Source organism: Peromyscus maniculatus, chromosome 10 (genome assembly GCF_049852395.1).
Source record: "Peromyscus maniculatus bairdii isolate BWxNUB_F1_BW_parent chromosome 10, HU_Pman_BW_mat_3.1, whole genome shotgun sequence".
In the NCBI taxonomy this organism is placed as follows: Eukaryota; Metazoa; Chordata; class Mammalia; order Rodentia; family Cricetidae; genus Peromyscus; species Peromyscus maniculatus.
The window spans coordinates 24556117-24620878 of NC_134861.1; the positions used below are offsets into that span (position 1 = coordinate 24556117).

General features: G+C 45.0%; 1 pseudogene; it reads left to right on the forward strand.

The window, feature by feature from the left end:
• The first annotated feature begins 18365 nt into the window (after window positions 1-18365).
• Window positions 18366-37143, forward strand: LOC121832651 (vacuole membrane protein 1 pseudogene; annotated as a pseudogene).
• The last annotated feature ends 27619 nt before the right edge of the window (window positions 37144-64762 follow it).

The window sequence follows — 64762 nt, forward strand, 5'->3', positions numbered from 1 at the left end:
TAAAGAATGGCAGCTTACAGAATCATGAAACACTTGTGGGAGTCTCCTCCTCCTGTGTGAACTGTTCACACAGATGAAGGGTTTGACCAGGTCCTCTGGAAGAGTAGCCAATGCTCTTAACTGCCATGATCTGATTGATTCAACTATTTGTCATCAAGACATGTTTTCCCGGGGCCTGCAAGGTGACTTTTTGGGGAAAGGTGTTTGCTGTGCAACCTGGTGTCCTGAATTCGGCCTCCAGAACACATGTAAAGGTGCCAGGAGAAAACCAACCTCACAAAGTTGCCCTCTGACCTCCACACATGAGCTATGGCAGGCACACACACACACACACACACACACACACACACACACTACACACACTACACACACCACATACTATACACACACTATACAAACACACACCCATACACACTACACACACCACACACTCACCACACACACACACATACTACACATATCACACACTACACACACACCACACACTACACACCACACACAAACACTACAAACACCACACATGACACAAACGACACACACACACCACATATACCATACATACACACATACATACTACACACACCAATTTTTTAAAAAATAGGCATGATAGTGCACTATTAACCCTAGCACTCAGGAAGCAGATGCAGAAATATCTCTGTGAAGTCCAAGTCCATCCTAGTCTACACAGCAAGTTCCAGGCCAGAGAAGGCCATATAATAAGACTCTGTACCCTTCTAAATGTGTATCATTTCCTATGGTGGTATTTTGTGTGTGCTCTAACAAATATAGCTTGCCTGGAGATCAGAGGACAGAGCCAGCCACTAGTTAGCCATAGAGGCCAGGCAGTGGTGGCACACACCTTTAATCCCAGCACTAGGGAAGTGGAGACAGGAAGTGATATGGCTGGGTGGAAAGAGGACTATAAGACAGGGTGAGACAGGAACTCAGTCTCTTTCGATCTGAGGATTCCGTAAGAGGTAAGAAGTCTGTCTGGTGATTGACTGCTCTGCTTCTCTGATCTTTCAGCATTTACCCTGATATCTAACTCTGGGTTTTTATTATTAAGATCAATTAGGATTTCTTCATGTTACATCTGGCATCCATTTTTTGGGGCACAAATTCACAAAAAAGCTGCTCCCCTGTGGCTTTGTATCCACCGGCTACACACAGCCAGAGTCACTACCTGACCAGCTAGATTTTCCTTTTCTTCCTCAAGCCCCCTGAGGGAGTCTGGGGTTTTTCCTGTTGTAGCCTCTGTGAGACAGACTCCACAGGCTTTGGGGCTCCAAACGCCACAGGAGCTAGCCGCTCTCTCACATTCCCCCATGCAGATGGCTGGCTCTTCGGCTTCTTCTCTCTCCTGGTGGGTGTGGCTTTCCCTGGAGCCCTCCTCAGCCTGCCACACTAGGAAGCTGCCTCACTTCACCATCATCTGAATCATCATTGTCAGCAGACTTAGTGAGTCAATAGTTGAGAGAGAGAGAGAGAGAGAGAGAGAGAGAGAGAGAGAGAGAGAGAGAGAGAGTTTTTTCCCACATTAAAATATAGGAAACATTTTTACAATGGAGAGAGTTGGATCTCTTTTTGAAAATACATTAGGCAGTATAAAAATGGAGCAATTTAATGAGAGGATAATTAATGTAGATGGATTTACATAATGTCAATTATAAATATTATTTGCTTGATCGTTTTGTTTTATCATTTAAAAAGTTGGTTAATATGAGTGCCAAGATAAAAGTTTTAGAAAAACTTGTTAAAACAGATTATGGAGATATTCAGACCCAGACAGAGGAATTTAAAGGAGAGCCAATTTCAGCATTGCATTATAAGGTAACAGAGGAATAGCCTAAGTGTTTGAAACAGCCAACCATAATTTATCCAGTAAATTTACAGGAACTACCAAATGATAGATATCCCCCAGACTGTATAAGGGCTAAATGGACTCTTGTGCAGATGTTAGATTTGAGGAGATTCAAGGAAGCAATAGTCTCATATGGCATTCATTCACTTTTTGTGAAGCAGATGTTAAACTTGTGGTCAACAAGACCTGTGGAGCCTCCATGGGACTGGACTAGGCCCTCTGCATAAGCAAGACAGTTGTGTCGCTTGATCTGCCTAAGGGGGTCCCTGGCAGTAGGATCAGGATCCACCCCTGGTGCATAAGCTGGCTTTTTGGAGCCCACTACCTATGGTAAGACACTTTGCATAGCCTTGATGCAGGGGGAGGGGCTTGGACCTGCCTCTACTGCCCTCCCATGGGAGGCCTTACCTTCTTGTAGGAGGGAATGGGGATGGGTTGGGAGGAAGGCTGGAGGGGCGGGATCTGTGATTAGTATGTAAAATGAATAAAAAATTTCTTAATAAAAAAAACTCACAGTGAACTTGTAATAGAATTATCCCTCAAGACTGGAGAGATTTGGTTATAGCAGTCTTGGAGGCTTGTGCTCAATTACAATGGAGGACCTGGTAAAAAGATGAGGCTAAGACCATTGAACAATGAAGTAGAGCTAGAGGTATGGAAATTTCCCAAGACCAACTTCTTGGAGGGGGAGATTATGCTAATGTACAAAGGCAATCTTTATATGATGACCACACCCTAGCTTTATGCTGCAAGGCAGCCTTGAACGCTTGGGACAGAATTGAAGAAGTAGGAAAGAAAATTGAGTCATTTACTAACTAAAGTCATGCAGGGCCCCAAAGAAACATTCACTGATTTCTTATAGAGATTAACTTCAACAGTAAGTAGAATTATACCAAATTCAGAAGATAAACAAATAATAATTGAATCTCTGGATTTTGAAAAATGCTAATGAACAATGCAAAAGGGTGATTAGGCCATTAAAAGCAAGATCAACACCCTTCGAGGATTGGATCTGAGATACAATTAAAATTGAATCACAAAACCATGATGATGCTTGGATGGGAGAAGTGATTTCCAGAGGTTAGAAGAAAAAAATCAAAATATCAAATGTTTAAATTGCAGTAAGCAAGGTCACCTAAAAAGGGATTGTAAATAGGGTGTTCCTAGAAACAATGCTTTTTCTAAGAATAATCCGAACAGAACACCCCTCTCTTCTGGAGTATGCAGAAGGTGTGGCAAAGGCAGACATTGGACTAATGAATGCAGATCAACAAGGGACACTCAAGGTAACCCTTTGTCATTGGGAAATGCCTTGAGGGGCCTCTCACAGGCCCCCATGTCAAATTTGGTTCAGTCCTTTCTTGTCATCATGGAGGAAACTCCTTCCCAGAGCAATTAAAGAACCTAATGCCTATTGTAAACAAACAAACAAACAAAAAACCATACTGCTCTGGATGATAGAACAACTTAGAAGCTAAAACAAAATTTCAGAGGAAACTGGAACAAGAGAGATCTCTAGATTAGAAGAGATCATAGTTCATCAGCCAGTGTGACCGTTCAATCTAAACTAACTTATAAGACTAACAAATGTTTTTCATTTGATCAGATATAACTTGCCAAAAGGGAAACTCCCCAAAGTTAGGTTTGGGGAGGGTTTTGTTTTTGTCTTTTCAGGGAAATAAAAACATCTTTCAAGAATTTAAAGACCTTTGGATAATAAGCATCCAAAGAAGAAGGGAGAACTACCTAAAAAAAATTAGCAAGAAAAGGAATAATCTGACCTAATGTGATATCTAAAGTCTCCAAAAAGATGATGGGGGCTCCACAATGATGACTCCATCAGGATGATGATAACACCACTAAGCTGACAAACACCGCCTAAAGACTGGCCTTGGACTACAAACTGCTTAGGACAGTTTCAAGGTGGATAGCTAAGATGATCCAGCCTCACAGACTACTCTAGCCAGGACTTGAGACAAGCCCTGCTCGTTTCCATTTCGCAGAGGCTGGACAACAAATAATGCAGCTACCTCTCCCAGGACTTGACAATTAACCTAAATTTTTCTTTTTAGGATCCACTAAAAGATACCATTACCCCCAGACAACAGGAAGTAAATTTAAGAACACAATGACCACATTCCCAAGAGGGTAGTTTTCAGTCATTCAATGAGTTATGGATTTTTGTCATTGTTTAGGGTGTTTGGTTAAAAGTTGTTATTGGTAATGGTCAGGAAAAAAGCTGAACAAAGGAGATTAGATTCAAGGTTCCTGTTTTGAAAAAAAAAAAAGGGAAATATATATATATATATATATATATATATATATATATATATATATATATATTAGGATAAAAGGGTAGATTATTGATTCAACTCTGAAAAAAGGAGGGAACATAGCTATGATAAGATAAAAAGAAATCATTGAATCTACTTTTAAAAATCAACTACTAGTTTTAAATATTTTACATTAGACTTTTGTATATTGATACAAATTTGAGATTAATTTGTTAGAACATACTGTGCATACATTTCTACTCTTGTTCAAGGTATTGTGCCTATACAACTCATTTTGTGGGTGCCATGGGCCCTGGCCCCTGACTGGGAGTGGCTGCGGCCTTGCTTGCTGACCTCGATCAGATGTCCTCCCTATTCAGATTCCCTGCCGGTATCCACCCTTCTGAATGCTTAAGGGAAGTTCCTTGTTTGTGTATCCTGCATTTTGGGTGTTAACAACTTAGATGCAAGAATGTAGAACATTGGGTCTGGAATGTAGACCATTGGTAGCGAACTTCTGCCCTCCGGGGGTTCCTCCATTTGTGTTGTAAGCCTGTATGTATTTAAGGTTTCTTCCCTCTTTCAATAAACGGCATTCGACATCCAATTGTACGAATGACCCGCTGTCTCTTGTCTCTATTTTTTAATCCGCAGCCCTTCGCTCAGACATGGTAAACGGGTATCGGTAATGCTGGCGTTACCGCTACAGATGGAGGTTCCTACTGAGATCTGAGAAAGAAGGACCAGCTGACGGAAGGACCAGCTGACAGACACTCTTGGAAGGCAGGCCGGCATTTTAAAGAAAAAAGGAATAAGGTAAGAGTGAATTGAAATGTGCAATTAGCTCACAGTCAGTTAATTGGACTGTTGTTGAAGCAGGAAGGCATCAAAGTTAAGAAAGGGCAAGACAGCTAAAGATTTTAAATAAAAAGAAGAAAATCTTCCCAATAGAGAAGAGGGAAGGAAATGAAATTTCCCGTTAGAAACGGGAGAAAAAATTTTAATCAAGAAAAAAGAATTTTCCCGGTAAAAAGGGAAAAAATTTTCGAAACTAGGCCTAAAGATTTGGGCCCTGTAGAGAAAGGATGAAGGAAAGAGAGAAGCCTCTTCCCAGTGGTAATGGAGGACCTAAAGACTTTTTCCAGTTGTAGAGTTTTCAGGATATCTGAAACTCTGAGCTCTTTCTTCCCGCCAATGCTGAGCGGCAGCATCTGAATTACAAAGAATCGGCAGGTAGGCCTCATTGCTGCTGACTGAACAGCAAGCGAGCCCAGAGCTTAAAGTTTTGCTGTCTATTTGCATAATTTTGGTTCAAATGTTTTGTATTTTTCCCTCAGAGTGGGAATAATTCAATATTTAGGATCCCTTCATGGGAAATGTTTTTCTGTTTTTCCCTTATGGTGGGAATAACTCGTTATTAGGTAGTCCCTTCATGGGAGTAGGAAGTTTAAATGTGAGTTTGTGTGCGGGCCGCGCCCAGCGGCTGTGGTGGACAAAGGCGTGCACTAGATAGCCCGAAGCAGCGGGCAGACAGGTACACGCCGGTGGGAGGCAGGGCCGCGATGGAGTGCGGCCCAGGCAGGTGCTGGCAATAGAGCCCGAGCAGTGGGCAGAGTAAAGCTAAGCTATAGCCAGCGAGCTGAGGCCGGGAAGGGACTAACACTAAAAGTTTAAACGGGCCTAACTTCTGGTGAAAAATGGTTCCGGTCAGGACATTGAATGCTAAGTCAATGTTGTTTGAATAAAGGATGTTCTGTTCTTTTGATTGTCTTGATAAATGTTTGGATGAATGTTTGGATCCTCGTTGTAGATAAACTAGAGGAACAAAATTCATAATTTTAAACTATATATTAGGTATGGTCTTGTCTGTTGATCATTACTGAAAATTTGGCTCTGCAATTTAAGTTGCTTTCTAGAAATTCTTGGTTTAATTCTATAAAAATATAACACCTAAAATAAATTGGGTTATTAGCTTATTAAATAATGTTGCTAAGATAAACCCATAAATGATAATCTCTTCCTGATAAAGAGGTTACAAAATTATTTTTCCAATAAATAAAATGCAGGTAAATTGTGTGGTCCACATTGTTAATAATTGGTTATTTACATTAATGTGTTACTTGAAAATCTATAAAAAAATCTTCTTTTTAAGATTTTATAAAAATACTCTAGAAAAGTATTACCTAAAGTTTACCTTTTCAAATCCTATAGAGATTGTATTTAATGCTTTTATAATTGGCATATGTAAAAAGGACCATAGAAACAGAAGCTGGTGATAGAATTGCTCAATTATTATTGCTTTCATATTTTAAATTCAAAATGGCGCCGATATATAGAACTGGAGGCTTTGGAAGTACAGGGAAAAAGGTGTTTTGACAAACAGTTATCAATGATAAACAGCCTAAATTAAAAATAAAATTATATGGGATTGAGATTAAAAGATTATTGGATTCTGGTGCTGGGTATATCTATAATTTCACAAGAATCCTGAGATCCCAATTGGCCCCTTAAAAAATTCTACCTCTAACCTACAAGGTATCAGCACAGCTCAGACACCATTACAGAGCAGGATACTTTTAAATTGGAAGGATGAGGAAGGTCATACAGAAACTTTTCAACCATTTGTGCTACCTGACATTCCAGTGAACTTGTGGGGACGGGATATGTTAGATGGCATGGGAGCAGTGCTTACTACACAGCCTGTACAACAGATGCTAAAGAGTCAGGGCTACTGCCCGGCCCGAGGATTAGGGAAAATGTTTCAAGGAGACCCGCTCCCTGCGGCAGACAAAAACTGTGTCACTAGAGGTCCTGGGGATACTAAAGGATTAGGGTCTTTTCCATAGAGGTCACTGCAAAACAGCCTTCGATTATACAACCGATAAAAGTCACTTGGAAAAGTGATGACCCTGTATGGGTGGAGCAGTGGCCCCTTACTAAGGAGAAATTGGAGGCTGCGTATACATTGGTTAAGGAGCAGTTAGTTGCTGGACATATCATTCCTTCCACTTCACCTTGGAACTCACCTATATTTGTTATTAAAAAGAAATCAGGAAAATGGAGGCTATTACAGGATCTTAGAGCTGTAAATAAAACCATGCTTCTCATGGGAGCAACACAGCCTGGCTTGCCTGCCCCTGTGGCAATTCCTAAACTTTGGCACTTAATTGTGGTTGACTTGAGGGATTGTTTCTTCACCATTCCTTTGCATCCTCAAGGACAGGCTATAGTAGAACGCTGCCATCGTACCTTAAAAACTTATATTGCTAAAGTAAAAAGGGGGGAGCTAGGGGCTCATCTCTCCTCTCCACATTCTATTCTTTCCCTTGTTTTATATATTTTAAATGTTTTATCGGTGGATTCTGCTGGAGTATCTGCTGCAGATAAGCACTGGAGGGCTCCTGTTGCAAATCATCCTCTGGTGCGATGGAAAGATCTTTCTACTGGCACTTGGAGGGGACCCGATCCAGTGTTGGTGTGGGCCCGGGGATCTGTTTGTGTCTTTCCGCAGGACAATGAAATTCCTCTGTGGGTTCCTGAACGCTGTGTGCGCCCTGTGGCTGCTGCTGAATCCCAACATGGCAGAGACCTATTGGGCCTTCGTAAAAAACTCTCCCCTTCTGATGCCAATGGGGATTGAGAGCCCAATACGGCCAGCCTTGGCAAACATTATTGTAAGCCTAGGAACTGTAGCCATGTGGTTGGATTCTTCAGAAGGTAATGTATGGTAAATTTTTTCAAAAAACATTGAGAATGTATCACACCTTGGAGATTAAGGATAACTCTAAAGGTCAATGAACTTCATTTGTTAACAGTAGCATGCCAGCTAAGCCTTTTTCGAATTTTGCAACCCCCCTCAAGCTGGTGTAGTACCTACTTTTCAGGAATGGCTCTGTGCAACATTTATTGGCCTCCTGAAATTCATCTAGCCTTTTTGAAGATACCTCAAAATTTGTGAGCCTGAATGTAGCCATTATTGAGGCCATTAGTTCTGCTCCTTGTTTGCTGTTTTTGTTTTCTGTTTTCTTTATCAGTTGTTCTCTTGCAGACCTGCCAGCCTAAGTAGTGCTGGGATCAAGAAAAATGGGCCTTGGTGGTTCGTGTTCCTGGAGCCGTGTCCATGCCAGTGGACCGTGGCAGCTAGACACAGATGATGCTCACACGCTCCAGAAGAGACTCTGACATCGCTGTTGCCATTGTTGCTGTTATAGCAGTGGTGGCCACTGCTGCTATTGTTTCTGGGATTGCTATTTCATAATTGGTTACTACAGCTAGCACAATGGAGACCCTGGCAGCAAAAGTAGCTACCACAGTTAGTTAATCTTTCTTCTTATTGGGCATGATAAATTTAATTCCACTTTTATACATTATAATTGGCTTTGAAAGTTGAAAAATTATTGAAACTCAAGTTCCATTTGCTTATGGGATACCACCTTACAAGGACTCCAATTTGCAGTAAGGCTCGTTTAAATAGGGAATGGTTCAGTTGCCTTTAGCCTTCTGGCTATGGGTGGGTTAGGACTTCTGTTGGTCTTTTCTGTGTCGCACAGATTGCAAGCCCAGTGCCACTTTGAGATCTTTGGCAGCAGTCACTCTACAGCTCACATGGTTGAGTCTGTATGATAATGAGTATTCAGAGACGGGTAATGCTTGGGGGGCTGGCCATCAACCTAAGACAGAGCACTTGTGTGGCCTGGGCAGGTGTCTCTATGACGGGTAAGGTGGTCTGCTGGTCCCGCGCAACCTAAGTCAGAAGCTCATTTAATAAAAAGGGGGGACCTGTGGGCGCCATGGGCCCTGGCCCCTGACTGGGAGTGGCTGCGGCCTTGCTTGCTGACCTCGATCAGATGTCCTCCCTATTCAGATTCCCTGCCGGTATCCACCCTTCTGAATGCTTAAGGGAAGTTCCTTGTTTGTGTATCCTGCATTTTGGGCATTAACAACTTAGATGCAAGAATGTAGAACATTGGGTCTGGAATGTAGACCATTGGTAGCGAACTTCTGCCCTCCGGGGGTTCCTCCATTTGTGTTGTAAGCCTGTATGTATTTAAGGTTTCTTCCCTCTTTCAATAAACGGCATTCGACATCCAATCGTACGAATGACCCGCTGTCCCTTGTCTCTATTTTTTGATCCGCAGCCCTTCGCTCAGACATGGTAAACGGGTATCGGTAATGCTGGCGTTACCGCTACATCATTTGACAATGTAATGCAAATTTCTAGTCCTTGAAAGTTATAATTACAAACTAATTAGGATATAAAGAAATGCGAGTTAGTAGCTAGCCGTTATAATCAAACTTGCCATATTAGGTATGTTTTCAAGGTCAAACAGAGATATATTTTAGACAAGTCATCTTCAAACACTTCAGAGATCTATAGAATATGACATTTAAGATTTTTAATATCATAGGTTCTTTTTTTTATGATAATGAGACATGTCTGCTCCTGGTAGCACCAATCTATTTCAGAGAAGATGATGGTCATCAAAGAAAACTCCATATGAAGTTTATTTCCTTTGTGTAGCCACTAGGCAAGAAATTGCCTTTGCCTTGACTGCTGACAGTATGCTGTCCAAATGGAAAATTTGGACACAAAAGAAAGTGACTGCTGAACTTTACCAAGACAAGATGGGACAGCCCTTCAGAAAATCCTGCTTCACAGATTAGTCTATCAGATATGCTAGGCATGTAGGCCCAAGATGGATGTCCCTACATTGTAGAGGAACCTTGGGTGACTGTCCAGGCAGCCAGATGTTTCTGTAATTTCTCACATTTTTTTGGAAGTCACTTGCTTGTACTTCCTGCTTACTCAGGTATTATTATTTCCTTCTCAGGTCTCTGATGGAGTTGAACACTAGATAGTTATAGTTTTCTTTGTTAAAAAATTCAAAAAAGAAACTCACTAAAGAGGTTTAAAAGTATGTAAGTTTGAGAGACATTAAAAGGTAGTTTTCAGTTGGTAATACAAGTTGGGATAAAAAGTAAATTAGGTACAACACTTTGGACTCACTAAAATAAGATAAATAATAGAGTATTATTGCTCTGAAGTTGTCAAATGTTAGTGGACTAGACATTATTGATATAATTATTGCCTGTATATACTGTATATAGTTATTGTACTCATTGTATATAGTTTTTCTTATATTAGTTATAACCTTTTTTATTTTAGACAAAAAAGGGAAATGTGGTGATATTTTGTGTATGCTGTAGCAAATGAAGCTTGCCTGAAGATCTGAAGGCAAAGCCAGCCACTAGTTAACCATAGAGGACAGGCAATGGTGGCACACACCTTTGATCCTGGTCCTTAGGATCTCATGCCTTTAATCCCAGGGAGGTTGAGACAGGAAGTGATATGTCTGGGAGGAGAAAGGAATATAAGGTAGGAGGAGAAAGGAGTTCAATCTCTTTCAGGCTGAGGATTTGGTAGAGGTGAGAAGTCTCTAATGGCTGGCTGCTCTGCTTCTCTGATCTTTCAGCATTTACCCCGATATCTGGCTTTGGGTTTTCATTATTAAGACCAGTTAGGATTCATGCTACAATTTCCTTAATCATTTTTGGATGCTAGGACAGGGTCAGAGCTGTAGCACTGTGATGAATTTATTCCCTGGTGGGCTGGAGAAATAACTCAGCATTTAGGAGTACTAGCTGCTCCTACAGAGACCTGAGTTTGATTCCCAGTCCACACATACATCAATAACTCACAACCATCAATAACTCCAGTTCCGGGTTATCTGACACCCTCTTCTGGCCTCCACAGACACCAGGAACACACATGGTGCATAGGCAAAACACCCAAACACATAAAATAAACAACAAAAAACAAAAATCAACAAAATATGAAGACAAGGCCATACAATATGGAGGCCACATTCTTAAAACCAGCGTTGTATGTGTTTGCATGTATACAGTGTTTGTACATGAATGTGGGGACATGCATGCCATGGTGTGCATATGATGGTCAGAGAACAAGCTCGGGTAGCAGTCCTTGCCTTCCACCTTGGAGGCAGGGTCCCTTGTTCTTTTCTCCATGAGAACACCAGGTTGGCTGGCCCATGAGCTTCCAAGAGTTCTTCTGTCTCTGCTTCCCTTTTCCTTGGAGGAGCCCTGGGATCATAGACTTTGTATCAAACTCAGCTATACATGGGTTCCTGGGATTCGAACCCAGGCCTCCAGGCTTGCACAGTGAGCACTTTTACCCGACAAGCCCTCTCCAAGCTCCTCAGACCATCTGTCTCCTTAAGGACTCAGGCAGAAGGGCTGTGCCGAAAGCTTTGAAACTCAGATTGGAGAAATGGCATTTGCTATAAACTTCCGCAAGCTTTGTATGTATGTATTGCTGCACCAGAGTTACAGACAGGCCCACCATATCATGTTTAGAATTAACATTTTTTATGTTAAAATGAGTATGAGTTTTATGTACCTTCAATTAATAATTATGATTAGGCATGGATTGAACTCATTATTACCAAAATATTCAGTAATAAGATATTTCTCAGGAATTCGTTTCCATAGTTTCAATGAGACACTTGCCAATGTCTAGCAGGACTGGTAAAAATAAACAGAGTAAGAGTTCTGGCTGGGCGGTGGTGGCGCACGCCTTTAATCCCAGCACTCGGGAGGCAGAGGCAGGCAGATCTCTGTGAGTTCGAGGCCAGCCTGGCCTACAGAGCAAGATCTAGGACAGGCACCAAAACTACACGGAGAAACCCTGTCTCAAAAAACAAAAAACAAAACAAAACAAAAAAAGAGTGCTGGTTAGGGGTGGCCCTAGGAGCTGCTGAGGTCTCTCCTAGTTCACGACAAAGTCTCCATCAGACCGACTTTTACCCTGCGCATATCCCTTACCTGCCAAGGGCCTCTTGTAATATCTGTGACTCTGCCTAAAGCCTTCCTCAACTGTGCAGTCAGACAGAATTGAGGACAGGCTAGACGCGCTGGGGACTAACAACATGCAGGGGCAAGAGGGTGGGGGCAGGCACCCTCACTCCTCAGGTGGGGGATGGGGGCAGGCACCCTCAGTCCTCAGGTGGGGGATGGGGACAGGCACCCTCACTCCTCAGGTGGGGGATGGGAGCAGGCACCCTCAGTCCTCAGGTGGGGGATGGGGACAGGCACCCTCAGTCCTCAGGTGGGGGATGGGGACAGGCACCCTCAGTCCTCAGGTGGGGGATGGGGCAGGCACCCTCAGTCCTCAGGTGGGGGATGGGGGCAGGCACCCTCAGTCCTCAGGTGGGGGATGGGGGCAGGCACCCTCAGTCCTCAGGTGGGGGATGGGGACAGGCACCCTCAGTCCTCAGGTGGGGATGGGGACAGGCACCCTCAGTCCTCAGGTGGGGGATGGGGACAGGCACCCTCAGTCCTCAGGTGGGGGTGGGGTCAGGCACCCTCAGTCCTCAGGTGGGGGATGGGGACAGGCACCCTCAGTCCTCAGGTGGGGGTGGGGTCAGGCACCCTCAGTCCTCAGGTGGGGGATGGGGACAGGCACCCTCAGGCCTCAGGTGGGGGATGGGGACAGGCACCCTCAGTCCTCAGGTGGGGGATGGGGACAGGCACCCTCAGTCCTCAGGTGGGGATGGGGACAGGCACCCTCAGGCCTCAGGTGGGGATGGGGACAGGCACCCTCAGTCCTCAGGTGGGGATGGGGACAGGCACCCTCAGTCCTCAGGTGGGGATGGGGACAGGCACCCTCACTCCTCAGGTGGGGGATGGGGACAGGCACCCTCAGTCCTCAGGTGGGGGATGGGGACAGGCACCCTCAGTCCTCAGGTGGGGGTGGGGACAGGCACCCTCAGTCCTCAGGTGGGGGATGGGGACAGGCACCCTCAGTCCTCAGGTGGGGGATGGGGACAGGCACCTTCAGTCCTCAGGTGGGGGATGGGGGCAGGCACCCTCAGTCCTCAGGTGGGGGATGGGGACAGGCACCCTCAGTCCTCAGGTGGGGGATGGGGACAGGCACCTTCAGTCCTCAGGTCAGGGATGGGGACAGGCACCCTCAGGCCTCAGGTGGGGGATGGGGACAGGCACCCTCACTCCTCAGGTGGGGGTGGGGGCAGGCACCCTAGGTCCTCAGGTGGGGGATGGGGCAGGCACCCTCAGGCCTCAGGTGGGGGATGGGGACAGGCACCCTCAGTCCTCAGGTGGGGGTGGGGGCAGGCACCCTCAGTCCTCAGGTGGGGGATGGGGACAGGCACCCTAGGTCCTCAGGTGGGGGATGGGGACAGGCACCCTCACTCCTCAGGTGGGGGTGGGGGCAGGCACCCTAGGTCCTCAGGTGGGGGATGGGGCAGGCACCCTCAGTCCTCAGGTGGGGGATGGGGACAGGCACCCTAGGTCCTCAGGTGGGGGATGGGGCAGGCACCCTCAGGCCTCAGGTGGGGGATGGGGACAGGCACCCTCAGGCCTCAGGCGGGGATGGGGACAGGCACCCTCAGTCCTCAGGTGGGGGATGGGGACAGGCACCCTCAGTCCTCAGGTGGGGATGGGGACAGGCACCCTCAGTCCTCAGGTGGGGGATGGGACAGGCACCCTCAGTCCTCAGGTGGGGGTGGGGACAGGCACCCTCAGGCCTCAGGTGGGGGATGGGGACAGGCACCGAACACTGTGCCAGAGACTTCTCGAGGTGTTGCTCCCCACTTGACAGCAGCGAGATGTTCATGGACACTTCATGTTGACTTCTGTGGGTCACATCTGGATAAAATCTGCTCTTTGGTGTCGGTTTATGCCTGCAATAAAGTTTCATTCCCAGCCTCTAGGCCCTGTTACCTCAATATTTGGTGCCCAGAGAAATGGGAGAGGTTTGGAGATGAGCAGACCTTTGAGAACTGATCGCCCCCCAACACCGAGGGTGTTGGACCTTGACCACTGGCACATGCATCTCCTGTGTCCCCCCCCCACTGACACATGCATCTCCTGTGTCCCCCCCCACTGACACATGCATCTCCTGTGTCCCCCCCCACTGACACATGCATCTCCTGTGTCCCCCCCCACTGACACAAGCATCTCCTATGTCCCCCCCCACTGACACATGCATCTCCTGTGTCCCCCCCACTGACACATGCATCTCCTGTGTCCCCCCCACTGACACAAGCATCTCCTGTGTCCCCCCCCACTGACACATGCATCTCCTGTGTCCCCCCCCACTGACACATGCATCTCCTGTGTCCCCCCACTGACAGATGCATCTCCTGTGTCCCCCCACTGACACATGCATCTCCTGTGTCCCCCCACTGACACATGCATCTCCTGTGTCCCCCACTGACACATGCATGTCCTGTGTCCCCCCACTGACACATGCATCTCCTGTGTCCCCCCACTGACACATGCATCTCCTGTCCCCCCACTGACACATGCATGTCCTGTCCCCCCACTGACACATGCATCTCCTGTGTCCCCCCACTGACACATGGGAAGGGCTTCCAAAGCACAGGGTTGAGCTATTCACCTTCTTTGGTCCTGCTCAAATCTTTATTTCAAAAATATCAACTTTGTTTCTGGTTTAGTTTCTTTTATGTTTTCGACTTCCATTTCTCTCCTTTTATAGCTATCCATGGAAGGACTGACAGGCAATTTAATCCATACTGGGACTGAAATTCTACAGTTGGTGATAAAATGTAAATCCATATATATTGACTTAAGAATTATGACTGAGACAAAGAGGGAGAGATAGCTCAATGGTTAAGAGCACCTGTTGCTCTTGCAGAGGACACACGTTTGGTTCCCAGCACCCACATGATGGCTCACAATTATCTGTAACTCCAGTTCTAGGGGATCTGATGCTTTCTTCTGATCTCTGAGAGCACTAGGCAAGCACATGATATACAGACCTATGTGCAGGAAAAATACTCACATACATACAATAACATAAAGTCTTTAAAAATTAAAATAACGACTAAGAGAACTTTATGGTTAGGGAGTTTAGACTTGCTGTGAGTCACAGAAATATGAAGTAGGAATTCAGCTGACAATGGCAAAAGCTAATACCTGGAAGAGTCAATAATTCTTCCAGCGGATAAAGCCAAAACTCAAGTGTTATGCCCAGATCATAACCCCCAGAGAGACCACCAAGGATGAGCATACCAGATTGCAAAAGCAAGGTTTATCTGTTACAAGTCATGACAGGGAACTCATCTCAAGCCCTCACTGGCAGTGAGGCAGGGAAGAGTTACTCTTTCTTGGGGAAGTTAGTTTTTATAGGCAAAACCCATAAAATTTCTTAGAGGGGAGGGGGTTAGTACGGGTCCATCCTTGATTGGTCCAGTTTTTCCTGGGCCTGGACTTTGTCTTATTTTACCTTATCTGTTTGTCCTGTCAGGAGTTTTACAACTCATCTCCAGGGTCTGGTCATGTTATCTCTGGAGAGGGGCATCTTGTAGTTAATCGGTTACCACTAGACATCCTGACTTTGTTCTTTTGAAAACACCTGTCTTTACCCTCTCCAGGAAGGGGGAACTGACTCATTTTTAAGATATCTCTTTCCTTAGCTCTTTTGGGTTTCTGGGGAAACTGTGTCTGGGTCTTTTATCTCCAGTGCTAAGATTAAAGGCGTGTGCCACCATATTTCCATCCCATTTGGTTTTGAGACAAGATCTCTATAGCCCAAACTGGCCTGTGTTATGTCCAGATTGAGTCCCCAAAGCCGCCACTGGAGACTTTAGGTACAGAATGCAAAAGCAAGGTGTATTCTAAGTTTACAAGCCTCCAGGGAGGCTCGGCAGGAAGGCTGTTTCAAATCTCTCAGGGGAAGCAGGGAAGCTGGAAGGAGCACTCCCCTTTCTTTGTAAGGCTAGTTCTTAAAGGCACAGACCATATAATTCATTTCAACCTGCTTCCCTTTTTTAGTCTTTTGGTCAAATATCCTCACTCTGTGTTTTTCAAAGTCCCTGTAGCAGATACAGCCACATGGGGAAAAGGGGTCTAAGTTCTTATCTACACTTAGGAATCCTGGTTTAAGCTTCTCTTTGTCTGTAGGGGATAGAGGGGGGGGGGGGTTACTGAGGTTTCACATCAAGGAGTCTTGGTGACGTTGGCTTTTGAATGTTTCCTGCAGTGAATTTCTTGTGTGCTATTGTAGCTTTTTTATTTGATTCTTTCCCCCAAGATCTTCTAACAGTGTGGTTGATCATTCATTTGAGCACAATTTCCCATATACAATTGGAGTATTTTAGATAACATCCCCCAACTGTGGGATGTTATCCATTAGCAATTATCTGGCCAGGGCCATCTCTGGACAAAAGCATTTTATTGAGATACTTCTCAAACATCCAAGGACAGACTGCAGATAGATAAGCATTCAGACCACCTGCTAGCCTCCTCAAATAATGTCAATATCCATACTGAGACAACCACCAAGCCTAGGTGGATGTTAGGTACAAAGCTTTGTTTCTTGTGCAAATTAAGCTTAAACTCTCCTCCTCTATCAGTCACTCCCCTTTTGGGTTGTGAAAGAAAGCCTGACAGTCACTGCCTGAGGAAAACTCTTATCTGCCTTTATGATCCTGAAAGAATTCAAGCCTCGTGACCTTGCTTTGGCCAGATAATTGCTGATTGTATGGGTCTACAACTGGAAACCTCAGAGACTTGAGGAAGACTAAGATGAGAGAACTAAGACAGAGCTAAGAGAGAAGAGCAGAAAAATATAGAGAGAACCAGGCAAGAAACGAGCTAAGCATGAGAACAGAAAATGAAGCTGTGGAGAGAGAGAACTGACTCAGAAGAATAAAGTGTATGTAGATTCATTCGACATCCCTCAGATGAAGTTTCATCATGGGTAGCGTCTCTTCTGGAACTCTGGGGAAAGACTATAAAGGGCTAGACCCCGATCGTCTTTGTTAGAGACTGGTGTTTTGGAGAGGGAGAGGAGGGCTAAGACCTGGTGATCAAAGACCCTCCAGGGAGTGCTGGGCCCCGTGGCCCAGTCCCGTCCCCCCTTTTGCAGGAAAGCGAACTGTCGCAGGAAGTAAAGCTATTGGTGCAGGGTCTCACAGCTTGCAGGGGTGAGCAGTCCTCCTTATCTCTCAGGTACCGCCTGCTCGGCCAGAGGCTGCTCAGCTCCCTTCTGGTGCAGGGCCAGCCTCATCACAGCGTCCATCCTTTGTTAACTTTGGAATTTGCCTTGACCATTCGGCCTGGAAAGTATGAGAACAAATAGAACATTCTATTAAGTGCTCTCCACACAGCACAGCAGCAGCTATCCCAAGAATGCTTTGTATATGGGGTGAAAATATTGTTTGTTCTGTTTTAATTCTTAGGGGGAAAAAATCTAGTTGCATGATTTTCCCCCCTTCAGAATTAATCACGAGTACCATATTCTTTGTCCTTCTTTGGAAAAGCAGAAAACAAAGTAGCCATTGTAGGTCCCCTTTTTAGACCTAGGGACCAACAGCATTGCTCACTCCTCCCACTGAAGGCCACAGATACTGGTCTCCTGGAGAGTGGGACAGCCCAGGGTGGCGGAAAGCTGCTGAGTAAGCTTGTCCTCAACCCAAACCCAATTCCAAAGGACAATTCTTCTGATTGTTCTTGAGTCTTGTCATATCAAATGTGCTCAACAAGAGCTTCCAATTTCTGTTTAGGGAATAAAAATAAAAAAGACCAACACATTCCTCTTATGTCTGTGCAAATGAAACAGAGGCAAGAAGCTGGGGAACACCAGAAAGAGCCCTTTGATAGGTAACTCGGCTGATTTCCCACTGAAGTCCCGAGACATGAATGAACATAACACACAGTTGTTCCTCTGTCTCCTGTGGAGCTTGGCTCCAGGCCAGACCCTCAAGTCTCTTATATAAAAGGCACAGCATTTGCATATAACCTATGGGCATCCTCCTACATAAACAATCTCTAAATTAATTCTGATACCTAATACCATGTAAATACTAAGTAACTAACAGTTATACTGTATCTTAGGGAATAAAGACAAGAAAAACATCTGTTCATGTTCAGAAGAAACAGAGTTCTGCTGACCATTTTTGACTCATGGTTGGTTGGATCTACAGTTATGGAGACTACAGATGCAGTGAGCTTGTTCTTAGATGGAGCTGTTAGGGTCCCTGTGACAGCCTTGATACGTAGGCCCAACCACTCATCCTCAATAGGTCAATAAAACTGACAGATAGAAGTGAAAGCAGAGAGCTGTCCCAGCAGTGGGTGTGAGAGACCGAGCTGGTGGCTCCTTCCAGGATCCTGAGATCCAGAGAAGCTGGAGTCCAAGCCCTCCCCCAGAGTTACTGATCTATGAAATGGCAGAGAATGGAAAAAAATCATGACCAACAAATGTAGCAATGAGTAAGGGACAGCACAATGCAAGCTTCACAGGCCCTTCTTCAGTACGTAAAAGAAGAGAAGGGATAGAGAAGACGGAATATTGTCCTGTGGAGACAACTGCTCATTACCTTGCAGTAGTTTTCTCTGGAAACTCCTGTAGTTTTGAAGGAATGGACTTCAAACTTGTGGCATTGTCAAAACATTTGTGGTGTTGTTTTTGCTACTTCTTGCTGTGCTTACGTACAACCTGGAAGGGGCACACCAACAGTATGTGCAGCGGTTAGAGAAGCAGTTTCTTTCAGATGGCTACTGGATAGGCTTGGGGGTTTTGTCCTCTATGGGCTCGCATACCTTCCTGCTTTACCTGGGCCCACACACAGCTTCAGTTACAGTAGCTAATTATGAATGCAATGTTGTAGAATATTAATTTAAGATGTGTTACATTTGTTTATGCTGTGGGACATTGGTTTAATGATGCAAAGATGTGTTTTACGTTGCATTTGTTTAACTCTGTGAAGCTGTGTTACTGTGCCTGTCTAAAACACCTGATGGTCTAATAAAGAGCTGAACGGCCAATAGCAAGGCAGGAGAGGGACAGGAGGGGCTGGCAGGCAGAGAGAATAAGTAAGAGGAGAAATTTCATAAGAGAGTTCGAGGAATGAGAAAAGGAGAAGAGGAGGACATCAGGGGTCAGCCATCCAGCTACACAGCAAGCCATGGAGTAAGGAGTAAAGAAAGGTGTACAGAAATAGAGAAAGATACAAGCCCAGAGGCAAAAGGTAGACGGGATAAGTTAAAAGCTGGCAATAAACAAGCCAAGCTAAGGCCAGGCATTCATAAGAAAGAATAAGCCTCCGTGTGGTTTTTTTGGAGCTAGACAGCGGGCCCCCATAGAGCAAAGAGCCAGAGAGTAAAAACAACCATTGGTGGTGCAACGCACTTAGTTTCCCTGAGCCACCGTGTCCTGGCCAGATTGTCTATCCAGATGAGAGTGCCCCGAGGAGCCGTTTCTTTGCGGAATACCATCTCAAATTAGAATTGAGGCCTGCACGTGGCCAGGGCAGCGCACCTCTCAGGTGCAGAAACAAGAGGGTGAAGAAGATCAAGAATTTGAAGAAATGCTGTAACATGCAGAGAGGTCACAAGACATTGCATCGGGGCCTAAACTTGCGGTTTAAAACCTGGCACAGAAAGCTGGTCTGTTTTCATTTGGGCCTGTGTTTCTATTCCAAACCCCGTTTGACCAGGCTGGGAACATGTGGGCACGCCCTTGTACCTTTTTGGACCTTCTTTGGTGCAACCCGGATTGCAGAAGCAATCATTAAACTACATAGCCAGAAAACCTTTGTCATAATCTCTTTCTGAAAGCCGTCGTGGAGCAGGTGGTGGCTTTCACTGGAGCTGTTCCCGCACACCTCCGTCTCTGCAGAAGCCTTTCAGTAATACCTGGGCACACAGCAGGGAGAAGTGTCCCGTAAGCTTGAGAAGCTGGTCACTGGAATGGAGTGTTACCTCATCCTGGTTATCATTAATTCCATGCCACATAGTCCCCCCCCCCCCCCAATGAATCCAGCAGAACTTGATCTCAGAGGAGAAAACTAAATAAGCAGAGAAGATTTTTATCTGCAGAAGTTAGCATGGACGGGTCCCTCCTTACACTGGGAGGGCTCAGACCAGGAGGGAAGGTCCCCTTTTCCAGCCTGTATTGGTTTTTTTCCTTTTATTTTATTTTACAATACCATTCAGTTCTACATATCAGCCACGGATTCCCTTGTTCTCCCCCCTCCTGTCCCCCTCCCCTTCCCCCCAGCCCACCCCCCATTCCCACCTCCTCTAGGGCAAAGCCTCCCCTGAGGACTGAGATCAACCGGGTAGACTCAGTCCAGGCAGGTCCAGTCCCCTCCTCCCAGACTGAGCCAAGCATCCCTGCATAAGCCCCAGGTTTCAAACAGCCAACTCATGCAATGAGCACAGGACCCGGTACCACTGCCTAGTTGCCTCCCAAACTGATCAAGCCAATCGACTGTCTCACCTATTCAAGGGGCCTGATCCAGTTGGGGGCCCCTCAGCCTTTGGTTCATAGTTCATGTGTTTCCATTCGTTTGGCTATTTGTCCCTGTGCTTTATCCAACCTTGGTTTCAACAATTCTGGCTCATATAAACCCTCCTCTTTCTCACTAATTAGACTCCTGGAGCTCCACCTGGGGCCTAGCCGTGGCTCTCTGCATCCAGATTCCTCAGTCCTTGGATGGGGTTTCTGGCACAGTTAGGGTGTTTGGCCATCCCATCACCAGAGTAGGTCAGTTCGGGCTGTCTCTCGACCATTGCCAGCAGTCTATTGTGGGGGAATCTTTGTGGATTTCTGTGGGCCTCCCTAGCACTTTGTTTCTTCCTTTTCTCATGTGGTCTTCATTTACCATGGTCTCCTATTCCTTGTTCTCCCTCTCTGTTCTTGATCCAGCTGGGATCTCCCGCTCCCACAGGCTCTCTTTCCCTCGACCTTTGCCCTTCATTACTCCCACTCATGTCCAGGTTGTTCATGCCTGTATTGATTTTTAAAACATTCTTCCTGAAAGCAGTTTAGTCTGCATTTTACATTGACATACTTTCCTTTATGTGCTAACGTAAACTCTCCACCCTCCGTTCAATGCACGTTGTATTTCCTTAGGGTGGGTGTGATATTCTACTGTAGATTCAACAAAAATTGGCTTTCCGTTACTTTCAAAGGGCCCACATAGAACGACTGGAGAACTCCTGCCACATAAAACATTCTGAAGTGTGTTAAATACGTCAGGCTTCTTAGGCTTGTCACACATGATTTTTTTTTAAAGTCATCAATTGTCTTTTAAGTTATATATATTGGAGAGTGATCTTGCATGTCTATCATGGAACAATTTTATATGTCTTCCTTTCCCACCCTCAAAAAGATCACTTTATGATTGATACATTGCACACCCTCTGGGGAAAATGATCTTTAAATAGACAGTATAAGGAAAGTCAGGTCGCTGCTTCCCCCATGAGCACACCATTTTTTATTCCGTATATTTAGAATGAAGTCGTGAGAAACTTTAAAAAGACATCTTCAATCATGGGGGTGGGGGTGAAAAGCAGTTGTTCAATATGCCCACCGTGAAAGGAGAAGCAGATCAGTGGGTCCGCTGCTGACCGAAGTCCAGCTTTGGAATACAGACAAGAGATCTGGGTCTAAACAGAAGGCAAGAGGTGTGCATAACTCCATCCCACCAAGGTGAGGTCCTGTCAGCCATCACTGTCTGGGCTCCCAGCTCTCCTGAAAGGCGGCCTGACAGGCTGTCAGAACTGTGGGGAATCTCTTTTGGGAGACAAGGTCCTCCTCTGACTGGCATTGGCTTCAGCCCTTCCTTCTCCCAGATGAGACTGCTGGGAAAATTCCAATTCCTTAGAGTGTATCGTGATCTCAGTGGGCTGATAGCTGAGGGAGAGGCATGAGGATTTCTTGAGAACAGCATTCATTCTGCCTGCATGGTTATGCACTTACTGTATTTACTTGTGTCTGGATTTCAAGATTTTATTTTCGGTCCTTTGTATGGACTAGGAGATTGATATTCTGAGAATGAATGTGCTTTTATCAACCTCCAGTAATAGTGACTCAGGCATAGTTGTAGATCCATTAAAATACAACTTTTTCTGCCCACACTACGCTTCGTTTTTTAAAGTGGGGCATCATTAGCCCACTTAGTGTTCACTTTAGAACAATGCAATTCACCACAGAGTCATTTAATTAAAAGCTAATTTCCTGTAGTGTAAAATTTCAGGCAATGCAATACCAGTTGAGCAGTACACTGACAGCAATGTCATTTCTGCTCTCATTTTCTGCGTTGATTCACGTGCGACTTGAATCTAATCGGGCATGTCTCACTACAGAAAACATTCCTCCCCTGCAGAGAACTGGGTGTGCGCTGCTGTTGGGTAGGGATGTGAGAAGGCCAGCCTGAGAATACCTTGAATCTAACACATGTGTTTCCCAACTAAAACGTGAGTGCAACCTCCAATTCATCCACCCTCCCTAAGCCCGCCTCTGTGCTGATTCCTGCTTCTCCTACAGGAGAGTTAAAACAGATAAAAATCAGAGACTCTAGAAAAGTCAGCGTTCCGAAGGGAAGATATTATAGTAAATGGGAGCAGCTCTAACAGGCTGCATCCAGGAGCAAAGAGCAGCCAGGGATGGGCTCTTCCCGGAAAAACATCCTCATGAGAGCAAACAAATTGGCAAACAAAAGCTGAAGGGGCAGGGTCCTCTAGGAAAGTAATACAATCTCTTTCTCATCTTAATACTGTCAACTCGGCCCAATTAACTTCCCTCCTCACAGACCAGCTGCACCAAGATGATGGACTTCCATTTGCTGGGAAAGGAAAGGAGACAACTCGGGAGCCTGGTGTACTTCAGGAAGAGAGCTGTGTAAAGAGTGAGGACACAGGATGACACGCCAGTAGAAGAGATAGGAAAGCATTTAGAGCAGGCAAGGCAAGATGGTATGCACCTGTAATCCCAGAACTCAGAGGTAGAGGAGGGGAACAGCCTGGACTACACAGTGAGTTTCAAGCCAGTGTGGACTATTTACCCTGTCAAGAGGTGGAGGGGAAGAAGAGAAGGGGGAAGAGAAGAAGGAAAGAAGAGGAGCAGGGAGGGAGGGAAGGAGGGAGGGAGGGAAGGAGGGGAGGGAGGGAGGGAGAGAGGGAGGGAGGAAGAAGAAAACCATATGCCCAAGCACACATCACTAATCTCTAAGTGTGTCCTTAGTCCTTAGAAAGATGTTAGTATTCTGTTCTTGGTCCTTCTCATCTCCTTTACATCCTACTGATCCCATGCTCCTAGGAACAGGAATTGAAGCCAGTATGTTCAGCATGAGGATTTTAGCAACATGAATCATTAAACAGGCTTCTCTGGGAGTAACTAGAAAACCCACTGCTATAATAATTAAAAACCACAATAATATTACTAATGGCTAACAATAATTACTATCATTACTGTCATCCTTCATCTCCTCCTCCCTCATCAAAGCTTCTTTGGGGAATCTTGTAGCAAATTCTAAATTGTGGTACGCTCTTGCTTCTAGGCTAGACCATAAGAGAACCCTGGGAACCAGGCAAATTGGCAGGGCTTATGAGCACAGGAAGACATGTTGGGCCATGTACCTCAGGGTCAGCCAAAAGGATGAGCAGGCTAAATTCTGGCCTGCTTTCCAGACTGAACACCTTGGCTCATGCCTGCATCATTGAGGAAGGCAGGACATATTTGCTCATGTCCACACAAGCTACAGGTTGACTGGGCCCTGAGCCTAAGATAGGTATATTTTTTTTACTCCAGAGGCAGATTCCCAGCATCAGGAATAGTATGCACAAGCTGACACTAAGTCCTTTTGGAGAGTTCCAGAACCATAATTTGGAGTGTTACAGCTAAGCTGAGGCCCAGCGTTTGAGGGGATGTTGAGGAAACATGTAATCAAGCACTCAGGTGGAGGGCTTTGGCAAGGGGCTTCTGGATTAGACCACTGTTGGGCAGCTTTCATTGTAAACCCTCGCCACTGGTATCTCCCAGCAGTCTTAACCTGATGCCTTTGTAGAAGTCCAATGTGATTGCTCCTGGCTTCTGGCTCCTGCTCATTTCAAAGAACTCTGATTTCTACCTCACTTCTTTATACAGCTCTTTAATTCTCTTATCTTTAAGAACTAAGGTAAAATATGGCACTTTGATAAGTAATCCGATTTTCTGATTCTTGATTTGACCTAAGAACATCCTTAAGCAAAACTTGTTAGAAAGTAAGTTAAGTGTGATTTATTAGTCGGGGCCTGTGAAGACTGTTCTAGCTGTGAATATCCAGTGAGACAAATAGGCTTCTAAAAAACAAAACAAAACAAACAAACAAACAGAACCAAAGCAGCATCTGGTGATCTTCCTTTGGTCTTTATTCAGCACTCCCCGGCTTTCGATGGCTAACAAAGCAGAGCCTGTGGGGGACAGTCTGTGGTCAGCGGAGAGAATCAGTCCACACTACAGGTGACAGCAAGGAGGGGAGTCTTAGTATTTGTTCTATAACCTGGTGCTTCTCGCCCTTCCTAGGGCTGACCCTTTCATGCAGCTCCTCATGCTGTGCTGACCCCAACCATAAACGATTTTCGTTGCTACTTATAACTGTAATTTTGCTACTGTCATGGATCATAAATATCTGCATTTTCTGGTGGTCTTGGGTGACCCCTGTGAAAAGGTTGTTCAACCCCCAAAGGGGTGGAGACCCACAGGTCTAACCTATAGATTTTTATATTCAAAGATTTTCCAGTTTAAAGTATCAGTGAATCTATGCTTCACATGACTTTCATGATAAAGGACATGTAAAAAACGAACTCATAATACAGCAGTAGTCGGGACATAGACATCCTCAAGAAGAAGGATGGATACTCTGCTCCGTCACACGGGCATCTGCCTGTTCGCCAGCACGTCTTGTAGTCTGGATGGCTGCGTGTGAGTGTTTAGTAGTTTGAATGCCTTAGTTTATCCACACACTGTTCCTCTCAGTGGTTCAACAAAATGAGAGTCCCTTGTCTTCTCGAGACTCAGGAGGTGACTCTGCAAGCTTCTGCTGCTGTCACTTGTGCTTCCTTGTCACTGGCCAGAGCAAATCATATCCCCGCTCCTAACTGCAAAGGGGACGAAGAAGTAGTCTCTCACCACATAGCCAGAAGAGAGCCCCAACAACTGCCACTCATGGTCGGTCCCTCCCTCGAGGAGGGCCTCAGTACCACCCCTGTAGATAGGAAATGGTTTCTATGTCCAGCAACCATCACAGCTTGGATACTTTAATTCCAGAGGGAGGTTTTGTGTGTGTGTGTGTGTGTGTGTGTGTGTGTGTGTGTGTGTGTGTGTGTGTGTGTGTGTGTATGTATGTGTGTGTGTGTGATACAAGAAGACTTGCCTGTTCCATATAGGTCACTAGATTTTTCACTTCTAAAATTATGTTTTCCCTAAAACTCAGAAACCACTGCTGAGAAATAACCTGAGAGAGTGGAGTCTCCATGGTTTTGCATATAGGTTCTGGACACTGATTGTCTGAGGAAGCTGTGTTTCCCAGGGCCATCATTGCTTTCCACATTTGAGTCATATGGTCAAAGATTCCGTGTAGCTGGAGAGTTTTCTCTCCTGGTCCCACCAAGCCGGCAGTCCGACAGCCCACTTATAAAATAAACACACAGATGCTTATATTATTTAAACTGCTTGGCCATTAGCTCAGGCCTATCATTGTCTAGCTCTTACTCCTATATTCAGCCCATTACTATTAATCTTTGCCATGTGGCTCGTGGCTTACTGATACCTTACATCCTCCTTGTCCTGGTGACGGCTGCAGGCAGACTCCCCCTCTGCCTTCCTGTTCCCTCAATTCTCCTCTCTGTTAGTCCTGCCTATGCTTCCTGTCTGGCTACTGGCCAATCAGTGTTTTATTTATACAGAGCGGTATCCACAGCAATTCCAGGAAGATGGCTGCCATTCCACTCAGCCTGACTCCTTTTCTAACACAGAACGGATAGGATAAGAATGGACAGCTGACCAAGGCTGGGACAAGGCCTCTCCCTTAGGATTTGAGGTTTGGAACACGAGTTTGCACTGAATCCCTCGGTGTGCACTACCTTGTTTGACTTCCTACATTCTCCAGGATCCCCCACAACTAGATCAGAGATGGATAACTAAGTTCTAGCCAACGGGAAAGAGGTGATGCAGGCCACATCTAGGCTCAGATGCTGGAAACGTCTCTATCTTTCCCCTGTCTGTTTCTCCACCACAGCCACTTTGCAGGCCACATATTCTAGACGCATAATTGTAGCAGAGAGAAGTGGACTGCAGAGTCCACAGAAAATTGTGACATGAATGAGGAAAACACTCCTCATGTTGGGGATTCGATTCTCACTTCAGCATTGCTTAGACAAGTGATTCTCAACCTGTGGGTCATGACCCCTTTGGAGGTTGAACAGCCTTTTCACAGGGGTCACCTAAGACCATTGGAAAACATTGATGTTTGCATAACATTTCATAACAGTAGCATAATTGCAGTTATGAAGTAGCAACGAAAATAATATTGTAATGGGGGGGGCGAGGTCACCATGACATTAGGAACTGTGTTAATGGGTCGCAGCACTAAGAAGGTTGAGAACCACTGACCTAGACTGTCTTGACTAATGTAAGATGAGCACTGAAGTGTCTGTGGCCAACCAAGAAACAATAACTACTTTCTGGGATGGCAAGATGGATCAGCGGGTAGGGTAGCAGGGAACACTTGTCACTAAGCCTTGAGTTTGATCCTTGGGACCTATATGAAGGGAAGAGAGAACTGACTGCTGTAAGTTGTCCAACACACACACACACACACACACACACACACACACACACACACACAAACACTAAATAAATGTTAGTTTTTTTTTTAAGAAGAAAGAAAACCCGCTTTTCAGAAAGTGTAGGAAAATGAAGCACACACCCAGAGTGCAGCAGAGTCTCTATGTTTTTCTACTGATTCTTGTTTTCCATGCCCATTTAAAAGGCAAACTAAGTTTTTTCCTCTATGATGTCCCCTATATCCTTATTACAGGAAACTCCTTGTTTTTATTAAGTTTATGCCTAAGAGTGTCTGTCCTTTGCCTGGTGCTGCAAGAGTTCACTTACGCTTTCGTCATTGTATCATGACCTAGGAGATGAGGGTTGGCCACTGATTTCTAGTCCCTTCATGCCCTTTATTCCGCCCGAGAACGTTAAAGTGCATCACACAACCTCGTCCAGATGAGATCCCACAGTGTAGCTCTCGAGATGCGATTCCAGAGTTATTGATCTTCTCTGTTGGTCCGAATTTGAAGCACAGGCAGGTAATCTCTTCAGTTTACTGGTGACAAACATCTAGCTGACAAATGGCTCCGCTTTTGTGACTGTGGGGGGAGGGGAACTCTGGAGCTGTCAAGAAAGAGTCACTTGTTCAAGAATGACTTGGAAATCCATTGGATGCTTGGAACCTGTGCCAACTTCCTTTCTGCAGGTAGGGTACCTTTCATGGAGGGGAAGCCGTCATCATAGAAAGAAACTCTCTGCCCTGTGAATAAGCCAAATGCAGTTACAGCAACAGCAGACAAAAGAGCTTTTGATGACAGACATTGCTGATGCCTGGTGCCTTCAAAGGCATTCCAAAAAAAATGTGAGGAATAATTATGAGCAATATAACTTAAGTTTCTCCCAGGATATTACTCATGAACCAATGGCTCACTTGGGAAGTATGTAGGTGAGTCTGCACATAGCCAGTTTAACGAAAACACTCAGATCTTCAAACCTATTGCATGGAACTGAGTAACCCCAAGAGGTAAAGGCAAGAGAGCTTTGATAGCAAAAGATAAGTTTGCTCCTTCAGTCTCCTTGTCTACTCTCTCAACTGTAAATCTAATCAGAATTAAGAAGTCAAGATCAATGAAGAAAAATGTGAGCCCAGAATGAGGATATATGCTTATGAGGTACAGGCAGGAGGATCGTGCATTTGAATTTAGCCTGGATTATATATCAAGATCTTGTCTCAGAGAACAATTCGAGGGGCTAAGGAGGTAACTCAGTTGATAAAGTTCTTTCTTTCCAAGCACAAGGATCTGAAGTGATTCCCACAACTCACACAGAAAGACATGGTGACACAGGCTTGTAATCCCAGCACTGGGGAAAGAGAGACAGGCAGATCTCTGGGACTCTCTGGCAAGTCATCCCAGCCTATGTACAAGACCCGGGCCAGAAAGAGATAATGTCTCAACAATAACAGAAAAGTAGCACCAGAAGAATGACACCTAAGATTGTCTTCTGGTGTACACAGACAAGTGCACACACACACACACACACACACACAGCACTCCCCCCATATACACAGGTGTATAGTGTCTAAGAAACAATCCCTGAAGTTGAAGTTGTCCTCCAGCCTCCACATGCACAATGTGTTGTGGAATATTAGTTGAAGATGTGTTACATTCATTTATGCCATGGAACATTTGTTTGATGATGCAAAGATGTGTTGCATTCTTTTATGTTGTATTTGTTTAACTCTGTAAAGCTGTGTTACTGTGCCTGTCCAAAACAGCTGATTGGTCTAATAAAGAACTGAACAGCCAATAGCAAGGCAGGGGAGGGATAGGTAGGGCTGTCAGGCAGAGAAAATAAATAGAAGGAGAAAAAGAGAAGATGGAGGTGTGAGAAAAGGAGGAGAGGAGGATGCTGGGGGCCAGCCACTCAGCCACACAGCCAGACATGGAATAAGAAGAAAAGAAGAAATATACAGAAATAGAGAAAGGTAAAAGCCCAGAGGCAAAAGATAGATGGGATAATTTAAGAAAAGCTGGCTAGAAACAAGCCAAGCTAAGGCCGGGCATTTATAAGTAAAAATAAGTCTCTGTGTATCTATTCAGGAGCTGGGAGCTGAGCACCCAAAGAGTAAAGAATAATAAAAAAACTACACACATGTGCACCCATACACACATGTACATCTCTACAGACACTAACATGCACATACACATATACAAATAAAAATTTGAGATCACTTTTCAAAAAAAGGTAGAAACAAACAAATTAAGGCAGATCTCTGACTTTGAGGCCAGCCTGGTCTACAGAGCAAAGTCTAGGACAGTCAGGGCTACACAGAAAAACCCTGTCTCAAAAGCAAACAAAAAAAAAAAAAGAGGGGGAGTCCAACCATCATCAAGAAGTAAAAAAAAGGAATCCAATAACTCACCAAATATCCTAAACAATATGAACTTACAAATTTATTTATATTTTCCCTGTTATAAAGTGACTTTATTAAATTGATTTAGGCATACTGTAGGTCAAATAATATTTTTTGAAGATAACAATTATTGAATTTAAAGCTTGACATAAAATCAGTAGCTTCAAAAGTATCAGTTGTATTCCCCAGCAACAGCATGATAAAATAATTCAACTATGTAGAAATATAGAACTCTAGGACTAGCTGGAAAGTGGGAAATCATTTAGTCCAGTGTCCTCATTCTGTGAGAAAACTAGACCCGAAGATTAAGCGATTTGCCCAAGCTTACATACCTAGTAGTAATAAAGCTAGAAATCAAACCAATTCTTCCTAAAACTAAGATTCTATCGATGATATTCCAACTGCCTCTCTATCACCTCAAAGTCTAGGCTTTCCTCTCATGCTCCACGCTGTGGTGACGTTGAGTTCAGACACTACAGTAAATTGCTGTGGTAGCTGTGAGGCCTGGAAGGGGCTTTGTGAGTCAATAGCCCTCTGGAGAGGGGGGAAGGCAGTGACCAGTGGGCCAGAGGCTTGCCTGCAGGTGTCTGCACTGAAATGCATGGTAACAGATTCATGCCTAAGCACAACCCACTGACTGTGAACTTACAAATTTATATTACAACTTATATCATAAGAAGAAATACCAGAATCTGATAAACATGGCTATAAATAAAAGGAAGCTGGGTTGCATAGTCCAACATCTTTTATCCCAAATTCCATGGTGAAATGACCATATTGGACTGTTGTGGCTCAAAGACTAACATAGCCACTGACTAAATTGCTATCTATTATCTTAATTTTTATTGCATTCAGAATGGTTTATTAAAATATGGGTATATTTTAAAGAATAAAAATCCAACACCCATGTATTCACCTTTTAGCCTAGTATAAGGATGAAATACTATGATCAAAACACATTACATATATTATTAAAATATCATAATTTTGTTCATTACAATGTATAATTTATGCTATTAAAACATTTTTAAAATAAAATATAACTACATTTCCTATGAAAGTTATATATATATATATATATATATATATATATATATATTTGCCACGTGTGCAGGTACCTGTGGAGGTCAGTAAAGGACATTGGGTCCCCAAGAGCTAGAATCATAGATGGTTATGAAACATGGGTGCTGGGAACTGAGTTCTGGAAGAGCAGTAAGCACTCTTAACTACTGAGCCACCTCCAGCTCCAAATATTAACTCTCTTATAAGCTCCATGCTCCTGCCATTTGTTCCTCAGTGGCCACCTGCGGTTAACGGGAATTCACAGTTTTGTGTTGATCGTTGTCAGCCCTCTATTTGGTTTTACCACCTATGTTTCTATATATAAACAGCGTATTTTCTTTTTTAGTTTTGAAATTGAAGTAGCTTCCTAAAGAAAGAAGAAAGTTACGCGAGACTTCCAGGATGAGCACAGCAGAATCTCAGCATCTGTTTCTCTAGAGTTTCTAAAAGCCCTTTTGGGAAATTCAATGGGCCAGGTCACAAACCAGTCCTGGGTCCCCTGGCAACTCCGCAGTGAGACTGGTATGGAGTCTGCTAAAAATATGCTCAGCATATAGGGGGTCTCTTTCCTTTCCAGCTTGTCTCCAGCTCTCGGATGTAAACTTACAACCAAGTCTGGTGAGATGAAATGAGTGTCCTTGCTGATCACAAAGCAGGAACTTCATCAGCAAATTATCGTGCTGCCGAGTCGACCTGCACAGGTTCCGTCAAGCGTCCAGCTTCAGGACCCAAGAGAAGGTTAAAGAGCAGTGGAACCTGGCTTGGAGGCCAACACATCTATTGTGGAGGAGGCCTATTCTCCTGCCTGACCCTAACTGCCTTCTGTATCCACCGACAGCCCTCTTAAAAATCTCTCTTTATCATCACCATGGGAACTCCCTTTGTCTCTTCCTGTATTGGATCTTGAATCAAGGTACAGGCTCCATAATTTGCAAACTGAAAATGCAGGGCCCATTTGCTTAAAATTTAAGCATTTTAAGATAGTGACAGCAGGTACTAGACAAAGTCCAAGATCTTATGTGGCAATATAAGTCGTTTGGGATTTGGGCCAGGGAGGAGTCCCCCTGTCCCCTCCCCGTCCCCCTCTCCCTGTCCCCATCCTCCCCCCTCCCCGGTGGCAAATGCTCAATGTAAACACCTCCACATCTGCTGCTCCTCACATTTCATTACAAAGCTTGTTGTATTGCCCTTTCCTATGGTGTTACCACCTAAAAGCTTCCTCAAAAGGGCCCCTTTGGGAGACACAGTGAACCCCCTAACTGCTGATGGATAACAAATCATGATATCTGTGTACATCACCGCTATGTGTTCAGAGCACTTAGCACCTAGGAATAGCACATTAGGCCTTCATCAACCTCATTTAGACTCACCCTGCTCCACAGCGAAGGAGGGAGATGAGCAGGGTTGCTAACTGTACACGCACTCCCACTTACTGTGCTACAACTTTGGTGGAAAAGACAAGTAAGAAGATGAGAGATCTTACAATATGAGCACCATGAGTTTACGAAGAAGGAATATCTAAATGAAATAGGACAAGGTTAATAATGTCAATAATCTCATGGATTGAAATGGTTTTTCAAAAAGACATTTAGAAGATGTTTTTGCTAAAAAGCAGTAAGTCCTCCCTTGGGCCACAAGCTAACAGCACAGAGATGTCCTCAACTTATAGTCATCTTGGATTCCAGAAAGAGCGAAACTCCACAGCACAGACTCAGTTCCAATTAGCCACAGGGCGAGGCTGCTTCCTGAGCACAGGATTCATCTGGTAGCAAGCACACTGGTGCCCTGAAGATGGCTGGTTAGTAGAGCAACCTTGCAGGACTGGAGCTGAGACAGCGACAGGCCAGTTGGGACCTTGACTAGGCCTGCTTGGTTATGCACACTTCTCATGCTCTATTTAAATCTAGTGCATGCCAGTGCCCTAAAGATGGACTTGGAGTCACTGGACCCCTTTACTTCTTCTTCCCAGTGTGGCCACATTGGGTACAGCTTTTCACAGTCCTTGACTAGAATGTGGGGAAAGGTAGCTGAGTCAGTTCTGTTAGGACTGCCAGAGTCCAGGCTTTTGTGCTAAAAACTCTTGTACCAACTTTAGCAAACCAACCAAGAGAGAAGAGGTCCTTAAGGATCAGTAGACACTGGTAGCAAGTTGGAGAATGGAGGGGCAGGTTGGGATGAATGGTCCACATAAGGGAGGATGGGATGGATGGTCCACATAGGGGAGGATGAGATGGATGGTCCACATAGGGCAGGATGGGATGGATGGTCCACATAGGGGGAGGATGAGATGGATGGTCCACATAGGGGAGGATGGGATAGATGGTCCACATAGGGGAGGATGAGATGGATGGTCCACATAGGGGAGGATGGGATGGATGGTTCACATAGGGGAGGATGAGATGGATGGTCCACATAGGGGAGGATGGGATGGATGGTCCACATAGGGGGGAGGATGGGATGGATGGTCCACATAGGGGAGGATGGGATGGATGGTCCACATAGGGGAGGATGGATGGATGGTCCACATAGGGGAGGATGGGATGGATGGTCCACATAGGGGAGGATGGGATGGATGGTTCACATAGGGGAGGATGGGATGGATGGTCCACATAGGGGAGGATGGGATGGATGGTCCACATAGAGGGGAGGATGGGATGGGTGGTCCACATAGGGGAGGATGGGATGGATGGTCCACATAGGGGAGGATGAGATGGATGGTCCACATGGGGGGGGATGTGATGGATGGTCCACATAGGGGAGGATGGGATGGATGGTCCACATAGGGGGGGATGGGATGGATGGTCCACATAGGGGAGGATGGGATGGATGGTCCACATAGGGGAGGATGGGATGGATGGTCCACATAGGGGAGGATGGGATGGATGGTCCACATAGGGGGGAGGATGGGATGGATGGTCCACATAGGGGAGGATGAGATGGATGGTCCACATAGGGGGGAGGATGGGATGGATGGTCCACATAGGGGAGGATGGGATGGATGGTCCACATAGGGGAGGATGGGATGGATGGTCCACATAGGGGAGGATGGGATGGATGGTCCACATAGGGGAGGATGGGATGGATGGTTCACATAGGGGAGGATGAGATGGATGGTCCACATAGGGGAGGATGAGATGGATGGTCCACATAGGGGAGGATGGGATGGATGGTCCACATAGGGGAGGATGGGATGGATGGTCCACATAGGGGGGGGATGTGATGGATGGTCCACATAGGGGAGGATGGGATGGATGGTCCACATGGGGGGGATGGGATGGATGGTCCACATAGGGGAGGATGGGATGTATGGTCCACATAGGGGAGGATGGGATGGATGGTCCACATAGGGGAGGATGGGATGGATGGTCCACATAGGGGGGAGGATGAGATGGATGGTCCACATAGGGGGGAGGATGGGATGGATGGTCCACATAGGGGAGGATGGGATGGATGGTCCACATAGGGGAGGATGAGATGGATGGTCCACATAGGGGAGGATGGGATGGATGGTCCATATAGGGGAGGATGGGATGGATGGTCCACATAGGGGGGGATGGGATGGATGGTCCACATAGGGGAGGATGGGATGGATGGTTCACATAGGGGAGGATGAGATGGATGGTCCACATAGGGGAGGATGAGATGGATGGTCCACATAGGGGAGGATGGGATGGATGGTCCATATAGGGGAGGATGGGATGGATGGTCCACATAGGGGGGGATGGGATGGATGGTCCACATAGGGGAGGATGGGATGGATGGTTCACATAGGGGAGGATGAGATGGATGGTCCACATAGGGGAGGATGGGATGGATGGTCCACATAGGGGAGGATGGGATGGATGGTTCACATAGGGGAGGATGAGATGGATGGTCCACATAGGGGAGGATGGGATGGATGGTCCACATAGGGGAGGATGGGATGGATGGTCCACATAGCTGCTTCAGCCCCTGCTTTCCACCCATACTTTGTAAGGAGGAGAAGTGGTTGATGATGGACTTAACAGAGACAGAAAAATCTGAACGCTCTTGCAACAGTCCTACTAGAGATTTAGCTTCATGTAGGTTCTTGGACTCTAAGCAGAGGGAAATGCTCCTTCCAGTCCTCTCTGGGTGACTCTAAGTGACTGGGATCTTAAAAGAGAAGTCATGGGTATATGACCCCATGACATGCAGAAGTCTCCTGAGGAACTCCATGAGATGAGCTCAGCACAGGAGGTTCACATAAGTTAGTTATTCCACATCTGAACTAGTCTTCCTTCCTTCAAGGCTTCGGTGAGAAAATACCCTGAGAGCCCAGCTTGGGTGAGAAAGGTGTGTTTCAGTTCCCAGTTCCTGCTCTATAGCCAATCATTGTAGGGAAACCACAGCAGCAGGAAGTGAAAACAGTCGATTGCGTCATATCCACAGCCAAGAGCAGAGAGGAATAGATGCCTGTGCACACTCTCCACTCACCTTCTCCTTATTTGTACGATCCAAAGCCCAGACCCAGGTGCCACCCACTTTTAGGCTGGGTTCTCACACGTCAATTAAAGTAAGACAATCAAGACAATCCCCCACCAAGACACAATCCCTCATTGAGACTCCCTTCCCAGATCATTCTCCATGTATCAGGTTAGTAATTAAATTAGCCATCAGAGATACCCCACATCCTTCTGGGTGGGGCTCCCTAAGACGTAAGAGGAGCTACCTCTTCCATTGCTGACCCCCTAAGAAGGAACCCAACCCAAACGTTCTTCCAGCATTGACCCCTGTGTCAGCCACAGAGTTAAGCATCTAATGACCACATGAGTCTGAAGTCAACAGGACCAGAAAAGCAACCCCCTACTGAGACTTTCTGAAGAAGCTGATGGCAAACCTGTAGCCACTTCAGTTTCACATTTTTTAAAACTTATTTTAGGTAAAATTACTACTCTTGAAATGCTTGATTTGAAATGTGTGAGTGCGAACGTTTGGGGGACATTTTGGGACTTGAAGTTTTATCTCTAATGGCTGTTCCCACTGTCTTCTCTCTTCTGCTTGGTTTCCTTTTTAGCTGTGACTTTTTCAAATTATTTAAAAAATTTTTATTTAGTGTATGTATGTGTGTGTCTGTATCTGTGTGTTTGTGTGTCTGTCTTTGTGTCTGTGTATGTGTGTCTCTGTGTGTGAATGTGTGCATATGTGCGTGTCTGTGTGTGAGTGTGTGTGAATGTGTGTGTCTGTCTGTGTGTGTCTCTATGTGTATGTCTGTGTCTATTTGTGTATGTGTGTGAATGTGTGTATGCCTGTGTGTGTGTCTCTGTGTGTGAATGTGTGTGTGTCTGTATTTGTGTATGTGTCTGTGTGTGAATGTGTGTCTGTCTGTGTGTGTCTGTGTGTGAATGTGTGTCTGTCTGTGTGTGTCTCTCTGTGTGTGTCTGTGTGAATGTGTGTATGTCTGTGTGTGTGTCTCTGTGTGTGTCTGTGTGTCTGTGTATGTGTGTCTGTATTTGTGTGTCTGTGTTTGTGTGTCTATGCGTATGAATGTGTGCATGTCTTTGTGTGTGTCTTGGTGTGTTTGTGTGTCAGCATCAGGCATGTCCTCTGCTCGCTCTCCACCACTACTTTTGGAGACAGGCTCTCTCCCTGAACCTGCAGCTCTCCATTTGTCCAGTCTGGCTGGCCGGTGAGCCCCAGGAATCCCGCCGACTCCACCAAACCTCAAGGCCAGGGCTACAGGCTCTCAACGCCATGCCTGGCTTTCTGTGTGGATTCTGGGGATCTGAATTCGGGTCCTGGTGCTTGGACGGCAAGCATTTACCAACTGAGCCACATTGGCAGCCTCATGATGCTGCCCCCAAATCAAAATTCAGGGTCCTTATCTGAAACCTGATGTTCAGACATTTCAGAATTAATTTTAGAAATGGAGACTGGAGGCGGGGGAAGGTCATCTTAAAACCTAGTTATTGTCTGCTCAGAAGTTTGTAAGGGCGTTTTAGAGTTTCATTCATGTAACACAAAATCCTAATAGGTCTTTTAACAAAAAACCTGGAACCAGATATTGAGGTAAATGCTGAAAGATCGGAGAGACAAAGGAACAAGCCACGTCGTACCTCTATGACTCCTTAGCCTGAAAAATTCCTGTCTCCTCATGCCTCATATTACTTTCTCTGCCCAGCCACCACTTCTTAGAATTAAAGGCATGTGTGCTTCCCAAGCAAAGGCATGAGATCTCAAGTGCTGAGATTAAAGGTGTGTGCCACCACTGCCTGGCTCTGTTTCTCTCCTAGACTGAGTCAATCTCATGTAGTCCAGGGTGGCTTTGAACTCACAGAGATCCAAACACACCTCGGCCTCCCGAGTGCTACAGTTAAAGGTGTGTGCCACCACTGCCTGGCCTCTATGTTTAATTTAATGGCTTGTTCTGTCCTCTGATCTTCAGACAAGTTTTATTAGGGTACACAATGTATCACCACACATTCATCTTAAGTATAGTCAGATTCAGCTCTCTATTGTGATGTATTTGATACTGTTAACAAATAGGTTTTAAAAGTTGATAATAAACAAAGAAACAGTTTGGATTTCTTCCTGGATCTTTGCTAAGAATAAACTTATGAAAAGTTAAAATCCCAGCTGAAATGAGCAGCTCTAGACTCAGACAATACAAAAAAGAATGTGTTTGATGAGGGAAACCATGAAAAAAGCATGGAGTGCTCTGTTCTTGTGGCCCCCTCTTGGTGTTTAGACAGCCGGAGGGCCAGTGGCGGCAGGCAGGGTGAGTTATACAACTGACATTGTAACTGTGCTGCGCACAGGGGACAGCCTGCCGTGGAGGTGGGGCATCCTGGAGCCCCACCTCCTGCTGGAGAGAGGGGGCAGGAACAGCGTGGGGAACAACCCAACCACCATTTTAGAAAACTGCCAGGTGCCAGCGGCTGGTCCTCCACGGAAAAGACTTTCACTCTGAGGAGGACGGTTTTCTCCGTGTGTTAGGAGTATCCCACCGCACCTAATCTAGGGCTGGGGAGGATGGGATAGGCACCATCTGCCGAGGGTAGCTGAAGACTTGCCAGGTTTTTCAAGCACGGCAGAGAAAGGTTAGCATGGACTTTAACCAGTAGGTCCCTGATCCCGGGGCTCTGCAAACATCACCTGCGCATGCTGCCAATATTAATTCAGCAACAGTTTTTGCAAAGCTGGTCCCAGTGGCAGCTGCTTCACAGTCTCCTGAGCTGGAGCTGGGACCTCCGCCAAGTGTGCTGGAATTACCCCAGAGACACCCCAGGAGCCACCAACCCAGGCAATAGCACAAGTGTGGAGGCAGGCAGGACCGTTATTCAAAGGCTGAGCAGCTAAGTCCGGGGGGCGGGGGATCTGTGTGACCCTCATTCTTAGATTTAAAGGGAGAACACAGACTAGCCAGGGATTCTGCCTGCTATTCAAAGGTATAAAAGCCTAAAACAGGTATCCCAGGCTACTCATGTGACTTGTAACAAGGTTATCTTTTAAATCTTTTTCCTTTGGCCTTGGGGGGGGGCACATATAAAGTGGAGTCATAAAAATTAAAATTCACACTTAGAATTCGTTATTTACCCTCCTATGCCTGAAAATGGGTCTTTACCCTCTCTCGAAATGAAGAACCTGGCTCTTAGGGGTTGCTCAAGAGCATCCAGTTAATAAGTGATAAAAATCACTGAACTGGGTCTGGCCCTGAGCCATTGTCCTCAGAGGTGAGGGGAGTGTGCCTCCCACACTCTTAACAAAGTGAAGAGGCTCCTGGCCATAGAAAGATGTCGCCTACCAGAAGACGCTGTTCCCACTGTCCCCCTTATGCCACTGGGCTGGCTGTGGTTGTGAGCTGTTTTTTGTTGTTTCTGTCTGGAATCTCACTAGTGAACTAGCCGGTGATGTGGACCGAGCTGGCTCATGTTCAGACCAAGTCATCCAGCCATGCATGACTGACAGTCCATATTCTCTCAGTAAGCGCTCAGAGGTTACAGGAGTCATTTAAGCCAAGGCTGTCCAGTCCGTCTGGGGTTTAATGATCACCACTACCCTCCCATGTGTCAGCCCGTGTCCTCCTCCACCACGTGTGTGGACTTTTTCCAGACATGATTCGGATCTCGTCACTCCTTGTCTTAACAGTGTTCCTGCATCTACAGACTGAAGACAAGACCTGTCACACAAGCCTGCCTGTAGCTCTGGACTAGAAGTAAGCCAACACTCCAAAGCATAGTTCATTTGTCTCGAAAGAGCTTCCAGAGTACAGATTCCTGCCTGCCCTGTAGGGGCAAACAATCAGAGGATAAAGTCTGAATAGTACGCGTTCTCTCCTCGCCTCATGACAGAGCAGTGCAGACTGTTCATAGATTCCCTCTATAACCTACCTCCTGAGACTTGAGTCTGGCAAGCTTGGGCAGCGGGAGACAAAGCAAACAACCGGCAACAGCAGATTAACTGAGACTAATACCCGGACAAAGGGACACGCAGTCTAAACTTAAAGGTCAATGTCACCGTAGTTTCATGTGTTAAAAGTGGCTGTGAATTTCCTGGTGGCCAAGGAAAAAAGGAAAACGGGCACCCTGTCTGTGTTTGGTTAGCAGAAGAGATAAAACCTACCAAGTCTTACAAAACAGTCTCGATATTTTCTTATTTTATCGTCTTCCCTTTTCTGGTTGTAAAATTATATCATATCTTTTCGGTGGACCACATAGCCTTATAGAAAAATCAAATAACACAAATATCTACAGAGTAAGATGTATATATCTTCCTTACCTAAATCTATTTCCCCTACTCCAGGAGACAAAATCCCTACACTAATCATTTGTTTCTAGATTTTTGGTTTTTCCTGGGCAATTAGAATTAGCACACAGCTATACTAAGGTCTGCCTTTCCCTGTTTGATTACTAAAAATATCAAGCCATGTTGTTCGTGACTTCCATTTTCTTTCTTTTTTTTTTTTTTTTTTTTTTTTTTTTTTTTGGTTTTTCGAGACAGGGTTTCTCTGCGTAGCTTTGCGCCTTTCCTGGAGCTCACTTGGTAGCCCAGGCTGGCCTCGAACTCACAGAGATCCGCCTGGCTCTGCCTCCCGAGTGCTGGGATTAAAGGCGTGCGCCACCACCGCCCGGCGTGACTTCCATTTTCACTTGACATGGTACCAAGGATGTCTTTCTCTATCAATATAAACAAAAATCTATAGATTCTATTTTAATGGCTCTGATATATCATGGAGATAGCAGCATTTCCCTTTTAAAGCTATCCATGCTAAATTTTTTTTTTTTTTTTTTTTTTTTTTTTTTTGGTTTTTCGAGACAGGGTTTCTCTGTGTAGCTTTGCGCCTTTTCCTGGAACTCACTTGGTAGCCCAGGCTGGCCTCGAACTCACAGAGATCCGCTTGCCTCTGCCTCCCGAGTGCTGGGATTAAAGGCGTGCGCCACCACCGCCCAGCTGCTTTTGCAGTCTTACAGCGAGCATGCTGTGGATGAGCTGACATACAATGTTCCTATATAAGTGATGTCTAGAAGTGGAAGTACAGGTCCCCGTGGCTCACACATTCAAAGGTGATGAATTCAGCTTTGACTCCCCCTCTCACCACCAGGGTCTGGACATTTTCCCACCCCACTTCCCAGCCCTGGATAGTATCAACCTTTTTCATTTTCTGACACAAACCTTTAAATGAAATGTGTCCTGGCAAGGTCAGCAGGCTTTAATCAACAGAGACCAATAAGGCACACTGGCCTTAAGTTGGTGGGTTTAGCTTCTGTTCTGTGAAGTCCTAGGAATTCTGAGCATGGTCTGAGGAGCAGAGGGAAGGCCTTCCCACTCTTGACCAGGCCCACTGAGGTTTTAAAATCTGTGTTTTTCTTTAGTCAAATAAGATGCTGTTGTTCAAAACTGGTATGGGGCCTTGTTTCTTATCAAACCATTAGAGATTTGAAGAAAATCTCCAGTGCAAAGGAAAAGGTGCCTTAGAAGAGTGGGTCTCTAACTGTAGACAATGTGAGTGTGAGGCCAAGTGTGAGGCTGAGTGTGGGTATGTGCACACTTTTCTCATTCATGCTAGGTCTCTCTTCACTGCACACCTGTTATCTTGTAACCCATCTTAGAAGGTCATTTCTTCCAAGGTTTTGATTAAATCCCCCAATTCCTTTTCCTCTAGGAAACACCCCCATTTGGTTTGTGGTGGTGTGGATGAGAATGGCCCCCATAGGCTCATGTGTTTGAATACTTGGTCCCCAGTTGGTGGAAGTGTTTGGGAAGGATTAGGAGGTGTGGCTTTATTGGAGGAGATAGGTCACTTGGGGTGAGCTTTGAGGTTTCTAAAGACTGGCATTATTCCTAGTGTGTTTGATTTCCTGTTTGAGGAGCCACATGTAAGCTCTGAGCGCTTGCCCTGTCACCACGCCCACCTGACTGTTGCCATGCTCCCCACAGTGATGGTCATGGACTCGTACCCCCGGGGCTGTGAGCCCCAAATAAATTCTTCCTTTTGTAAGTTCCTTGGTCATGGTGTTTTATCCCAGCAACAGGAAAGTAACTAAGATATTGTGTCTTAGTTTTATTTATTTTATTTATTTATCTATTGTTTTATTTGTATAAACTGGGCCTCCTTCGCCCTAAAATCTGAATAAAATCTCATGGTCCTTTAAGATTGCAGGGAGCTTCTCCAAACCTTAGGTCCTCACCTTGTTTTCTGCCTCCTGCTCTCCCAGATCCATCCCTGGAGTCTTCTCCTCCATTGGTAGTTACACAAGACAGCAGCTAACTAAGCACCTAACACCTTCTCCCAAATAATCAAACTTAGTGTAGACAGTACGCTGGGCCATACTTGAAGAAGGCGTATTTGGGTTCCAAGACAGCAAACAATTTCAGAACACACAGTGGACATTAGTGTGGCTTTTGTGGCCTAGTGATCTACCCTCACTGACCATCCTGCTTCTCATTTCCTCCTCTCTATGTACTTGGCCCTGTACTACACCCAGCATGCCTATTACTTTCTTCCATTAAGCTTGTCGTCAACTCTCCCCAGCAGACACTTCATAGCACTCGTCTTGTCAAGGGGATTTCTGTAATGGAGTCTACCTCTCTGGAAGTCAGTGAGGTGTTGCTTCTCCCAATGTCCCCTGCAGAACCTCCTCAATGTCTCACTGTCATTGTGCTGTCCTATGGGCCCTCCACCCAAACCCCAGGTAAGTAATCGGAGGGGAAAATCTCTCTCTGCTCATCACCTTTAATACCTTGAACCTTTAGCGTATGCATAATAAATAGAGTAATCACTAATTATACAACTTTTAAAATATAATATAAATGAATATAAAACCACTATAAAATATGGTAGATGTCTCCTTGAAAAGGCCATAAAGTTATAAACTCTTTGAAAGTTAAATCATTCCAGTATATTTTTGGCTTGTATTTATCATTTAAAATATCCATAATCTACTTCCCATTTCCTTTTTGTGCTGGTCTTTAATCTTTTTAAACTTTTTTCCTTTCCTCTTTTAAGATCGGACACTATTTTTGCTTATTCCCTTCCCATGTGGCCAGCTGTGAAGGAAGTGCAGATGATTATGTATATCAATATAATATCTTCTCCTGCAGAGATCTCAAGAATAAAGAATACTATATAAAGTAGCATGCTATACAAGCCAAGGCTTAGAACACCCGTCAGTGAACGGCGGGAAATATCACTTGGAATTCCTACAGGATCTTCGGCCTGCTATGTTTAATTCCTAAGTCTCAGGTTATTAAAAGAAGTCTGTTTGTTCTTCTACATTATACCATTTTTTCATCAAAACTGGCTTAGGTTTGGTGTGAGGAAGTAAGAAACACTTAACAATTTATAATTTCTAATATTTGACTCTTTCCTGTAAGTTTAAGCTCATGAAGCTCAAAGCTCAGAAGCCAAATTCCATGCTGGTTGGAGACACCAAGTGCAATTCTACCTCAAAAACATATTTGCACATATGTCTTCCCTTGTCTGCCTGTCTGATGTTTGCCAAGACATCCAGATGGAAAAACATCTATTTAATCAAACTTGTTTGGTACCAAGAGAAAAATAGAATAAATACAACCAATGTTCCAGTGCCCAGCTGCTGTACAGACTCCTCTACGTGGAGCTAAAACACTTGACCTGCTGACTCGATGTCTGGCTTCAGTTTGCTAACATTACAATCGCCTAGACAAGTCACGTTCATAAACACAGTACACAGACAACATGAAAAAGGGGTACAGGGTACATGGACAAAATGAACTAGGGTTTGTTTTAAGCAGTTATCATAATCTGTGGTTCTTATAACAAACATGATAAATAGGAAGAAAAGCATTAGAAATGTAAGATGGGTGATTTCAGCTGGGACTCAGTGGCTAAGAGTGTTCACTGAGCTTGTAGAGGACCTGAGTTCAGTTCCTAGCACCCACAGATCATTTTAGTGTATCAGCCAGACCCAATTTAAATCCTGGTTAAAAGTAAGCAACTGTGGCGTTGGGGAATTACTTATCTCTTCCATACGCTCAATTCTATATTGGTGCCATGTGGTGGTTTGAATGAAAATGGCCCCCACAGGAAGGGGCAACTATTAGGAGGTGTGGCTTTGTTGGAGTAGGTGTGGTCTTGTTGGAGGAAGTGTGTCTCTGTGGAGTGAACTTTGAGGTCTCCTATGTTCAAGCTATGTCCACTGTGACACAGTTGCTTTTGCTACCTGTGGATCAAGATGTAGGACTCTCAGCTCCTTCTCCAGCACCGTGTCTGCCTGCATGCCACCATGTCCCACCATGATGATAATGGACCGAACCTCTAAAACTGTAAGCCACCCCAGTTAAATGTTTTCCTTTATAAGAGTTGCCATGGTCATGATGTCTCTTTACAGCAATAGAAACCCTAACTCAGACAGTCCATGACCTCACTGTTTCCCTGGGGACTAACTACAAGAAGCAATGTGTTTAACTGCCACAACTAAGGCTCAGGGAACATTGTGGAAGAGGGGGCAGAAATATTGTTATAGCCAGAGGATCAGAGAGTTTGCTGTGAGACTTTGTGTCCTAATAATGTCAGAAGCCACACCTATAAAGTCTCACCAACGTGACTCCCTGAACATGAGCTGAGCAAGAACAACAATGGCAGACATGCCAAAGTAGATGGAAAAGGCTTCAACCCTACACAAAGACCTACAGGCAGCTAAGGAATGAACAGGAGAAAGTTTTCCCCAGGGAAAAACATACTGATTGGTTATCTAATACCAAATGGTCAGCCCTGAAAACACACATACAAGTAACATTATATGGACCGAGAGGGCTATGCTTAGGAATGTGTGTGTGTGTGTGTGTGTGTGTGTGTGTGTGTGTGTGTGTGCGCGCGCGCGCGCGCACATAACAACAATTAATTAAAAACTGGCCATGAATCTTAAAGAGAGCAAGGAAGAGTGTGTGGGAGTGTCTGGAGAGAAGGGAGAAATGATATAATTATAATCTAAAAAAAGAAAAGAAGAAGGAGGAGGAGGAGGAGGAGAAGAATAGGAAGAAGAAGAAGAAGAAGAAGAAGAAGAAGAAGAAGAAGAAGAAGAAGAAGAAGAAGAAGAAGAAGAAGAAGAAGAAGAAGAAAAGAAGAAGGTTTACTAAAGAGTGGACATTCTGTTGTAATCAGCATTACATATGTACATATGTCTGGCTCTGTAATCGTTTGTCTTTGTCTCTGCTTGAACTTCAACATTACCATATCCATCATTTACTGAACCTCACAACAACCTTGTATTCCACGCACATATGTGGGTGGAACCTGAACTAACAGGTGGGTCTGAGTCATGCAGTGCAGCTGCTAAGAACTGAATTCAAGTCCTCTGGAAGAGCAGCAAACACTCTTAACCACTGAACCATCTGTCCCAGAACTAGCCAGCATCAGTGCCCTGGGCCAGTAACAATTGTTCACTCTGAAGGGTACATCTGACCCTGCCCCCTCCTTCCCGTCCCCCCCTCTTCACTCAGTGCCCTCACTAGCTTCCCAGTGCTTGTGGGATGGAGGAGCCTTTCCTGGAAGGCAGCGGGTTTGAGCCACCCTTCAGCTCTTCTCAGAGCAGCGTTTCTGGGTCTAGATCATCCGCAGCAAACATTTCCTGGGATTGCTTCTTGTTCCAACTTGATTTAAACATCAGAAATGAACTCCTGCCCTGACCCTGGGGACAAAATGTTACCCAGTTAAGTGCCATCTACCACATGAGGCCATTCAAAGCACACACACTTTTCTTCCTCTTCCTTCCTTCCTTCCTTCCTTCCTTCCTTCCTTCCTTCCTTCCTTCCTTCCTTCCTTCCTTCCTTCCTTCCTTTCTTCTTTTCTTCCTTCCTTCCTCCCTCCCTCCCTCCCTCCCTCCCTCCCTCCCTCCCTCCCTCCCTCCCTTCCTTTCCTTTTTTTTTGTTTTTGTTTTGTTTTTCAAGATAAGGTTTCTCTGTGTAGCCCTGGCTGTTCTACAACTCACTCTGTAGACCAGGCTGGCCTTGAACTCTAAATGCTGAGAAGGAGATAAAAAACGGGAAGTGTTTGCTCAGGGGAGCCAGGCTTTTGGTGTGAAAAGATGTTAAACACTGGAGTGTAACAACAGTTGGAAAACTCAGCCAGTGTACTAAAATCTACTGAAATGTGCTCTTGAAATGAGTGGATTTTATGGCATCTGGTTTATATCTCAACAAGAAGCTTTAGAGCCGGCAAGATGGCTCATTGGCTAAAAACCACACAAACCTTATGACCCTAGTTGAATCCCAAGAACCCATGGTAGATGGAGAAAACTGCCTCCGGAAAGTTGTCCTCTGCCTGCTGAAGGCACACCATGGCACATGCACACCTGCTCCTCCCCACAGTAATAGTAGTAGTAGTGGTAGTAATAAATAACGGAGCCTTTAAAAAAAAGATACATTCCAATCATGGTGTAAACCCAGCACTCAGGAGACTGAGGCAAGATGATCACTGCAAGTTCAAGGCCAGCCTGGGCAGTGAATTCCAGAGCTACAGAACTACAGAAGGAGGCTGTCTTAAACTAACAAAAAGATACCTTCATAAGTCCTGCTGTTTAAAGTCTTAAGCTAAACTGTCATACATTTGTTTTTTAAGTAATTTAGATAAAAACTGTTGACTGCAACATGTTTCTAGTTTTATGGATCCCAGAGGGTCTGGTCCAAAGATTTAATGATGTGGCCTTTGTGATGAGCAGGATGCATCCGGCAGCGGGGACCTGGGAGTGCTCCACATATAAAGAGGGACGGTCAAGGTATTTTAAACTGGTGATAGAGCTGAGCATTTACCCATTGTAACAGATGCCAACTAGAGGTTGCCTAATTACAAAAAATTGGTAGTGTCCTGGGACACAGAAGAAGGGCAGGTATTAAGGAAGCTTTGGAAGTGTCATGAGGAGTAGTTAAAAGTGGTCTAGAAGGGGGCTGGAGAGATGGTTCAGCAGTTAGGAGCACTGGCTGCTCTTGAGAGGATGCAGATTTGACTCCCAGCACCCACATGGTGGCTCACAACCACCTGTAACTCCAGTCCCAGGAAATCCAACTCCATCAGGCCTGGGTAGTACCAGGCATACCTGAGGTAAACATAGATATATGTGGGTACTCACCCATAAACTAGAACAAATATTTTAAAATGTTGTAGAGAAGATGTCACTATATTAACAAGCAGGAAGAGCTATTCTGGGGCCTATCATCTGACCACTTTACCTCATGTGCTCTGTGAGAGTGCACCCGGCTTCCTACTGTGGCCAACAGCAAGTTGTTCTGCAACTTCCTCACACATGCCGTGGCATGCACACCCACCCACAAACCCATAAACAAATAAATGTAAAAATAATTCAAACTAACTACACACTGTTCTGCTATCTCTTAGCCAAAATTTGCTAATAGAACGTGTAACTAATGGTTATAATCTTTATTCCAAAATGCAATTGAGAATTGGAAACTGAAGGAATGTTTGCCGGTGAGCAATGCAAGCTTGTCAGTGATTGTGAGACACAGCAAAAGAGGTCAACAGTGACATTGCTTTTCTGGGTGACGGATAAGCTTGGACATTACCAATGAATACTTGGGAATTCACTGAGCTATGCCAATTTAAAAATGTAAGTTTTGCCATGGCTTTGTGAATTAAAGAGCCTCATTCTAAATTTTATCCTTCTGTTTGGTGTCAGAGTTAACAAATAGCTTAAGTACCATGACATTTCTGCTTTAAGGATTGTCTGTTTACTTTTCTATTAATTTAAATTGCCTTAGACAATTCCAGTTTAAAGGCTTTACATGGACCACCAGGAAAAGAGGTAATTTAGAGTAAATTTACCCTAGCCAATATTTGGCGACCAATGGCCATGACTTACTTAAATATTAGGAATGCCGGTTCAGGAATAAAAGAGAGTATCACTTTTGAAGAAACATGATCTTATAGAACAAGTTTACAAAAGCAAGCTCCTCCTTTCAAAGACTAAATAGTGGTTTTCGGATCATGCAAATGAGACTTCCTCCTCTCGGGTCACTGTTGAAAGGGGACTGCTTAGCTGACAGGGATCAAATGTGTGGTATGGCAAGACAGAGATGGTCATTTGACATCAAATAAGTAATTATTTTATACACCTTAGTTAATTTGGACTTCCACTAGTCTATAGAATATGTACTCCAACATATGTACTTATTTTAAATAGTCACTCTTGAGATTTAAAGAAAGTAATTTCAAATTTTAGAAAATTTTGGAACCATTTAAGCTCAAGCAGGTCATAATCTATATTTTTCTTATCTTTCATTTAGGAAGGTTATATATGAAATCTATAGACTTGCAAGTATGTTTTCTTTTGTTTTTAAAATCATGTAAGTAATATATGAATTTTTAAAGTTTAAGATACAGAAATGAAATTTAACACCAGTTTAAACCTATTTTTTTCTTATTTTGTTGCGATAATGAGAAAAGGATAAAGATTATTAAATATAATTAACACATTATACTCATTTACATTATACTAAAATTAGTGCAAATGGAAAATTCTACTTTTAAGTATATAGTTCTTCATATTGCAATTTCATGTATAATTTTGTATATTGTTAATATTCAAGCTACTTTTAACTTCAGAGCTATTCTGTATTAGGTTTGGTGTGAATGGGATGGATGGGGCTGACTAGGAAAAAATCTATGTATGGCCATTTAACAGATGTCTCAGTGAGTCTATCATATATATATATATATATATATATATATATATATATATATATATATATATATATTTTGGTTTTTCGAGACAGGGTATCTCTGTGTAGCTTTGCGCCTTTTCCTGGAGCTCACTTGGTAGTCCAGGCTGGCCTTGAACTCACAGAGATCCGCCTGCCTCTGCCTCCCGAGTGCTGGGATTAAAGGCGTGTGCCACCACCGCCAGGCAATCACTAATATTTTATAAACAAATAAATTCCTTTAGTTTAAAGACTGTCTAGGTTTGTTTTGTTTTTAGCTGATTGTCCCTTAACTTAATGGCACACTCACACAGAAAGTCTTATCTCAGGTAAGGAGCATAAGCTGCACCATTTAGACTAAGTCTAAAGCCATTCATTGAGGCAGTTCTACTATGAAACAGTACTTGATAAATAATTGTCTTACAAAATGTTGATTTATTCTTGGTCTTCTTGCTTAGATATATGTTTTATGTAAGATGATATGCTAAATGGTCTTATTAATAAAAAACCTGGAGCCAGATAAAACCTGAGAGATCAGAATAGGAAAAGCCACAAGCCAACCTCACCTTACCATCACTCAGTCTCCAAAGAGACCTGCTTCCTGTATACCCATGTCTATATGCCTTTCTGTTCTGCCATTTCATTTCCTCTCTCTGCCCAGCTCTGTCACTTCCTGTCTGTCTGTACAGACTTCCAGACCTTTATGGTTAGTGCTGGGATTAAAGGTGTGTACCACCACATCTGGCTCTGTTCCCAGTGTGGCCTTGAACTCACAGAGATCCAGACAGATCTCTACCTCCTAAATGACTGGATTAAAAGCATGTGCTACCATTGCCTGACCTCTATGTTTACTATAGTGGCTGGCTTTTTCCTCTGATCCTCAGATAAACTTTATTAGGGTACACAATATTGGGAGATACAATACATCACCATAGTTTTAGGTCATGGGTGTTAAAAGATATTTTCTTTGTTTGTAGTAATATCTTTCAATCCCTTAAGAAAAATAAAAAATAGACCCTTTGGGCCTAGAGTGATGACTCAGTAGTTAAGAGCACCTGATGCTCTTGCATAGGACCTGAATTCATTTTTCAGCACCCACACTGGGCAGTTCCCAGACTCCTGTAACTCCAGTTCCAAAGGATCTGATGCTCTCTCTGGAACATTAAAGGCACCTGTGCTGTGGATATTGCTCTATATAAATAAAACACTGATGGCCAGTGACCAGGCAGGAAGTATAGGCGGGACAAGGAGAGAGGAGAATTGAGGAAACAGGAAGAAGGGGAGAGACACTGCAGCCACCGCCAGGACAAGCAGCATGTAAAGACGCCGGTAAGCCACCAGCCATGTGGCTAGGTATAGATTTATAGAAATGGGTTAATTTAAGATATCAGAACAGTTAGCAAGAAGCCTGCCACGGCCATACAGTTTATAAGTGATATAAGGGTCTGAGTGATTATTTTATATGTGGATTGTGGGACTGTGGGGCTTGGTGGAAGCTGGAGAGAAGCCCTCCAACAACAAAAGGCGCCCAATGGCTCGAGTTTCCACCTTAAACCTGACAATATTTAATAACCAATTCTAAACAGAGCCAAAACCAGGTTCCTGCTTCTTGTCTCATACGGGCAGCTAGACGCCGCAAAACACAGGTTTGAACACTGGCGGGTTCCTGGCATGTGTGTTTGACCGGCAGTATGGCAGAAATGAGGCATCTGCCAGCGGCACATTAAGTTGTGTGGTAGATTTAGTCTTTACTAGTATTTAAAAAAAAAAAAAGAGGTTTCTGGGCTACACGCTGCTTTGATAAAAGCTTAGACCCACTATTTCTGAGACTTGATGACTCCCAGAGCTGGCGGAAAATGTACCACTGCCATGTGGAAAGCTGAAATGGGTGGAGCCAGCAGCCACAGAACCTTTTCAGTCTTAGAATGGTGCAGTTTAAAGCAATAGGCTCGAGGTAATATAAAACATAAGCCACGTAAAGATGGCTACCACACAGAGAATCTGGATTATGTTCTCTTTGATATTCGTAACTGAAGAAAAACATTTGATTGCAAAAGCTGTTGAGTTATACCAAAATGTATATTTTAAAGGTAACTTGACTTCAAAATTTGGATTTAAGGATATGTTGCTTTGGAAAAAAGGTTCTGCTTTTGTTTCCACAGAAAGCCAGAGGCTGTGGATTTGTTCCAGATTAAGATACATCAGGTTTCACCAGCCAAGACCCCCTAAAAGGTCTCTGATGACACCATGGCCCAGATGATCCAACATCCAGAGCAGTTTCAAGGTGACTGGTTCACACAATACAGCCTCACGGAATACCCCATAGGCCTAAAATTTTCTTTGCGTCCCCATAAGATACAGCGCCCCTCTCCAGCAGGAAGTAGTAAGAGATGCTATGCCCAAATTCCCAAATATACCAAGCTGGCTTTAGAGGTGGAATTGGCTCACTCCCCCTCTAAACCCAGACATATTGCTTTAAAAAAAAAATGGTTAAGAGATTCTTGTGTCCCAAATCAGAAGAGCCCTCTGGTGTGGGACAGAAAAAAATCAATATTTTTATTTAAAACAGGTTGATTATAAATGTGATCTCTTTCTAAAAAAGAAAAGGGGATATGATATAGATATATAGGAGGATATGGAGATGATAAGATAAAAGGGTAGATTAATGAACCTACTTTTAAAGAACAACTTGTTTAAAATGTTTTATATTGGTATAGATTTTAGTTTATGTTTAAAATGTTTTACATTGGTATAAATTTTAGTTTATTGATACAAACTTGAAGTTAATTTTGTTATATTGTATATAAATATATATATTTCTATTCTTGTTTGAGGTATTATGTTTATGTAACTCATTTAAAATTGTAATGGATAATTAAAAAATAGATTAATAATTAGTCATCTATGATAATCATATCTGTAGCCATGTTAGTTAAGTCTTCTAGGTATACATAGATATATTTCAGATAGATAGGTAATCTTCAAACACTTCATAGACCTAGAGAATATGGCATTTAAATAACTTAAAATTCTGTTGATGTGAGACACAATTGCTCCTGGCTGCACCAATTGATCCCAAGAGAATGTTGGGCTTCTAAGACATTTCCATTTGGAAGTTTATCTTTTTGGCACAAAATGGCCTACTGGACAAAGAACTGCCCTTGCCTTAATGGCTGACAGTACAAATACAATGCTGTCCTTTCTGGACAAGCGGGACACAAGGAAAGTGACCACTGTACTCTGCCAAGACAGGGTAAGATGGTCTTTCAGAATTCCTGCTTCTGAAAATGGTCTGTCAGATACTCTAGGCCTGTAGCCAATTTAAATGTACCAACAATGCTGAGAAACATTAGGTGACTGTCCAGGCTGCCAGCTGTCTTGGTCTACTTTTGCAAGATTCCCGAAAGTTGCTTGCATCCATCTACCATTTCTCAGGTACCATTATGTTCCTTTTCAGGTCTTTGATGTGGTTGAAAACTAGATAGTTGTAATTTCCTCAGTTATGATAAAAGATAAGTTAGATATAAAACCTTAAACTCACAAATATAAGATAGATAGGACATCTTCTTTAATATTGTAACTATAATTCTTGCTCAGTAATTGTTTTGTTATATGTAATTTTACCATTTTAAAGTTAAAACCTTCCTTTTTAAAAAAAGAAAAAAAGGGGGAAGAGCTGTGGATATTGCTCTATATAAATAAAACACTGATGGCCAGTGACCAGGCAGGAAGTAGGTTGCCAGGCAGGAAGTAGGTGGGACAAGGAGAGAGGAGAATTCTAGGAAGCAGAAGGCTGAGGAGGGAGACACTGCAGCCATCGCCAGGACAAGCAGCATGTAAAGACACTGGTAAGCCACCAGCCATGTGGCTAGGTACAGATTTATAGAAATGGGTTAATTTAAGATATCAGAACAGTTAGCAAGAAGCCTTCCACGGCCATACAGTTTATAAGTGATATAAGCATCTGAGTGATTATTTTATAAGTGGATTGTGGGACTGTGGGGTTTGGTGGAAGCTGGAGAGAAGCCCTCCAGCAACACACCTGAATATGCATGGCATTCATTCACACAGATACACACACATATACACATAAATAAAAATTAATAACAGTCACTTAAGACTTTAAACGTATACCTGAGAGTGTATACTGCACAGGAGCCTGTGTTATCCACAAAGGTAAGTGTTCACGTTTTTGAAAAAGTGAAAACATTTATATTCTAGGTGAAAGCAGAAGACTGTGAACATAGTAAACAGAGGCAGTGGTGACTTCTGTCGACAGGAAGTGCTCTGGTGCACATACAGCAGCTCTAGCAGAAGCTCTGCATCATTGCTCTAGCAAGATGGGAGACTAAATCAGAAGCATGTAAAACCAAACATGCTGGACCAAGGGCTTATTTTACTACTCTTGTCCTCCTAGCCATTAGAAAGAAAAAAGGATGAGTCAGAAAAGGTACACAAAAATCATCCTGTTCACTCTACTGTGGAGGCCCACAGACTCCCTAGTAAGGCCTTACTCAAGGTCAGGAAGTCTGAGCTTGCTTTACACAGCAGGGCTGCATAATAGGATGATTAGGCCAAAGGCGTGGTTACCAGGTGTTTTGAAGGGTCTACACTTGTTGGTACTTTATACCTCGACCTTGAGAGGGGGAGGTCTTTTGCTCCTCCCCTTGCTGATGTGTATATAAAACGCCCATCATGGATAAACTGGAAGTGACTGAGTATTGACCCAGGACCCTCCTGAAGCTATCCTATGTCTCTGTCTTTCTCTCTGTCTTCTTCTATATTTCTATCTAATACTTCCTTATTCCTCTCTCCTCCCCTGAGAAACTTTCGGTAGGAGCAGACTTCCCACACCCTACATTTCATTTTAAGTGTGCATGTACGTGTGTGTGTGTGTGTGTGTGTGTGTGTGTGTGTGTGTGTGTGTGTATTGAACATAGATAGAGAAGAAGTTAAAAAGACTTTGAGGAGCTCTTCAGCCCCCTTGGTTGGTGAGATTACCAATCTTCTCTCTCTTTCTGTTTTCCAAACTTCTTCTTCTTCTTTTTTTTTTTTTTTTTTTTGGTTTTTTTGAGACAGGGTTTCTCTGTGTAGCTTTTCGCCTTTGCTGGAACTCACTTGGTAGCCCAGGCTGGCCTTGAACTCACAGAGATCCATGGCTCTGCCTCCCGACTGCTGGGATTAAAGGTGTGCGCCACCACCGCCCGTCTCCAAACTTCTTATATTATACATTAGTACTTTGTAATGGGGGGGGGGAGTTTAAAGTGGTTTCATCTGTTATTGTTGTGTGGTTTGGTTTTTGGTGTGGGCTTTTTTTTTGGGGGGGGTTGTTTGTTTGTTTGTTTCCTACTGGGCCTCACAACTATGTGAGGTATAGTACCTCATTTTTATAGAAAAGGGTATTAGAGCTCAGAAAATCTGAATATCCTACAATGGGATGAGTGACAAACAGTAGGGCTTGAGTTTTCTTTTAGACCACCCTCACTCAACTCTTTCTGTGTGTGGTATACATGTCCATGTGTGTGCTTTCATATGCATGTGTACATGAGAATGTGTGTGCACATGGAGGTCAGAGGTCGATGTAGATGCTTTCCTCTATAGATCTCTATTTACTTCTTTCTTTGTGGTTTTTGTTGGTGGTTTTTTGTGGGGGTTGTTTTGTTATAGGTAGTGTTGGTTGGTTGTTTTGTTGTAGGTGTTGGTTGTTGTGTTGTAGGTAATGGTTGGTTGTTGTGTTATAGGTTGTGTTGGTTGGTTGTTTTGTTGTATGTTACTTGGATCCTAATGGCTCCCTTGGGGGAGGGGGTGAGAAGGTGCATCGTCAATGACACAGACACCAAGAGTCCATTGAAATAATGAACTCATTTATTCAATAACAGGGTAGGCCTTATATAACCTCCTCACAGTGCCCAGTCTGTGTGGTCATCCCTCATTGGCTGGGCATGATCAGGAACTGTGAAAGCTCCTGTTGCTAGGCCCTCAGGCAGACTCCAGGTTGGCTCTTAAGGAGTATGTTATGTGCATGTCTTGGCTACTGGTCTGAGCCAATTTCCTTGACTCTATGGGCCTGTCCTACTACATATCCACCCTTTTATTTCATTACATGGGCACTCAGCGGGAGTTGGAGTTCTTTGCTCTGGCCTTGTTGACCCCACCTCATGGGGGCTCAGTAACTGGACTGTGTCTGTCTTAGGTTGGCTTGCCAAACAAGCTCTTACCTGTCTTTGACTACCAGCCCTCAAGGAACATCCATCCCTGGGGAGTCACCCTGGGTGGGGTGTGTCAGTAGCCTTTTGAATTTCAGAAAGCCAGACATGTATAACCTCCTGTGGAGGGCTATGAGTTGGATGTCTAAGAGCCATCAACACCTATAGAGTCACCTTAGTGGCCGTCTGTTGTTGTTGGATGTGCTGTAGGACACACTTAAAAAGGAGAAAGATCAAAAACACTACCCCGCCAATCAAAACATAGGTGAAATCCAGGAGGGATCAAACAGCCTCTTTATATAATGCCAAACCTTTTCAAAAATAAAGGATCAAAGGCCTGTGCTTTTGTCTGGTTTAATTGGAAAATTTCATGTGTTAGCTGTAATGAATAATATAGAAACTTAGCTGACCATGGGCCCTTAATATATTTAGCTAGCTCCCAGCCTGCTAAACTAATGTTCTTCATCTCAAAAGGCTAGGGAAAGCAAGGCTCCACAAGTCTTCAGCCTTTATAGGGTCAATGAGAACAAGAAAGGGGAGTAATACATTACCCATCCTGAGTGATTTTCTCCTTGGTGGAAGCAGGCTGATCTGTGGCCAAGCGCACATCTCTTGCTGGAACCCATATTGATATAGTGGCACTCTGAGGAAAAACACAAGCATACCCTCTCCCACAGGTTAGTAGAAGGGCTGGTGGCTGCCATTGGAGGGAGATAGTATCTCTCCATCTCACCGGAGCAGAAGTGTGTTACTTGGCAGAGATGCCCAAAGCTTGTAGGCCAGGCTGAGCCCCTTGTCATCAAAACTGAGAAAGTTCATATAAAAAAGGACCTCTGTTAAGGCCAGATGAGGATCTCTCCTAGCCTCTGGCGAGATAGTCCTCGTCAACAGCTCCTTAAGAATTCTGTTGGTCCTCTCAACATTGGCCTGTCCCTGTGGATTGTAGGGGATGCCAGTGGTATGGTAAATCTTCCAGGACCCCAGAAAGTCATTAAATTGTTGAGATGCATAAGCAGGGCTATTGTCAGTCTGAAGTGCCCAAGGTAACCCCATAACTACCATGACTGACTTAAGTGCCTTGGTAGCATTGATGGCCTTCTCCCCAGAAAGGGTGAGGGCATAAACAAAGGAGGAACAATTATCTATTATCACATGAACATATTTAAGATTACCAAAGGGGGCATGAAGCATGACATCCATCTGCCAGATGGCATTAGGCAACAAGCCCCTGGGATTAACCCCTGCACATTGAAGTGGTCCTAAGGGGGCAAGAGGAGCACAAGTGGCACATGCCCAGGACAAATGTTTACATTGGGAAAACAGTAATTCTGGAAAAAGTCTATGCAAATTCCATGGAAACAGATGGAGCTGCTGGTGAAGAGCCCCGGCTTACTCTAGGAGATCTATACTGGCTGCTAATATGATGGTGTCTGTGATCTCATTTCCTCAAGCCAATATTCCAGGTAATTTGGAATGAGATCTAATATATGACAGGTACCAAGGCTCAATCCTCTGATTTAAGAAATCTTGTATAAGCAGCATAGTGCTGGCAATGGGGGTCAGTGAGTCTTTGACTCAAGAAAAGGCCAGCACATGAACTGCCTGTACAGTGTATTAGATGTCAGAAAAAAATATTAATGGGCTTGATCTGGCACTCTACTAGAACGTTGAGGAGGGCCAGTAGTTCACCCAATTGAACAGAACTATGGTTAGGGATAACATGTGTAACATCTTTGGAGCCAGGATGCTGTATAAGAACACCATATCCGTTTTTCTTGGAATCTGAAAAGGTTAAAGTAGCATGAGAGATGGGAGTGGAGGAGGGGACTGCATGGAGCTGTATCTGTATTGGAAGTATCGGGAGTTCAGCTAAGATCTTATTTTTTGGCAAGTGATTGTCAGTTGTTCCTGTGAATCCTGCAGCCATTTCCTAGAATGAGATAGAATCTGTCTAGAGGGACTGGGTATTCTTTAAAGGGGAAGACAAGCTTATCTGGCTTTTGTCTGTATGTTCTCCATGCCAGTATCCATGCCTTAAAGTCAAGTTGGAAGGACTGGTCAAACTTAGAGGTGACCTTGTGCAGGTCAGAATGTGCTTGGTGTATCCATAGAAGGGGCCCAGATTGCCATAAAACTACCAAGAATCCCCTAGGTGTCCAGAGGACCATTGCCAATAAAGGTCTTTGGGGATCATGGTGTTGAAGGCTGGAGGTGGCTAGAATGGCCAAAACCTTTTGTAGCAACTCTTTAACTTCTTGGGTAAGCCTAACCTTAGTGGAAAGACAGGTGAGGCCCTCCAACAATGAAAATAGGTATCTCATCTCTTGGTCAGGAATGGGTAAGAAAAGTTTAAGCCAATTAACTGTGCCACACAACTGTTTTAATTCTGAGAGTGAGTACAATTCCTTCATTTCCAATTTAGAGGAAAGGGGGCAGATCTGCTTAGCAATGGAAATTCCTAAAAAGGCAAAGGGGGGTACCCTTTGGACCTTATCTGGAGCCACCATCAGATGTAACAATGCAAGATTTTCTAATACTCCCTTGGCAGTCTTTTGCAGATAGGCTGCATCTGGGTGTGCCAAGAGGAGATCATCCATGTAATGGATCCAAAGAACATCCCTGGGGACATTGACCAAAGCTTGAGAAACATATACCTGGCAAATAGTGGGGCTATTTCTCATTCCTTGGGGCAAACAGTCCATTGATATCTCTTAGCTGGTTTATGCATATTAGGTTCCCACACAGTAAAGGCAAAATGATCTCGATCCTGTGGCATCAGGGAAATTTGGAAAAAAAGCAATCATTAATATCTAAAACTAATATATAATGAGATGGAGGAATAGTGCTAGGGTTGGGGAGGCCTGGCTGTGTAGACCCCATTTTTTCCATTAGATCATTAACTACATGAAGGTCCTTCAGGAGGCAGTAGCATCCCAGTTTCTTGGGGATAATAAATATGGGGGTATTATGTTTACTTGTGGATGGTTCAATGTGCCCCATCTTTAACTGTTCTGCAACTAATTACTTTAGGGTTGACAGCTTGGGTTCAATTATAGGCCACTGTTCCACCCATATTTCTTGATCATGTCATGTCAATGGAATGGGGTTAGGAGGCTCAATGGTGGATCTCATGGGAACAGTGGCCTTAGAATTGGGGGTGCAGATATTGTGCAGGGTTGCAGACCACAAGACCCACCTTTTCATGGACCTTGATGTCATCAAACAAGGCTCTGTCATCTGTAGTTAGGACAACACCTATATCCTCCAAAATATCTCTGCCCCATAGGTTCCTAGGTACAGTGGAAATGATAGAGTGAGTGGCTCCCTGATTGCTATCAAGATCCTTCCAATGGACCAGATGAATGGTCATCTTAGAATCTTGTTGGCTTTCTACACCATTGATGGGGGAATGCAGGTTTAAACTTCCAATGAGGGAAACAAAGCACCTCAGTCTTGCTTAAAATGGTAGCATCTGCACCCATGTCAACCAAACCTTTGACAGCTTGTCCATGAAGATAGATGGGTAGCATTGGAGAGTGTGGGAGAATGGGCATTGTCCAATAGATTTTTGGATTATCAGAACCTCCTCTTACTGGTGGGGCTGAGGAGTGCCCCACCTGGAGTTTAAAGGTGCTGGTGTTTCAGCAAACTGTGTGACCTGCAGTCCTTTGCCCAATGAAATCCTTTATTGCATCTGGAGCATCAGGTTCTTGGTTTTGTCCAGGGGCAGTCATGCTGCAAATGTCCTGGTTTGCTACATCCCCAGCAAAGTCTATCTACCTGGGGGCCCTTAGGAGTGTCATTGGCATACTGTCTGTCAGCGAGGAGAGCATCTAGGGAGGCAGGAAGAGTGGCAATGGGACCGGTGCTGGGGTCGAGATCTCCAGTGGCCTGCACCCATTCATGTATGTCTTCATTCTTCACAGCTGCAACTGCATTACAGTTTGGGCATTGAGCCCCTCCCAAGTCAGTTGTTTAATCAGTGTATCTCTAGTGGGGCCCGTATCCACTCTGCACTCCACTGCCTCATTGACACGGGACAGGAAGTCAGTGAAGAGTTCCCCAGGCTGTTGGAAAAGATTTCGAAAGTACTCTGAGGAGTCCTGGGAAGTACAGGCTCTGAGGGCCTTGAGGGCCAGGTCTGAGACCTGTTGAAAATAGACATTCAAGCCAATCTGTGCCTGGTACACAGGATGGACATATTCCCCATGCCCTGTGAGCATATCATAGGTCACCTGGACATTAAGTAAGATGTTCATCTGGGCCTGGCAGTCTGCCTGATCCTCATAGGCTGATTTCTAGCTAAGAAAGACTGTAGGCTCCAACACAGCTTTAAGCAAATGGTGCCAGTTGAAATATGTTTGTAACTGCATGGACCATCGGACCTGCTGAAAGTAGGGGGAATCTGGGGCTCACTCATTGGCTGTCTTCCTGATGAGGGAGAGATCAGCTATGGGGGTGGGAATCCAGGGGTGGGCATTGGTGTTGGGGCCCACATTGACTGGGAAGGCTTCTATGGGCCTATGGACTGACAGTGGCACAGGCCTGTAAGAGGCCTGGCATCATGGGAGAGTAGCCACCTCCTGAGGCAGGCTGGTATTGGGGTAGATTGCCCCCAAAATACTGCGGTGGAGGGGTAGCTGCCAGCAGTGGTGGTGGAGCAGAGGGGGCAGCAGCACATGACTTAAGGACAGCTGCCTTCTCTTTGACAGATTTGATGGAACCCAAACTGACAGTTACATTCTCCGTGACAGATTTCGTGGGGCCTAAACTGATAGATATCTCAGAGCCCAAACTGTCTGTCTCCTCATCATCGAATATCATAGAGATATTTGACAGGGAACTGGCGGGGGTGATGAAAAGATTACCCATCTTTTCAACGGGGTGAAAATTTGAATCAGACCCTTATGTCCTGTGCTTAGTGGGGACTTTCCTGGTTTTTTAGGCCACGACTGTATGCTCACACAGTGTCTCTGGATGAGGGACAGTGATTGGGAGCCGAGCCTTGGTTCCACCTCCTGGGGGGTCAATACTTATGTGGAGGTGCTGGGTGAACCAAAGTGGAAAAAAAAATGTGCCTCCTAATGGAATGAGCAGACAAACATGACAGACAACATGAAAGAAGGAAATAAGTGGGGGGTCCCAATGCTTACCTGCCAAAGGGATTGAAAGAACACAACACTGAGGGGCCTTCTCACCAAAACACACCATCTTGGGGGTGCTGTTAAGCACTTCAAGTGAAGAGAGGGAGAGAAGAGAGGGGGGTATCAGAACCTGTCCTGGGGGAAACAAGGTAACAGAAGCCCCATGTTCAAGCACCAGATGTTGCTTACCAAAAGTGACCCACTAGGCTCTCGAATTCCACACCTGGCTCCATGCCAGCGAGCCAGGCTTCTTAACCTGGCATTTGGTTCATCCCTATAGGCCTTTCCTACTACAGCTGTAGGTGGTGGTTGTTTGTCTTGTTGTAGATAGTGTTTGGTTGTTTTACTGTAGGTGGTGGTTATTTGTTGTAGGTGGTAGTTGGTTGTTTTGTTGTAGGTGTTGATTGGTTGTTTGTTGTAGGTGGTGGTGGTTGGTTGTTGTGTTGTAGGTGGTGGTTGGTTGTTGTGTTGTAGGTGGTAGTTGGTTGATTTATTGTAGGTGGTGGTTGGTTACATTGTTGTAGGTGGTGGTTGGTTGTTTTGTTGGAGATGGCAGTTGTTACAACTTAGAAACAGGGAGAGGGATTCACATTGCACAGTAAACTCATGTGGGAGGTTTTATTGAGAAAATGGAAGGGGAAAGGTGTAGCTAGAGTCTTCCTGCCTTGCCCACAGTCAGGACAAATCTTTGTCACCCGCCAGTCCCACAGCCGCTCAGACCCAACCAAGTAAACACAGAGTCTTATATTGCTTACAAACTGTATGGCCATGGCAGGCTTCTTACTAACTGTTCTTATAGCTTAAATTAATTCATTTCCATAAATCTATACCTTGCCACGTGGCTGGTGGCTTACCAGCATCTTCACATGCTGTTGGTCATGGCGGCGGCTGCAGTGTCTCTGCCTCAGCCTTCTGCTTCCCAGAATCCTCCTCTCTCCTTGTCCCACCTACTTCCTGCCTGGCCACTGGCCAATCAGTGTTTTACTTATTGACCAATCACAGCAATTTGACATACAGACCATCCCACAGCAGAAAGGTACAGAGATCGGCCTCTGGGGAGGAGATGGGAAAGAGAGAGAGTAATAGGTGGAGCTGGCTTTTAAAGGGGGGCCAGCACATGCACACAGAGGCTATGAAAAGATGTAGCAGCTGTAGGACCCTGGGCTGGCCAGGTACCCGCCTGAATGTGAGCAAGTGCATGTGCACAGGGGGTGCTCTTAGTGGCTGCAGGTGAGCAGGTGAGGACCCTGCGGGGGGTGGGGGGGAGGGTGGGAAGAATGATGCCTGAATGCTAACATTCCTCCCTTTTGTTTATTATAAAAAGGTAAAGAGTTAGGAGTAGCAGTTGAGGCAGAACGAAGGAGCTGAGTTCTTGAGACTGCTTCCTGCTGACTTGGGGGGCATCGGTCATCTTTGGGGGACCTGAGAAACCTGGGGTGCTGGCCATGTCCTGGAGTAGCTGGTTGTCTCACTTCATTTGTCTGTGGAACATTTGCTCTGTGGAACCAGTGTTGTTTGGACCTGGCAAGATGGATTCAGGTTGACTTCCTGGAGCTTACAAGAACTTTGAGTTTACAAAAAGAGATAAGTTTTAGACACATTTGAAAGAAACCAAAGTGAATTTAAAATCCTGAGCTTGTGGTTGTGATAATACAGTGGTATAGTATAATGTTTAGTACTCTGCTAGAGCTAGATTAATAGCTTATCATAATTCTATCAGTTAATGTTAAAGTTATGGACAGTAACATTAAGTAACAGCAAGAGAGAAATCTGGAACATGTTTCATTCTTTTATACATCTCAGATCACTTTCTTCTTATCATCACTTAAGTTTTTCTATCTTCACATAAATAAACAAAGCACCTGTTCCTTTTCCATCACCATGGCATCACCTTAGCACTCAGGAGACACAGATGGTTGATTGCTGAGGGCAGTCACTAGTAAAAAGTTACACTGAAATCTGTTCTGTGAGTCTCCTTCTTGAGTCTGGGAGTGTGGATATCTCTGGGGTGTTGTTGTTTCTTACCACCCAGGCATGTGTGTAGTCTTTACATCTCCAGCTCTGGGCTAATGGTTGGTAGTCCTGTAACAACAGCAAATTAGTTTAATTAAAGATTTTGAATATGTCATTGGAGATACATAGAGAGGAAATTGGTGAAGCAGCGTGTGTTTAGTAGAGACAGAACATAGAGAAGGTCAGGAAGGAAAGCATTCACTTCCATACGGTATTCCCAATCTGGGAGAGTTGAGTACGGTTGTGGGGTGAAGCTTCATTCTTCTGGAATTGGGGACAAGGCAGTTGATCTCGATGTCCTTTGAAACTTTTATGGAGCAGGGTCCTGTTGGGGTTGCTGTGTAGGAAGGAACATTGTCTTGAGGTGTGGAAGTAAAGAATTTGAGGTGGGATAAGTGAATGAGGGAGTCCGTCAATCTTAGCAGCTGTGGACATTACAAGAATTACCTTGAAGGGACCCTGCCATTTGGGGTGAGGGGGTGAAGGATGTTGGTCTGTAGGAGAGAAAAGGACCTGATCACTGGTGTTGACTGGGGGTAGACAGGGCTTGGTGCATGGTCAAGGTAGGGAGTGGTCAGTGAAGTTCCACAGGGAAGAACAGAGATGATCAGGGGGGGAGTGAGGGCCCAGGGGTTAGAACTGACCTCCCATACATGAGTTCAAATGCTGTATTTGAGAGGGGCCATTTGGGGAGAGGCCAGAGGCAAGAGCTTGACCCAGCTGAGGTGAAGTTTCTGTGACATTACAACAAGAGTGTTTTTTAAGGAGCGGTTAGTTCATTCTGTCTTTCCTGAGGACTGGGGGTGCTACAGAGTATGAAAATGCCATGGGATGCTGAGAGCTTTAGATAGGGTTTGGGAAATCTGGGAGGTGAATTCAGGACTGTTGTCTGACTAGAAGGAGATGGGGATCCCAAATCGGAGAATAATCTTCCGGAGAAGGAGGTCAGAGATTGTCTGAGCTCTTTTGTTAGTGATTGGGAATGCCTTTACCCAGCCTGAGAACATGTCCACTAGAACCAGGAGATACTTAACCCATCTGACTGTGGGCATGTGAGTAAAGTCAAGCTGCCAGTCAGTCCCTGGGAGGGAGCCCCTGGCCTGTTGGTTAGGAAAAGGGGTACTTCAGTATCTGGCATTGAGGTCTGACATTTGACAGATTTTACAAGAGGCAGTAATAGTTCTTAAGAAATTCAAGTCCTCAGGGGTGGGCTGCAGGTGGGCCTTGACAAAGTGAGACAGAGCCTAGCTATCAGGATGAAAGAGCTGGTGTAGATGGGACAGAATTTGTCAAGTGTCAGGGGGGTGACTGTGGGGATGTGGGTTGTAGTGTATGGATTCCCTGCAGGGGGAGAGGCCGGCCTGGGCCGTGGAGGGGTGCTGCACTAGCTGCCTCATCAGCTTGGTTATTTCCCTTGGAGATTATGAAGTTGTCAGAGACTGACAATGAATATTTCCTATAGCTTTTGGGAAATGGGAGGCTTTTAGCATGGCCATAATTTTACATGAATTAGATATGGATCCTCCCTTTGTTGTAAGTAGCCCACACTCTTTCCAGATGGCAGCATGGGACAGGAGAATATGAAAAGTATATTTGGAGTCTGTTTGGGGGTTGTCCTTGTGCCAATTGGAAGGCACAGGTGAGAGCCATTAGTTCAGACTGTTGGTTAGTAGTGTGGGTGGGGAATGCCTGTGCCTCAACCACCCCAGTATCTGACACTGTGGCATAGCCTGCTTTTCAGGTCCCCTCATGTAAAAAGGAGCTGCCATCGCACTTTGGCTAAAAGATCTCATCCCAGTAAGGGGACAGGACAAGTTGGCACCATCAGGAAGGAATGAGTAAGAGGAGTACCCCTGAAAATGTAATTGAGTGGTGGGGTTGGGGTTGACGAGGTAAGTAAGGCTGTCCCCCTACCCTGACAATAGGGAAATGAGAAGGAGACGTGGTTCCCCCAAATTCCATCAGGATTGAGTAAGTGGTCCCGGTGTCCAAAAGGAAGGAGATGGGCCGCCCTGATACTGTGATGACTACCGGGGGCTCCCTGTCAGAGATGACAGCGGTCTGCCTGATACTGTGATGACTACCTGGGGCTCCCTCTCAGAGAGGACAGTGGTCTGGTCAAGAGAACCCAGTTCCCCTCAGTTGTTCATGGCCAGGTCTAAAATATTGGCTAAAGGGGGGTCTGCCTCTGATGTCACCATGCCACAAGGGCGCACAAGGGCAGTCAATAGCCCAATGTCCCTCTTGGTGGCACATTGGACATAACCCAGGTGGCCTGTGGGGATTAGGGCAAGCTTGGGTCCAGTGACCATCCTGACCACATTTGAAGTAGGGACCTAGTGGTCCTCAAGCCCCAGGGAGCAGGGGAGCCCAGGCAGTCGTCAAGGCTGGTCAGATGGCCTTGGTCAGCGTTTGGTATTTCTGTTTAAGAGTTTTTTTTTTTCATCTCTCCCGTGGTACACTTTAGAGGCTAGCACTAAGACTTCCACCTGTGGGGTTAGGGGCCCTCTCTCTAGATGCTGAAGCTTGGCCCTATGTCAGGGAAGCTCTGGGAAAAGAAATAGGTCCTAAGGAGTTGTCTGCCCTCTGGGTTTTCAGGGTCTAGATTAGTCTACTGTAAGAGGGACTTTGTGAGGCGTTCTAGGAACTGAGATGGGTTTTCCTGTCTGTCCTGGAAGATTTTTTGGAGTTGTTTTTAATAGTTAACCAGTTTAAGGGGAGCCTTATGGAGACCACCCAGGAGCTAGGTTGTAAACAGATCTCTAACTAGACTGCCCCGTCAGGGATCTCGGTCAGGGACTGCCTCAGCCCCAGCCAGGTGTGCTGGGTTAGTCTGGTGTATTTCATCTGCATGTGCTCTAGCCTGCTCCCAAACTCACCTGCATTTCTCAGGAAGTAGGTTGTTAGTTAGAATCATCTATGTCATGGAAGGTGAGACTACACGATTGGGTGATACATTGGAACTCTTTAATGAAAGAGGCAGAGTTAGACGTATAGGACCCCAGTTTCTTCTCTGTTTGAGAGACTTCACTTAAGAGGAGTCCATCCACCCTGGAGAGCTCTCACAAAAGTAGAACTGTCTCGGGGTTGGAATGCGTAGAGAGGGATGGAAGGGACCCCACAGTGGTGTGAGAATGAGTAACAGGAGGGGTGAAAATGGGGGCCAGAGTCGAACAGTTAGAACTACAGCCCGTTACTGGAGAGGAGGGAGGGGCTAGAGGAGCTAAGGAGCGGTCGTATGTTGAGGTCGGAATAGTGGGGGTCTTCAGCAGGGTCCAGAGTAGTGGAGGGTTCCTCTAGTTCAGACTGCACAGCCAGGAGGATGAGTGGGCGACCAGGAAGAACAGAGAGAGGGTTTGGAGCTGAGGTAAGAGGGCACCTCCCTCCACTTACCAGACCGCTGGCAGAAGTTAGAAAGATCCCTTAAAATATTGGGGTGTAAACTGCCATTAGGCAGCCATTTTGACTGGTTCTCTAAGGGGTATTGGGGCCAGGTCTGCCTGTAAAGGCGGAAGAGTTTAGGAGGCCTTAAGTTGGGCACTAAGGGTAGAGTTTGAGGTTTCCTAAAGGGTGTCCCCGAGGGGAGGTTGGGCTTATGCTACTAGGTGCAGTTCCCATGAGTGAGGCAGCAAAAAGGAGATCCAAGGCCTGCAATTTTTAGCGTTCCAAAAATTCAGGAGGGTTGACTGAGGAGGCCCAGGCTGCTCATGAGTCGTCGCACACACGGGGCAGGGGCCAGGGCGCTGAGCCAGAGAGACACGTGGGTGGCCTGGTACCAGGGCTTGTCTGCGGGGCCTAGAGGGGAGAACCGTGATCCAGAGATGAAGCCTCGCTGGTGGGGAACAGGGTGGTTGTCAGCGAAGCAGGACAGCTGTAGCCCTGAAAGCCATAGCTGGGTGATCTCCCGTCTCCAAGGGAGCCACTGGGGTGCTGGATGCTCAAGGGTCACTCCCAGGGCTCCAGGGAAGCATTCGCCTGACCGGATCAGGGGAGCTCACCCAGCATGCCAGTGTGGGGTGGAGGGCCCAGCGGTCAG